Source organism: Eublepharis macularius, chromosome 5, assembly GCF_028583425.1.
Source record: "Eublepharis macularius isolate TG4126 chromosome 5, MPM_Emac_v1.0, whole genome shotgun sequence".
Classification (NCBI taxonomy): domain Eukaryota; kingdom Metazoa; phylum Chordata; class Lepidosauria; order Squamata; family Eublepharidae; genus Eublepharis; species Eublepharis macularius.
The window spans coordinates 171226460-171292801 of NC_072794.1; the positions used below are offsets into that span (position 1 = coordinate 171226460).

A 66342-nucleotide genomic window follows, 5' to 3' on the forward strand; every position below is an offset into this window, starting at 1 on the left:
CTAGTCGGGAGAGGAAGCTCCCTCAGCAAATCCAAACCCTCTTCTAGCTCCTTTTCCGATCATGAACGTGAAGGGTATGAAGTTGTCTCCCGTAAAAACTGGTCCGTGTTGTCCAGTGCCCTCTGCTCTGGCTGGTGAGTGTTCCTGGGTAAAGGTTCTTAACTGGAGATCTTGCCTGCAGATGAAGGGCTCACCTCTGCACTCTGGTGCCTTCTCCAGGTAAATGTCCGCCTCGGTCTAGTCTGGAATACTTGATAAACCTAAGGCAGATCTGGCCTTGCGGTGAATGTAGGTTTTTAATTTGCGTCCAATTATATACCAGATAGGTAAGTTTCGAGTGAGCACACACATATAAAACTGCCTTATATGGAATCAAAGCCAGTCTTGTCTACTCCGATTGACAGTTGCTTTCCAGGGTATCGGAGAGAGGTCTTTCACACCGCCTACTATCTGGTCCTTTCAAACTGGTGGTGCCATGGGGTGGACCTGGGGCCTTCTGCATGCCAAGCTGCTGCCCCTCCCCATATGGAGGTAAACAGGAGGGTCCTAGACATGCTCTGCAGAAATTCCAGTAGTTGCTTTTCTGTTCTGGCAGCTAGGATGCCTCGGTCTTTTCCCCTCCTCAGTAATTATCAAAACACATCCTAAACATTTTTTCCCCTTCCTCTGCTCGGGGAAGTCCCTAGTGCTGATAGAAGTTATTGAGAAGCTGTTGACTACATCACAGCAGTCCCTTAGTGGCCAAGCCGAAGCAGCTCAGATTACGGAGCAGTGGCTCGGATTCAGGTAGAGCTCTCCGGCCCTGCTGAGCCACTCAATTTAGCCAAAGGATCGAGTTTCCCCGAGGAGGGGGATGAGGCCTGGCTGCCCAACCAGCTTTCTCAGGCTTCTGGAAAGAGCAGAAAGGTTAAAGTGTGTCCTACTTGGGGCCGTGACGCAACGTAGCCAGGGGAACCAGCGTGCTTGAATACGCGCCAGCTCTCCCAGGACAGCGGTGTGTGCACTTGCCAGAGCCGTGGGAGACGGGCCTTGCTGAGCAATAGCTCTCCGGAGCGAGCACTGATTTGCCTTCTGCACAATGGAAATCCCGACTGCCTCTTCCCCACACGTGGCTAGATCCTCTGGACCCCTTTAGCTAGCAGTGGCGTTTTCCTCTCCACCAGCCTTTCCACTGAGGTGAGAGGCTGTGGTGTCAGCAGATGGCTCTTTGAGCTGGGGGTAAGTGCCACTGCTAGCGGGACCGTCTGTGAGATCCAGCCCATTCTCTTTACCTTGTAAATTCTGGCTCTGCCATGAAGCTGTGAAGGTCGAATTTCCAAAAAGTCAACCTTGATGCACACCTTTGTTCCTGCCCTGTGTAAAAATACTCATTTTTTTTTCTCCAGAGGCTTGGGCCTAACGTAAGAACTTGGTCATAGACTCCAACCAAGGGAACATCTGGTCTCACAGAGCAGCGCACCATTGCCTGCAATATGAGAGCTATGCCCTTGTGTCTGGGTTCTTACCCAAATGTGCCACTGCTAGAAGGGTCTGACCCTAGAGGGTCTGACAGATGTTGCTCTTCGTGAATTTGTCAACCCCCTAGCAGCTATTTTCAAATGCTGTGGCAGTGAGTTCTGTGGTTTAACAGTGCATCGTATTAAAAAGAGACCGAAATGCCTCCTTTTTAATGGTCCCAGGCTGCAACCTGGCGATCCACTCCCTGTTTTGTAAATGCACCCCTGAAACTATCCCTGCCTGCGCCTTTCTGGAAGGCCTCGTGCGCCCTCATTCCAGCAGCCTGGCTGTTCTTAAAAAGGGGTCAGTTTCCTTTGTGAAGAGAGAATCCAAGAGCTGTGCAGCAGCTTCACGCGATCTGTTTTTATTTATAAACATGTAGGGGGTGTATCAAGCATGCCCCAGCCAGTCATTAAAGGAGTCCCGACGGCAACCTCTGCGGCTTTGGGATGGCTAGCTAGAAAACCTTAAAAGCTAGCTTCTTTGCTGGCTACCTTTTGAAAAGTTTTTCTCCAGCCCAGCAGGTGGCTTGCGGTCGATTGGCCACCAGCCAACCATCAAAGGCTGTTCAGCAAGTGCCAAGCCAAACCCGAGCCAGCTCATTTTGTACAGCGAAAAGCCTAGCGAGGCTTTCTTTGTTGCTGCTGACTCAATCTTCCTCTTCAATTTTGGGGGGATGCATTTGGGACTGCATTTAAGGGGCTAACTGATAACAGCCAACTGTGTATATTTGTGGAAGGACATGCAGTCAGGGCAAGAGAGGCAAACTGTGTGTGCACCTGAGAGAAAATGTATGCGTATTTGAGTGAGAAATTGCTATCTAAAGCTGGCAAACTGTGTGCAGCCAGAGAGAGAAAGTTTATGAAGATCTGAGTGACTGTGCCTAAGTAAAGTAACTTTAAGAACAAATAGCACTCTTTGAAACCATCAAGCTTAAGAAATAATATGGAACTGATACGCTTCTTGTAAAAATAAAAGTTTGTTTTGTTTTTTTGTTTATACCAGAGTATATGTTATTCCCATATCCCATTCCTATCCTCAGGGCCACATAGTACCATGAAGCAGCCTGACGCTTGGGCACGTTATTAAAGGGGAAATTTAAATATATCTTACTACCTAATTGAGTAAGCGTGTTCCAGACGACTCACTGCTTATCCCAGAGCGCAGGCGCAGAAGCACATCCCTAGAGGATAAGGGGAGTCACGCTGCACCGCAGCAGCCCCGATCTAGGTGGCTGCCGGGCGGAGAAGCCCTTCAGGCCACCTGGAACCACACACCCCTTGCACACTTCCCACAGCAGCCCCGATCCAGGTAGTTGCTGGGCGGAGGAGCCCTCCAGGCCACCTGGTGCCACCCCCCCCCATGCGCTCCCTGCCCGCAGCAGTGGTCGCTGCTAAGTGCAGGAGCCCATCATGGCACTGGGGAGGGGGCAACGCCGTCAGGCCACTCTGTCCTCTTCCCTCCACCTCAGATCAGAGCGCTGAGGAGGGGGCAATGCCCAGATGGGCCGCCCTGCCCTCCTGCCACCCCAGATCAGGAGAAGGCAAGGCCCATCCAAGCATCCCTGCCCTTCTCTCCCCTGCCCCAGCCCTGCTGCCCTGCCCTGCTTCCCCCAACCCAGATCAGGGTGCTGGGGAGGGGGCAATGTCCAGCCTGGTCCCCCTGCCCTTTCTAGAGCCCATTGTAGTTTTTGCTGCAACGGGCTTTGTTGCTAGTATTTATATAATGCAATGCAATGGAATACCTGCTGCTCACCCCCACCCAACCACCTGCCAACAACGGCAAATGGCCTGGCGCCTTGTCTCTCAGTGTGAACGCATGAAGTTGCCTTACATGAGATCAGACCGTTGGTCTCTCAACGTCAGTCTTGTCTCTGGCCGGCAGTGATTCTCCAGGGGCTGAAGATTGTGGAGATTCCTGATCCTTTCAACAGCGGATGCTGGGAATTGAACCCGGGACCTTTTGCATGCCAGGCAGAAGCTCTACCACTGAGCCAGGTCTCCTCCCTACGTGCAGAAGGGGTGAGCAACAGCAATGAACAGGAGGTGGGACAACGGCAGCCCTTCTGCTGCAGGCAAGAGTTGAAAAGAATTCTGGCCACATCTGTGCTGGAGCTTTGGCTGGCTGGCTGGCTGGTTTGCTTGCTTTATTTATGTCATTTGTAGTCCACCTTTCTCACTGAGACTCAAGGCGGATTACACAGTGTGAGATTAGAACAGTCAGTATCAAGGACATTTCCATAAACAATGCTATAGGGTAAATAAACACAAGTTTACAAAGACATAGCGTTAGCAAGAATCCAATACAGAGTTGAAGAAATGCTGAAAGAGATCATATAAGCAATTTTAGGACTGACATCAGACAACATAAAGCACAGATAGCACACTGGAGCACATGTTTAAAGCGACAAATAGTACGTAAGACAACATAGTGGGGAAGTCTATGGTTCCTAACTCACTAGTGGAGCATCTGAGCCCCCTGCCTAAAATATAAAAGCCCTTTTGAATAATGCAGTTTTGCATTGTTTGTGGAAAGCAAGGAGAGCGGGGGCACTCCGGACCTCCTCGGGCAGGCCGTTCCACAGAGAAAGCGCATGAATGGGCTGCTGTTGATTTCGCCCATGTGCAGGGCGGCACCTGCAGGAGACCCTGTTCAGCTGTGCGAAGCTGCCGTGGAGGAACATAGGGAGGGAGGTGGTCCCGTAGGTATGCCAGACCAAGGCCATGAAGAGCTTTGTAACCAATACCTTGAGCTCAGCCTAGTAACTGATAAGTAGCCAATGGAGCGACTGCAGAATGGGGGTGATGTTCATGCTCCTGCTCGCTCCTGATAACAGTCGCACCACAGTGGATCGATGGCCTTTGAATATTGGCTGGTGTCTCTGTGCACCGGACCTCCTAGTTAGGGTTGCCAACCTCCAGGTGGGACATGACAAAACCAAAGGGCACCACGGAACTCTGATGGCTATTGAAAGATACAAGATCGTCCATGGGGGAACTTATCAATATGTGACCATTAACAATTAAAGTGCACTGTGCTCAGTTATTCAATTACTAATAAATACTTGTATACATATCACAATTTACTAATGAAAGTGCACAGTGCTTATTGATCAATAAATACAGCAATAAATATCATCAATTATGTTAAATTAATACCAATACCATATATAATATGGAGAGCCAGTTTGGTGTAGTGGTTAAGAGCGGCGGGTCTCTAATCTGGAGAGCTGGGTTTGATTCCCCACTCCTCCACTTGAAGCCAGCTGGGTGACCTTAGGTCAGTCGCAGCTCCCTCAGAGCTCTCTCAGCCTCACCCACCTCACAGGGTGATTGTTATTGTGGGGATAATGATAACATACTTTGTAAACCACTCTGAGCGGGTGTTAAGTCATCCTGAATGGCAGTATATAAATCGAATGTTGTTGTTAATATATATATAATATATGTGTTTTAATCTGTGTATTTAAGATGTTTTATGGTTTTTAATTGTATATACTGTGAAATATGATTTTAAACTTGGTTGTAATCCGCCCTGAGCCTGCTGATGCGGGGAGGGCAGAGTATAAATCGAATAAAATAAATAAATAAATACCAATATAATGTTCTCATCCAATCCAATTGAAACATCACTCTATTATTTACATAACACCATGAACTATAGGAGAAGTCCTTCTACTCCCCACATTCACGGTGCTTATGGACATCCATATGTACGCTGGATTTATTGACCAACCTCCAGGTGGTGGCTGGAGATCTCCCAGAATACAACTGATCTCCTTACCATAGAAATCAATTCCCCTGGAGAAACTGGCTGCTTTGGCGAGTGGACTCTACGGTATTATACCCTGCTGAGGTCTGTCCCAATGTTCCCTCTAAGCTTTGCAGTGTTGTGAGCTAAAAATCTACTTTGTGAGCCGAAACAACAACTTTCATTAAAGTTTTGAGTGCATCTCCTTTTAAAAAAAAAATTACAATCAAATTGTTTTGATTACAAAACAATTTAACAATAAAAGCCATTAGGTGAAAGGGCCACAAAAATCAGAGTATGCTTCTGTATAAAAATGGATATGTCCATGCAGATTACAAAGGGGTAGTTGTATTAGTCTCTTGCTGCAAAATAAAGCAGACACGCAACGGCACCTTAAAGACTAGCACGTTTATTTCAAGATGAGCTTTTGTGAGTCAGTGCTTGCTTCTTCAGCCTCCTTCACCAAGGCCAAGTTAAATGACGCCTTCACCATGGTGGTGGCTGAGACGCTACCTCCTCTCCTCCGCTTTCTGGGGCTGAGGGGATCCTAGCGATTTCAGGCTGCATGGGTCAGGCCAGACCCGATCACTCAGCTCTGCTCTGTTCCCCAGCTAGAGAGCCAGCAGTGGCTGGAGGCGCTCTCTGGCACCACCCTGGGGGCCAAACCAGCCACAGCCAGGAAGGGAGGAGAGAAGTGGGATGAGGCTCCATCCCTGCCCCTTCCCTATAGGGCCCACCTGCAGATGCTGGCTGAGTGGGAGGGCGGGGCCGCCTGAGGGTTAGTATCTGTGAGCTACAGCTGAGAAGCTGTGAGCGGAGGAGTCAGAATCTATGAGCGATTGCTCACGTGCTCACATTAGCGGGAACACTGGTCTGTCCCCTCCCCAAATCTAGCCTATCCAGGATCCACCCGCCCAAGTCTCCATGGATTTCCCAACCTGGAGCAATGCTACTACTGCTTAATGCAGTTTTCCCTATCACCAGGGCTTTTTTTCAGCTGGGAAGCAGTGGAACGGAGTTCCAGCGCCTCTTAAAAACGATCACCTGGCTGGTGGCCCCGCCCCCTGATCTCCAGACAGAGGGGAGTTTAGATTGCCCTCTGTGCCGCCGAGTGGCACAGAGGGCAATCTAAACTCCCCTCTGTCTGGAGATCAGGGGGCGGGGCCACCAGCCAGGTGACCATTTTCGCCAAGGGTGATTTAAACTTTTAAAAACTCCCCCCTTGTTCCAGCTGACCCAAAGAGATGTCATTGGCCCTGGGAGCATGTGTGCACTTTGCGCATGCACATGTACCAGGAGCACCACCTCCCGCCAAGAGTTGCCCCCTGTGCTGGCAACCCACTGAGTTCCACCACCTCTTTTCCCAGAAAAAAAGCCCTGCCTATCACCATTTCCCCCATGGGGCCGGCAGAGGTTCCCAACGTTGCCGTAGATGGCCTGCGCTTGCCCCACGCAACGTCACTAGGGCTGTCTGCGTGCTTGCAAGCGGCTCGGCCTGGCTGACCTTGTGAAAGCCCATGCTAATGAGACAATTTCTCCCGTGCTGCCGTTGATCGGGCGGCTGCTCAGAACAGCCTGATTAGGTCTAATGAAATGAATGGCAGCGGCTGGGGGGGTGTTAACTTGCTGCTATGCTATGGAGTGCGGCGAATGAATCACTGTTCTGTTCTTAGCTCACGGAAGAGCTGGGAAAGATGCAGCAGAGCAGGGGCGCTTCCTCCTGGGCCATCTTAGGGGGAAGAGAGGACAGCTACTGGCAAGGGCCATGTTTTCTCAAGTGGCTGGGGCAGCAGACCGGCAGGCCCGGAGAGGTGCTGCCAATCAGAGGAAGCCATACTGGGCTAGCCGGACCAGTAATCTTGTCTTGGTATAAGGCATTTTTTTTAGCTCTATGTATTTGCAGGCCCCTAGAGGAGGGGGCCCCAACGTCTTTGAGCCCGCTGGGTGCTGACTCCTTTGGAGTTCCAGTACAGGGTGGTGAGCGTGCAACCATAAAATCGAAGGAGTTAGCCATGTTAGTCTGCAGTTGCAAAATAGTAAAAAGTCCGGCAGCACCTTGAAGACTAACTCACTTTATTGAGGCATAAGCTTTCGAGAACCACAGCTCTCTTCGTCTGACAAAGAGAGCTGTCGTTCTCGAAAGCTTATGCCTCAATAAAGTGGGTTAGTCTTCAAGGTGCTGCTGGACTTTTTACTATTTTGCAACCATAAAATGTCTGCCACGGGAGGCAGAGCAAGTTACAAAGCGGCCACTGCAGGAAACAAAGCCAACCACACACACACAACCACACACACACACACACACAGCCCAGGAGCAGGGGACAAGATGGGTAATTTTTAAAAACACACAGGAAAGGAGATGTGTGAGAAAGTATACAACCAACACTGTAGTGGTGTTTTTTGCACATCTCAAACCTCTCTCTTTTTTACTGAATTTTTTAGTGAAAATTTTTAAAAAGTTAAAAAAGTATGGGGAAAAAACCTCAAGAAAAAACAGCAATTTTTTTTTAAGGAAAGAAACAAAGATACATAGGAAAATCTTTCGATATTCTCTGTCAAATATCAGCATAATTACAGTATTCACACTTGTGCTCTTGTTATCAGAATAAAACCTCTAAACTTTCTACAGTCCTTTTTTACCTCTTATGCGCCAAAACCGCACATCATCAGTTCATTTTTTTCAGTTTCACACACAAAGTCAATAAGGGGGTTCCAACTTGTAATAAATGTTGATAGTAGCTTCTTAAATCTCCAATGCCCAATCAGAAATCCTGCCAGGCAAGAGCCCTGCCCGCTTTTTAAAAACCAGGAAAGGTGTCAGTGGGTGCTACAGCACCCATGGGCACTACATTGGGGCCCCCTGCCCAACAGCATATGGAGTAAGAGTAAGCACTGTATATTTCTGTAATCTTGGTCTGGCGGGGGGAGAGAGATCTTGGTCTGAATAGGAGGTTTATTGTTCGAATGAGTCCCCACATCAATCTTGAGCTCAAACTAAGAGTCTCTCGACACAAGACATTTTACACGAGGGCACTCAATGTTAGCTGGGAAGCGTAGTTTAAAAAGACAGAGCCTCCAGAGATCACTCCTCAGAGGGTTTGTGAATTTCATCTTTGCCTCCTGGAATGTTAGCATCCCGGCTAACATTGAGTCTCCCTTCATTCGAGTGTCCTCGTGTTAAGATGTCTTGTGCAGAGAGACTCTTCGTTAACCTTGGGGCAGCTCTGGCACACAGCGTCTTGCAAGCGCCTGGTCTGCCTTGCCTACATTGGATTTGAATGCCTTTACCCTAATTGTGGCGATCTCCTTTTGTGCAAGTAGGAAAGCACTGCAGCTGGCAGAAGGTGTGCATGGGATAGAACCTTGAGTAGAGACTGGCCCTTGAGCTGCTCCCGAGGTTCTAGCTGCGTCTCTGCGCTTCTTTGTAACACTGCACAGAAAAAGAGTCTGGTGAGAACGTTCTTTCACATCATCACTTACCTGATCTTTTAACTGAAGAGGCCGGGGAATGAACCTGGGCCTTCTATGAGCCAAGCAGATATTTCACCAATGAACCACAGCTTCACGCAACACTAGGACTTACGCTCCTCCTGGCTTGTAAATCTTCAAGCAGAAAACATAAAAAAACACTGTTGGTGTCCTCACAAGGAAACAGCCCTGTAGCTTGCCTGCCTGAGGGACCGCCGACTGTTTAGTGCGCTAGTTTTCCCAGTGTGGGCAGGCCCCAGCGTTCTTCGGGCCTGCGCCAAAACATGTTACAGCTCCAAGCAGCAATGCCCTGTGAATCTAGATGTTTACTTTAATTAATTACATTTATTAGATTTCTTGTCCGCCCTCCCTGCGAGCGGGCCCTGGGCAGGTTACATTATTTTTATTTTTATTTATTTATGTCATTTATATTCTGCCTTTCTCACTGAGACTCAAGGCAGATTACATAGGCCGTTTCCACACGGCTTACCTTTGTTCGTAAGGACCTGGAACATTGTGCAAAAAACGCAGAAGATCGCGTTTTCTCGCACGAGATTTGCGCGACATTGCACAACTTCGAACAAATCTGTCGCGAGAAACCGCGATCTTCTGTGTTTTTTGCGTGATGTTCTGGGTCCTTACGAACAAAGGTAAGCCGTGTGGAAACGGCCATAGTGTGAGATTAGTACAATCAGTGGCAAGGACAAGAGCAGGCGTTTCCATACAGTGTCAAGAACCTTTCCATAAACAATGTCATGGGGTAAAAGAATGTAAGTTTACAAAGATACAGTATTAGCAAGGATCCAGTATGGGGTTGAGGAACTGCTGAAACAGAACATAATCAATTCTAGGACTTACATTGAACAACATAAAGCACAGGTAGGATATAGGAGTACACATTTAAAGCAACAGATAATATGTAAGGCAACATAATGGTGAAATCTATGATTTCTAACTCACTAGCAAAACATCTGGGATCCCTTTCCTACAATACCACCCTCTTAGCTGAGGGAAAAGGCCTTTTTGAATAATATAGTGGTACACCAAGAAAAGAGTGCTGCTATTTTTAATATCTTTATACAATGTTTTTAATGGTTGTTGTGGGTTTTCCGGGCTGTATTGCCGTGGTCTTGGCATTGTAGTTCCTGACATTTCGCCAGCAGCTGTGGCTGGCATCTTCAGAGGTGTAGCACCAAAAGACAGAGATCTCTCAGTGTCACAGTGTGGAAAAGATGCAGGTCATTTGTATCTACTCAGGAGGGGTGGGGTTGAGCTGAGTCATCCTGTAAGAGTTTCCCAGGGTGTGGAATGCTAATGGCGGGAGGCTTCACTGTATCCTGAGGAGGTTCTTTTGCATATGGATTGGTGCTTGATGTGCTAATCTTCTCTGCAGGGCTATTGTCGAGTACAGAGTGTTTTGTTAGCCTGGTGTTTTTCACAACTGGAAACCATGCTCTGTTCATTCTTAAGGTTTCTTCTTTCCTGTTGAAGTTTTGCTTATGCTTGTGAATTTCAATGGCTTCCCTGTGCAGTCTGACAAAGTAGTTGGAAGTGTTGTCCAGTATTTTGGTGTCCTGGAATAAGATACTGTGCCCTGTTTGAGCTAGGCTATGTTCAGCCACTGCTAGGCTATGTTCAGCCACTGCTGATTAGTTCCTGAAACGTCAGGAACTACAATGCCAAGACCACGGCAATACAGCCCGGAAAACCCACAACAACCATCGTTCTCCGGCCGTGAAAGCCTTCGACAATACAATGTTTTTAATGTTTTATGTTTAATGAAATGTTTTAAATGTTTTAATGTTGTTATCCGCCCTGAGCCTGCTTGAGGGGAGGGCGGAATATAAATATGATTAAATAAATAAATAAATAAAATTAACTAAAATGACAATACACAATAAAAGATAAAATACACAATTTCATAATTCCAAGACAAAAGTTAAAAACCAGCCACAGGAACTGTTGCTCCGTGGCAAGGGAATCCCGGCCGTACCCTGTCGATCAGGCACCGCTTTGACTGGCGCGCCTCCCCCCGCCCCTTTCTACCATCCCTAGTGCCTGTGAATATTGCTCGTGCCGTTGGGCCGGGCCGTTCAGTCAAATCCCTTTAGCTGATGATCCTTGGCATGCCTGTTGGCCAAACGAACCCGACTCCCGGCCGCTAGAGCAGAGGAAGCGGATGGATGACTTGTTTAATTAGGCTGGAGCTGGCAGCCCAACAGGATGAGATCCCCGGGCCTGGGGGAAGCGAGTGGCAGGTGGTCTTGGAAATGAACGAGCCCTATGGGGATGCATCTGGGACCCTCCCTCTTTTCCCCATTAGATGCTTCCCTGTTATAGATCTCCTGCTCTGGGAAATGGACGTAGTCTTTGGCTGTTATCTCTCGCATAGGGATCCTTGTTGTTTTTTCTTCCGTCAGCTGCTAGACCGGACACCTGCTTTCCCTTCTGAGGGCAACGCCTGCTCAAGTTGGATCCTGCTGTGGAGACCCTCATCACCTTCCCTGCCCGGTGCTGGCTCGCTGCCAGTCTTATTTTGGACCCTTGGGTTTTGGGCCAGGAAGACACACCGTGCTCGACATTTTGCAAACAAGGAGTTCCTTCCTGGGCAGGCGTTAACTGCTATTCTGCTGAAGGGCAAGAACTGCTCTGTCGGCATTCTATACACTGGGCTGTAACCTGCATTACAAGGATAGATAGACTCTGCAAGACGTTCGGAAGAAAGAAGCATTCCAGCGTGGTACCAGGCCTGGTTTCACGTTAGGGATTCCCAGGCCTGGCGCATCCATGACGGTGGTGTCAGCCGCCGCCTCAAGCGCTGAACTCTGAAGGAGGCACCATGCTGGCCCACGATAACATCACAAGTGACATCATTGCGCAGGGCCCAAGTGTGGGTGTGCAAAGTGCACGGGGTGAGGGGCACAGATGGGCATCGCGTCTCAGGCACCAGAAACCCTGGCACCAGCCCTGGGGATCCTGTCCTGTGTGAAAGAGGGGGCGAGGGGCCCTTCTGAGCTCTTCCAACTAGTTGTCCTTTGGTGGTAGAAAGTAGCAAAGGAAATCTAGTTGGTCTTTTTCTCTCTCTCTCTGTATAAAGTTCATCTTTTACTGGGGGCAGCCGAAGGAGAGGATCCAGATCGTAAAGTGCGCACAATTCTTAAATAGCAAAATGTATGCCACAATATGAATCTAGTTGGTCTTTAAAGTGCTACTGGACCCGAATCTTGCTCTTCTACGACAGAGTAACACGGCTACCCACCTGAAACTATTTTCAAAATCCTCATCTTAGGAGCTCAGCTACTGGCTTTGAAATTCCTGGTGGATTGGAGGTGGGGGGGCTTGTCCAAACTTCTTTGGCGGAGCGACAGGGAGCGGAGAGTTCAGGAGGGGTGGCTCGGTCATCTGGTTTCTGTTTGTTTGAATTCCCATCTCCTCCGGGCAGGAGAGGCCCGTGGCAGAATGGAGTGTCCTTTGAATGGAGGCCAAGAGCAACAGGTGGCCTGAAAGACAGACCGCAAGGGGCTCATAACTGCCTGCAACCTGGGGGTAAAAGATACTCCTCTTTCCCCGTGCTTAATCCAGCTCCGTTACACCGAGTATAGAAGGGGGACAGCTCTGTCCTACTTTTAATACCGTGCTGACGGCCCACAGCAGCAGCAACGGTAGGTAACCTGCTTGCACCCCTTCCCTGAGAGTAGAAATGGAGGTCTGTTCTCTTTGGGGGTTACTTGGGTTAGACAGGATTCCGGGTGCTCCAACCTGCAGCGTTGCTCTGAGCCTCTCTCTGGATTGGCCAGAAGGAATCTCCGAACAGGTTTCTGACCTGTCCAGGTAAACTCCACCTCTGGTAGGTCATTCTTACACAGGGAATTTGTGGGGATAGCAGGCAGAGGAGTTCTTTCTTAGGAGGCAGGCCAGGGGAGGGGGCAGAATGGACGACGGGGAGCTCTTTATGCAGATCCTGGCCGATTCCATGAGGCTCACACAAGAGACCGTCCTGGTGGATAGTTCCCCACGTTCATTACCGGAGAAGGGGGAGTGGTACTGATTGGATTTTCCAGCTCCCCAAATCCCATGGGCTGCTCTTAGCACTTAAGGAGGTTGGCATGGCTGTTGGAATCTCCTCTGGTCTGCATCAGCACTGAGGCTTCTGCTGGTGAATCGTCCGCAGCTGAGGATGGGACAGGTGTTGTGTCAAGGTCTTTCTCCGGGTGGCTATTTTCAAGACTTCTTGGCCTGCCTGTTGCTGATGCCAGCAGTTTCTTCTTTGTGCCTCCACCCCAGGAGGGACTTGTTCCGCAGGCGCCTTTTGCAGCTCATCAGCTTTCCACCCCAGGGCATATATATGGGTTGGATGCAAAACCGAAGCAGTTGTGCCCTTTGGAATCTCTGGTGGCTCTTTGGTTGTAGGAGGGCCACCCTCTTTGTCCAAAGGGAAGTTATGTTGCCTGCACGAAGCCTTAATCTTTGAAAGGACTTGTGAGAAACCTCTTAAGGAGGAAACTTGGGAGAACAAAATAGCTAGAAACAAGGCACGGAAAAGTGTGCAAAGCAGGGTTTTTGTGTACAATTTGGGAGCTAAGAATTTGTAGGCTTTAAGAACATCTGTTTCTTGGGCCGTTTGGGGAGCAGGGGGTGCATATTCTGTACAACTGGAGCATGACTGACATAACAATCCATGCTCTCCTCGGCATGTGTGCACGGTTACAGGCCAGCCCAGAAGAAAAGGAAGAGCCAGGCATCATCGGTGGGCTTAATTAAAGCTTTAGTTTGTTATCTGGCAATGACCAGTTTTAACTAGTAGGGATGAAAGGGAAGGGACACTCTAGTTAATTTTTAAAAAATTTTTTTTTATTAATTTTCCATTTTTTAAATATAACAATAAAAACATATGACAAGTAACAATAAAGAATCTACAATTACAACTTGTAATTAGTTAAAATTTTTAAGCTACTTTGCTTCCGGTGTGTTATCACAAGAAGAAATGGTTGGGGGGGGGATTAAGAATGCAGCTAAAATAAAGAGGAGAGGGTTTTTTTTTTAAAAAAAAATTTTTAATACTTATTCTCCATACAATGATTAAATAGAATTTGCACAACTAACAAATTACAAAATTCCAAACTTTCAAAATTCCCAATTTCAAAATTAGAACATTCCCAAAATTTCAAACTGTCAGACTTTCATAATTACAAAATTTCTGAGAGAGAAGGAGAGGGTGTTTTTTGGTCACCTTTGAATATAAATCTTTTTTACTCTAGAATAAGCTTTTTTGGTCTAAAGTCAGGATTTGGGTTGGAATAAAATGTATTTTGTCTTTAAGGTGCCCAAACACTTCTGCTGGTTCATGATATGGCCAAGCCATCAGCAAGTTGCAAGCCCATCAACTCCTCTCTGGTTCAAAAAGGACCGGGGGGGATGTGTCTTACCCCTTCTCACTATTCCCCCTGTTCTGTGTGATTTTTGGTTTAGGCAATGCTCCCTGGTCCCCGTGAGAGCTTTTAAGGGGGAGTCAAAAGGAGAAGCTAGATAAAGAGGAAGACAGGGAGCAATCCAGTTCCACTCATAGACAGCTGGAAGGAAACAACCCCCAGATGTTATGATTTTCACACCATCAGGGTCTGGGAGCTCTGCCCCAAGGTTCTTGGAGAATCCCACGGGGAGAATACAAAAAAACCTGGGTGTCGGGACCACCTCTGCCCCCAGTATTCTGCTCGAAGCAGCTTACGTTAAAATAAAATGCATTGTATGTTATTACATGTTACTAGTTGTATTTTATTTTATTGGGAGCTCCTTATTTTATTGTACAGCAGGTTAAAGAAAAGCAAAAGGCTGCACAGCAGAAAAGAAAATACTCATCAATGTCAGCTTAGAACCACAGCCATTTAATAAAACGTGATGGAGGGCCATCCGGTTGCAAAGAAAAAAGCCCAGGCCAATAATAACTTTTTTATTCAGTGCATAAAAGAATTCAGATCCGGAACTGGGCAGACCTCTGTAGGGATGGCATTTCATGGCTGAGGTGCCACCACTGAAAATGCCTCGTCTCTGGATGGCGTCTGTCTCATTTTGGAAGGCGTGGGCCTGCAGAGCTGGGCTGGAGAAGGTGATCTTAATTGGTGGGCAAATCAGTTTGGGTTTGCCAACACTGGGTTGGGAATGTTGCAAAAATAGCACGTTCATTTGACCTGGTTCGGTTTACCCAAATAACTATACCAGTCTGGAGAACGTTGAAAGAGGAAAAACTTTATTCTAGGAATAAAGGGGTTCAGGGTATAGATACAGCAAAAGCTCTGAGCCCGCCCTAAAATGGAGGGGAGGGTCTTTTATACATTGCTTTTCTGAGATAAAGTCCCTTTCTGAGATAAAGGCCATCTCCTTTACTTCGTCTGCTTCTTGGCTCTAAGTGGAACTTTCTCTTCTTCCTTATCTGGCTAGTTTTAAGTTTGCAGCTCTGTTCTCGCTGTTTCAAGTGGAGCTGCACATTCAAGGCCAAGCAAGCTAAGCTACTTTGAATTGCGTGCTGGTAATATGGCTTTTCTCTTGCCCGTTTTGCTCACAGGGAAGTCCTGTAGATGTGAGGGCGGAGTATGGGAAGGGCGGGGTTTGGGGAGGGACCTGAGCAGGGTAGAGTCCACCCTCCAAAGCAGCCATTTTCTCCAACGGAACTGACCTCTGTAGTCTTGGGAATCAGTCGAAATTCCAAGAAACCGCCGGCTACCACTTGGAACTTGGGAGCCCTAAGTGTGCGAGACGGCAGTTACATTTGAGGATAAGAATTATGGAGGTGATTAGTCAGGAGGCAAATGATGAACTGATGAACATGTCTTTTAAATATATATATATATATTATTAAATTATAATATAAAAAATTATATTATTAAAAACAGGGCTTTTTTTCTGGGAAAAGAGGTGGTGGAACTCAGTGGGTTGCCCTCGGGGAAAATGTTCACATGGCTGGTGGCCCCGCCCCCTGATCTCCAGACAGAGGGGAGTTTAGATTGCCCTCCGCGCCGCTCAGCGGCGCGTAGGGCAATCTCAACTCCCCTCTGTCTGGAGATCAGGGGGTGGGGCCACCAGCCATGTGACCATTTTCAAGAGGTGCCGGAACTCCGTTCCACCAAGTTCCTGCTTAAAAAAATCCCTGATTAAAAACAAGTCTAAAACACTACAATTACACAAATACTAATAAAACAAACAAAAGCAACTAATCAACAAAGAAGAATAACAAAACATACATAATACAGGGGGGGGAAACCAAAGGAAAAACAAACTATATAAACGAAAAGGTTTCCGATTTTCTCCAAAACAAATATTGGTAACGTGTCAAATTTACTCTGTCTCTAGATAACAGTTGAAAGCTGTCTCTTTTTTCCCAACGTCAAAATCCCTTTGTCCATAAATCCACAGAAAATTGATGAGGGTGTCTGACACTCGGTCCAAATAAGGGTCCTCCTTGACCATCAGCCAGCCTCAGAAGTCACTTGCTGCCAAAGGGCCAGGGAAGCCCAAGCAAATTCTGAGACTATTTACAGACCTTTTCTGCCCTTGAGGAGAAGGAGCTGCTCTCCCGCTGGGCTTCTCTTCTACACAAAGGCCAAGTTTTCTCACCCAGGGTTCAGCCTCATGGGCAGTGCACACAGGCTGCAAGCTGCCAAGGTGTCTTCCTTTTTGCTGGGGTGATTCCACGTCAAAGAGAAGTGGGAGCCTCCCAAATGATATGTCTGACAAAGCAGAAGTAGCATTGGCGTACAACCCAAAGGGGCTGAGAGCTCTCACCCTACAAGACAATTTTCAGTCCTCTTGGGAGAAGGAGTGTTCGCTTTGGCGAGATGTTCTAAATTGGGTCTGCTCTATGAATGGGTTATGATGGAGCAAAACTATTGCTCAAACGAAGGATGCTTGGTCTAGAGCACCAAAGAGGTATCAACAATGTCCCAAACTTTTTGTTCCCAGATAAGCTTAAATATGTTGTTGCTCCAGCACTTTATCTCTCTCTCCTGGAAGTATCTAGACAACGGAGAGTGTTCGCTTTGGCGAGATGGCGAATCCTAGAGTAGAGAAATAAAAAGACTCCTATGAAGGAGCGAACCTGTCCATGTGGCAACAAAGAGGTGGAATCAGTCAAACATGTACTGTTTTACTGTCATTTTTATCAGGAAGCTCGGTAAAATATAATTTCCCCTCTGCTTAAAAATTTTATGGGATGCTCCGATGCCGATATTTTAAAGAAACTTTGAATGGGCGTTAACCAACAGGTCACTATTAGCTGCGTTAAATTTTTCTCAGTGGCCTGTAGAATTCATTGTGAAATTTTATGCATGGATTTTAAATTTTTAACTCTTGGTCATTGTTTGGACCAATTCTGTTTGCCCCTAACTTTGCTATATAGTTATTGTTTCTGATTTGTACTGGTCAATGAACGAATAAAGACATTGATTGATTGAAGTAAAGGCAGCAAGCTTTTGTTCAGTGCAGAACTCTACACAGTTCTATGCAGCTCAGCTCTTGGGCTTGCCTTCCGACCTGTATTCCAATTCACAAAGTGCCAAAGGTCATTAAATGCATTTGTTATCCCTTAAGACATTTTAATTGCTCTTAAATACAAAGAATTTGGATGGCTAATGAGGGAGTGAGGGAGTGTTTTCCTACCCTTTAAAACAGCAAAGAGTCCAGTAGCACCTTTAAGACCAACCAACTTTATTGTAGCATAAGCTTTCGAGAACCACAGCTCTCTTCATCAGATGCATCGATGCGTCTGATGAAGAGAGCTGTGGTTCTCGAAAGCTTATGCTACAATAAAGTTGGTTGGTCTTAAAGGTGCTACTGGACTCTTTACCCTTTAAAATGATACTTATGGGGGAAGTCAGGCGTCTCATTCTCCTTTATGTGTAGATTTGCCAAGGGATAGACATTATCCCTGGAACTGGGTGTCATCTTGTGCATCGTGTGCTAGGGCCCTGAGACCTACCTCTGTTTTGCCGGTGGACATCTTTTCAGGTTGATTTTTAAAGATATTTCGGCAGGTTCTGAGAGCTGAAGTGCATGGATTTGCCATGCTGGGTTATAGCATTTCAGGGGGGCGGGGAATTGCATGATTGAATGCTTCCCCCTGAAAAAATTTCTCCTTGCATTTAGTAGAAAAGAGCAGGACTCCAGTAGCACTTGTAAGACTAACAAAATTGGTGGCCAGGTATGAGCTTCCGTGAGTCGCAGCCCACTTCTTCAGATACCAAGATACTTCAAATACTTCTTCAGATCTGTTTCCTTGCATCTAGAAAACCAGTTTGTCAAGGAGGAAAGGGCTAGAATCCTTCTTCCCCGCCTGCTGTTCACTCGAAGGACTTCTGTCTGTCCTTTTAAATGCTCAGTGGAGAAGGAAACAGTGAAAATTGCGTATGTGGCTGAGATGTGCCAGGGGAAGTGAACTGTGTAGTCGGGAGGTCAATTATAATTCCAGGAGGAATGCTAGCGTCCACCTGGAGGTTGGCAACTCTAGCTGAGACAGAATGCATAAGGGGCATGCCAAGAATGTAATCCTGGTTGAAAGAGGGTCGAGCAAAGCAGTGAAACAGAGAAGGAGGTGGAGAAATCTCAGGCTACCACTTCCGCCAACCCTGGGATCGTAAACAACCTTTCATAAGCATGTTCAGGTCCCAGAACTTCCCGATCTGGCTGGGTTAATTGGGAGGAAACACGGCACGCCTTTCCCACCCCAATAGGGCTTCTTTCCATTTTTTAGATTGGTGGGGGCTGTTTCCCTGCCTTTTATCACTCCCCTCCCCTCCCAATACTGCAACGATTCCATGGGAATCCATGGCGTGGTCACAAGACCTGTTATATTTATGTGCTATATTTATGTGCCCCAAAGAATCCTCTCCCCCACCCCCGGCAACATCTGAATGTCCTGCTGTGAGGTGGCATCAGGTTGCAGAGTGTGAACTCAGCATTAGTTCATGAGGAGATACTCCTTGGCACAGGCTGATTAGTACCTGCTCCAGATGGGAGCCAAGCTTGGAGGAGAGAGGGAGGAACGGGGTATGCCTTGCATGGGATGGCATCAATTCCACATGCATGGCCAGGAACACCTCTGCAAAAGTTCTACCATGGCCAGAAGCCCTTACTGCTCCATAGGGGAAGGGGGAACTGGATAGCCCAGGAGAGCCTCATCTAGTCAGATCTCAGAAACTAAGCAGGGTTGGCCTTGATTAGTAATTGGATGGGAGACCTCCAAGGACCAGGGTAGCAGAGGCAGGCAATAGCAACCCACCTCTGTTAGTCCCTTGCCATGGAAACCCCACCAGGGGTTGACATAAGTCAACCCCGACTTGAGGGCTGGATTTCATTTTGCCCTGACCTGGGTAGCCCAGTTGAGCCTGATCTCGTCAGATCTCAGAAGCTAAGCAGGTTTGGCCTTGGTTAGTAATCAGATGGGAGACATTCAATAATGGCCAGGGTTGCAGAGGCAGGCAATGGCAAACCACCTCTGCTAGTCTCTTGCCAGGCAAACCCCACCAGGGGTCAGCATAAGTCAACCCTGACTTGAGGGCTGGATTTCATTTTGCCCTGACCTGGGTAGCCCAGGTGAGCCTGATCTCGTCAGATCTCAGAAGCTAAGCAGGGTCAGCCTTGGTTAGTAATTGGATGGGAGACCTCCAAGGAGGACCAGGGTCGCAGAGGCAGGCAATGGCAAACCGCCTCTGCAAGTCTCTTGCCATGAAAACCCCACCAGGGGTCCCCATAAGTCAGCTCTGACTTTTAAAAAAATTATATTTTATTAACTTTTCAGAAAATTAAAATGGGAGCGGGGGATGGGGATAGAGAAGGGGGGTAGGAAGGGGGAAAAGGGGAAACACGCTATATAATCTGCTTACAACATTACTCTACATATCATTTAGTACTCCAAATAGGTAGACTGTGATAATTGAAACAAATCACATTAAAGCCTTTATATCCTCAATACACTCAAATCTTTATGCTTCTTTTTAGCCCAATCATGGAACAGAGTTCAAGGCCCAGCAAAGTCCTCTTCCAAGTCCTTTTCCTTTCAATATTGAAGTCAATTTGTCCATTTCTACACCCTCCCATTATCTTCACCACTAGTTCTTCTTGCATAGGTATTATTTGACGTTTCCAATAGTACGCTAATAAGATTCTAGGCACTGTTGCTGTGTATATTATAAAGCATTTCTGATCCTTACTGAATTCCTCTGGAATGCAGTTCAACAAAACCAACTTTGGTTTAAAAGGTATTGGCACCTGTATGCAACTCTGACATATGTAGTGTATGCAACTCTGACTTGAGAGCGCTCTCCACCAGGCAAAGAGGTGGTGGCTCAGCCCCTGCCTTGCATACAGACATTTTTTCTCATCTATAGGCACAAGCACTTTATATTTATATAAGAAGATTGTTATATACTTAGCACTTGGCACTTTGTTTGCCTATTGCATAAGTGTTTTTCATGTGTCGCCTTTCACATTACATATAAAGAGATTTTTTGTAAATTGTATATAATTACTTTTATTGTGGCATGAAGTATTCTATATAGTAAGCATATCACGGCAACGGCTGTTTTTTGTATTTTTGCACGCAGAAGGTTGCAGATTCAGTTCCCGGCATCTCCTGTTGAAAGGATCAGGTAGGCTCTGAGTCCAGTGTCACCTTAGAGATGAGGATCTGAAGAAAGGAGCTGTGACTCTCAAAAGCTCATACCCTGAAAATCTCCTTGGTCTCTAAGGGTCGCACTACAAGTGACGAATGACACTTGCCTGGCAAGTGAACAGACTCACGTGTATTCCTCCCTGTTCACTTGCCATTCACTTGCACTTCGTTTGATTAAGTGGAGAGCAAGTGGAGGGCAAGTGAACAGGGAGGAATACACGTGAGTCTGTTCACTTGCCAGGCAAGTGTCATTCGTCACTTGTAGTGCGACCCTAAGGTGCCACCGGACTCAAATCTTGCTGATCTTGGGGTCTGGCTCAGTATAAGGCTACTTCATTGTACTGGAGGAAAATAAGGAAAGAGAGGGCTAGAATTTCTTGCTGCTGTGTGAACTGTCAGCATTCAAGGGAATTTTTAGAGGGTACATTCTCCGTGTGCAGCTGGGAGTTTTGGCTGCCCCCTGGGCACATTGGAATCATCTCTTACCTCTCATCATCGCACAGTGCGCAAGTTCTCCATTTCTTTCCCTTCAAACTGAAGACAGTACACCAAAGATGAATGGATTGGCTCACGTTCCTAGAAGTTAGAGGAGTTAGCCATGTTAGTCTGTAGTTGCAAAATAGTAGAGTCCAGTAGCACCTTTAAGACTAACCAACTTTACTGTAGCATAAGCTTTAGAGGACCACAGCTGTCTTCGTCAGATGCAACTTTATTGTAGCATAAGCTTTCGAGGACCACAGCTCTCTTCGTCAGATGCATCGTCAGAAGAGAGCTGTGGTCCTCGAAAGCTTATGCTACAATAAAGTTGGTTAGTCTTAAAGGTGCTACTGGATTCTTTACTATTTTCCTAGCAATGTTCCTGGGATCCATGCTGTGTACTACTTTACAAAGCGGACCTTCTTTAGGGGGTGGTTTGAGCTGATCAATCAGTGGGAGGAAATAATCAGCAATGGGGCAAATAACTATGGCAAAGAATCTTTCGTTCCAAGTGTTTGTAATTGCCTTTGAGGCACCCGGCCAAGCAGGGGCCTAAAATCAGTTTTGCTGAGCTGGTAGGGTGTTGAACATTTCAAAGCTTGTCTGAAACAAAAACACGAGCTGCCGAAAACCTCATTCACCAAAATATTTTTCAATCACCTATTTTATTTCTGTGATTTGTGATGCAGAGAAAGGCCGTGTGCTGGCGGTTGGTTGGAACTAAGTGTGGCCTTGTGTTCCTTATGCAGAAGCTGGGCTGAAGATTACAGCAGAGCATCTGGTTTAAAACACAACTGTTGAGCAGAGGGGGCGCTCATCCAGAACGGCGCAGGATGGAGAAGGATGGAGGGTCTTGCAATGCTCATGATACCGGAGGGAGAGGAGAAGCCCCAGCAGGCAGGAAAGAAGAGGCTACGGCTGATGCTGAAAAACAAGGACAAGCCATAACAGTAGAGGAGAACCCAAATGATGCTAAGGGAGTAGAGGAGGGTCAAGGCCATGCTGAAGAGCCAAGCCACACTGCGGCAGGAGAAAAGAGCCCAGTCAGCTCCAAGGGAGTGGAGGGTCAAGGCCATGCTGAAGAGCCAAGCCACATGGCAGCAGGAGAAAAGAGTCCAGTCAGCTCCAAGGGAGCAGAGGGTCAAGGCCATGCTGAAGAGCCAAGCCACATGGCGGCAGGAGAAAAGAGCCCAGTCAGCTCCAAGGGAGCGGAGGGTCAAGGCCATGCTGAAGAGCCAAGCCACATGGCGGCAGGAGGAGAGAGCCCAAGTGACACCAAGGGAGTGATGGAGAGCCAGGGCCACGCTGAAGAGCCAAGCCATGTCCCAGCAGGAGGAGAGAGCTCAGGTGACACAGAGGGAGTGGAGCAGAATCAAGGCCTTCTTGTCGGTACCCAAAAGAAGCAACCCCAACTTCTCCCAAGCTTCAGCTGCCCTGCAGACCTGCCGAGGTAATATTCCTGCCTCCTACAACTCTGTGCCTGACACAGCTTCGGGTTACTGTGGTAAATATGTTTGTAGAGTAGCCGCCCTACATTTGCATATTCAGCGTGGAGACCAGGTATCGAATCTGAGCCATGGAAACAACCGCATCTGCAAAGCCAGGGTGCAAACCTTCGTTAGGGATGCTTTACAAACAGCAGAACTCCCACAAGCTAATTCACATTAGCGTCACAACCTGAGTGCGTCCTGCCTGCGGACCTTATGTCTGCATACTTTCCTGTATGTACGTATGCAGGATGCAAGCACTGGGAATAAAGCTATGGCTGAGGCTTAGCTTTACTCCCAGTGCTTTGGCAGTTCTTGGAGATGTGAGATGGTGGAATTTGGGGAGGGGAGGGAACTTAACAGGACTGTGATGCCACAGAGTTTGCCTTCGGAAGCTGCCATTTGGAGAACTGATATCTGTGGCCTGGAGGTCAGTTGAAAATCTGGGAAGTCTTCAGCCCTCGTCCCCCTTAAAATCATAGAATCATAGGGTTGTAAGGCTCCTCAAGGGTCATCTAGTCCAACCCCCTGCACAATGCATGAAATTCACAAATACCTCCCCCCCCCCACACACCCAGTGACCCTTACTTCATGCCCAGAAGATGGCAAAACACTGTCAGGATCCCTAGCCATACTGGACTAGGGAAAATTGCTTCCTGACCCCAAAGTGGCAATCGGCCTTACCCTGGGCATGCAAGAAGGGGCCACGAGAACTAAGCCCTGATGCAACCCCTTCTGCCCTCCCCCTCAAGATCTGCTGAGGTTCCCAGAATCCACATTGATGTCCGATGGCCATCTAGCCTCTGCTTAAAAGCCTCCAAAGAAGGAGAGGTTGGTTATCTTCCTTGTGGCTTCCCAGGGCATGTGCATATGGCAGATTATATGCATGTAGATTTGTCCCATTTGATGACCTACATGTGGGATTTGCATGAATTTCTGAATGGAAATTACTTCTGTGTGTGAAAGCCAGTTTGGTGTAGTGGTTAAGAGTGCCGGGACTCTAATCTGGAGAGCTGGGTTTGATTCCCCACTCCTCCACTTGAAGCCAGCTGGGTGACCTTGGGGCAGTCACAGCTCTTTCAGAGTTCTCTCAGCCCCTCCCACCTCATGGGGTGTTTTGTTGTGGGGATAATAACACAGAGATAATAACTCTGAGTGGGTGTTAAGTTGTCCTGAGGGGCGGTATATAAATCGAATGTTGTTGTTGTTGTTATCATCTTGCCTGCAGTTTGTGCATAATGCTGGACTGACCTGTTCTTTATTTACATTGTTTATATTTGACCTTTCTCAATGAGACTCAAGGCTGATTATACAGTGTAAATCAAGGTGATCAATACGGTGAAATATCTAATAAACTCTATAACAGGGCTGGGATTGCAGAAATCTAAAACAAAGCATAAATATTAAACATGATGCGTTAAACAGTGCAGAAAATGGTATTTCATAGGTAATAAAAACAAAGCAGTGAGGGTAGAATAATAGATACAGCAAACAGATAATACATAAAAGCCATCTGGGCATTTATATATTGTCACACTGACCCTAGTTCTCCAAGCAGAGAGATTTTCCAAGGACAGCACTCACCTGTATAGGTACCCTTTGGAGAACAGTGAGACATACTTTTATTTTTTATTTATTTATATTTCAATTTATAAACCGCCCATCCTCAGGGGCTCTGGGCAGTGAACAAGTTAAAATCAATAAAAATAAAAAAATAAAAATCAATAAAATCAATATGGCATTTTTGTAAGCTTTGCTTTATTTATAGACACATAGATCCAGAGGAGTTAGCCGTGTTAATCTGTTGCTGCAAAATAGTAAAGAGTCCAGTAGCACCTTGAAGACTAACCAACTTTATTGTATCATAAACTTTCGAGAACCACAGCTCTCTTCGTCAGATGCATGGAGGGTATGAAGAAACTGGCCAGATATATATAGGTGGTAAAGGGAAGGAGGGAGGGTGCAGGAAGTGGGGGCCATGTAAATGCAAAGCAGTTGCAAAAGTCAGGAAAGAGGTAGAATGCGCAATCCAGGCTTAGTGTGACCCTATATATCTCTGGCCAGTTTCTTCATGCCCTCCATGCATCTGATGAAGAGAGCTGTGGTTCTTGAAAGCTTATGCTACAATAAAGTTAGTCTTATAGGTGCTACTGGACTCTTTGCTATTTTATAAATACAGAAAGTAACAACAACAACAACAACAACAATAACTGCACTTATATACCGCTCTTCTAGACAGATGAGTGCCTCACCCAGAGTGGTGAACAAAGTCAGTGTTATTATTATCCCCCCAATACAGCTGGGGAGCTGGGGCTGAGAGGAGTGGCTGACCCAAGGCCACCTACTGAGCTCATGGCTGGAGTGGGATTCGAACCAGTAAAGTGCTGATTCGCAGCCCAACCACTTAACCACTGTGCTACAGCAGCTCTTTAGGAGTAAAGAAATGCTCAGCAGATCCATTACCCCACATCAGATTCCCCTGAGAGAAAGAGCTCCTGCGTCTCCCCCATGCACTTCTGCCCAGCAGGTATTCCCCTTCTACAATCCAAAGCAGAGTTATACTTTTCTAATCCTATTGATTTATGTGGTTTTAGAAGGATGTGACTGTTTAGGATTGCACTGAATGTCTCTTCCAGAATCTAAGAGCCAAGCTACAAGTGATGCCTTATACAGGTTGGACACTTGTCAGCTTCCCTCAAGTTTTGATGGGAAATGAAGGCCTCCTGGTCTTGCAGATTGGCTCTCCGACTGCTGTCCAACAGACTTTTCAACTGTCACTTGTCCAACATTCCGCCAAGCAGCCTACATTTCCCATCAAAACTTGAGGGAAGCTGGCAAGTGTCCAACCTGTGTCAGGTGTCACTTGTAGTTTGGCCCTAAAAAACTGTGTGAAGAAATACACCTGCCCCCTCCCTTTAGCTGGGGGGGGTCACCTCCTCCATGTCCTGATGGGTGTTTAGATAGAGCCATTTCCTAGTACATAAATAGTACTGAAATAAGGCCTGCAGTCATTAGGAATGGCCATTGTTCGTATTGCCATAGGATCAGCCCGAAAGTTGCGATAGCAATCAGAGCTGAAACGAAATTTCACACTAAAAAGGTTACGGTAGTCCCCTGTGCAAGCACCGAGTCATTACCGACTCACAGGAGGATGTCGCACCATGACATTTTCTTGGCAGACTTTTGTTACAGGGTGGTTTGCCATTGCCTTCCCCAGTCATCTACACTTTACCCCCAGGAAACTGGGTACTCATCATTTTACCAACCTTGGAAGGATGGAAGGCTGAGTCAACCTTGATCGCACTCAGGTCGTGAGCAGAGCTTGGGCTGCAGTATTGCCGCTTACCACTCTGCGCCACACGGCTGTCACACAAACATATGGCATAAATGACAGAATCGGATGTCCGAATGACATTGGTTCTTTCTTACAAACAGGTGTATGCATGGATGTGTATGTGTTTACTGTCATGTGTGAACAGGGCTACTGGCACATCTAATTTGACCCATATAGCAGAGGTTGGCAAACTGCTCTGACCCTGCAATGCCATCGCTTGAGGGCACCCCCAGGGCAGCCTTTCCTGAATTAACCAGCTGAAGACCATTACTGGTATCTGGCTGAGCACCCTTGGAGATGTAATGCGACCTGATTCGATTGGTCCAGAAAAGTATGTTCCATCAAACTGGGGTGTCCTGAAACCCTTCCTGCCAATCACCCTTTTCCTAGCAAGGAAAGGGCAGCTTGACGGGATCTCTAGAAGGCTGCCTTGCTTTTCCCAGTTGCTGACAAACCACAAATAGCAAACTCTTAGTGTTTCTATCTGGAAAAGTCAATAATGCTAGGAAAAGTGGAAGGCAGTAGGAAAAGAGGGAGATGCAAAACGAGATGGCTGGACTCAATAAAAGAAGCCCCGTCCTCCAGTTTGCAGGATCTGAGCAAGTCTGTTAATGATAGGACATTTTGGAGATCTTTCATTCATAGGGTTACCATAGGTCCGAGGCGACTTGACAGCACATAACACACACACAGAGTGTTTGTATAGTGCTTTCAGATTTCAGACACACACAGTCTTCTTGTAACTCTTGCAATAGCCCTGTAAGGTAGCCTAGTATTATACTCACCTTGCAGGTGGGGAACTGGGGCTGCGAGAGGGAGGGGCTTGCCTAAAGCTGCTTAGCAAGTTGGTATCCACAGCAGAATTTGACCTGGGGATCAAGCATCTTGCAGCTCAATCTCATATGCTAAGCAATCAGTCGTCATAGCCAGGATGGAACAGAGGGAGACTGAATCAAGGTAGGGGGCACTTAAAGTAGGGGGGCACTTGCAGAGTTTGGATGCCGTGAGGAAGTGTTCCTCCCCTCGAGGGCTTCTTTGACCTTGTTGGGCTGATGTGTCTTTTGGAGGTCTCAGTTCTGTCTCCATCTTTCAGACCCGAAGATGTTCCCGAGGCAGCTCCGGCGCTTCCTGGACCTCAGAATGCACCAGAGGCAGCTGCTTCCCCTGCAGGAGAGGGCCTGACCCCAGGGGAACCCGAGCCAGTGAAGGTCTCTGGCTTATCAGAAGGACCTGCAGAAGAACAGCCCACGCCAGCTGATAAGGAGGCAGGCAGGACTTTGGCAGGGCCACCTCATTTGGCTCCAGAGAACTCCTGTGAGGCCCCGGCCCAGATCTTGACAGAGGAGCTCAGTCCGGCCGGTCAGCTGTCTTCCAAGTCCAAAGAGGATGCAACAACCTCAGCCGAAGTTGGGGCTCTTGCAGTGGAGGCCCCGCCCAGCCCCTACCTCACTCCAGACTTTGGCAAAGAGGACCCCTTCCTGGTCTTGGGTAAGGCCGCAAAGCTGCTGACCTCTACGGGCAGCAGAGAGATTGGTCAGGAAGCGGATGTAGAAGGGGACAGCGAGGGAGAGGAATTTCTGGGCAGAGCTTCTAATGTCTGGATTGAGATTCTGTTTTTAAAAAAAACCTGGAAGATTCTATTCTCTTGAGGCTGTGAAGATGGGTGGTGAGTGTTCGACGCATGGGGAAATCGAAGCAGACAGAAGGGGGGAGAATGACTGGAATTCTGAAATTTGCCTGTTGTGCTGGTAGGTTTAAGCCAAACTTCCCGATGGGGCCTGGAGATCTGAAATTATAACGGATGTCCAGATCATACCAGTTGCCCTGGGGAAAAAAATATGAAGATTCAAGTCCAGTTGCACCTTAAAGGCAAACTAAATTTCCGGGGGGGCTGAATTTTCGAGAGTCAGCGCTTCAGGTATCTGACAAAAAGAGCTCTGACTCTCAAAAGCTCACCCCCGAAATTCTCGTTGGCCTTTAAGGTGCTGCTGGACCCGAATCCTGCTCTTCTGCTGCAGACCAACACGGCTACCCACCTGAAACTATCTTCCTGGATAAAATGACAGCTCTGGAGGAGGTAGGGTTGCCAGCTTCCAGGTAGTGACTGGAGACCTCCCGGAATTACAACCGGTCTCCAGGCCACAGAGATCAGCTCACCTGGAGAAAATGGCTACTTTGGGGGGTGGACTCTATGGAATTATGCCATGCCGAGGTCCTTTCCCTCCCCAAACCCCACTTTCTCCAGGTTTCTCCAGGTTTCACCCCCCAGATCTCCAGGAATTTCCCAACTTGGAGCTGGCAACCCTAGGAGGAGGGCAGCCTCCATTGGCATCGTATCCAGCTGATGTTCCTTCCCTCCCCAAACTCCACCCTCTCCAGGCTTCACCCCCCCCTCAAATCTCCAGGAATTTCTCACTCTGTAGTTGCAAAATAGTAAAGAGTCCAGTAGCACCTTTAAAACTAACCAACTGTATTGTAGCGTAAGCTTTTGAGAACCACAGCTCTCTTCATCAGATGAAGAGAGCTGTGGTTCTCAAAAGCTTACGCTACAACATAGTTGGTTAGTCTTAAAAGTGCTACTGGACTCTTTACTATTTTGCAACTACAGACTAACACGGCTAACTCCTCTCAATCTGCAGTTGGCAACGCTAAGCGCTGGTTGCAGAATCCTGGGGTTTTTTTTGGTAGTGGTGAGGATACATTGGTGGAGAATTGGAACACATTCAGCAGCATAGGATATCTCTTCTCCCTCTCTCCAGCACAGGATAAACAGCCTTGCCCAAAGCTTGATCATTTCTCCATCGTAACCCAGTGTAGTCCGCTGTGACTAGCTGCAGATCTCCCCGATGTCGGGCAGAGAAAGGTCTTTCCTTCCTCACTCTGGTCATCAGAGACCCTTGAAGTGGTGATACCTGGGACTTTCTGCATGTAAAGCTTTGCCAGTGAGCTATGGCTCCTTCCCTCAGTTCCCATGCCAGGGCCACTGCTTGGTTCCTTGGTGGGCACAGAGTGGCAAGCGCCTGCCCAGAGAACACCTTTTTGCCATGCTCGCAATCTGCAAAACTTGCTGAAGCTGCAGAAACGACTCCTGATTTTTCCAGCTGAGATGGCACGGATGGTTTGGTGTCAAATTCAAGTGGCAATGCTATCGAGAGGGGGATTACTGGCATCTCCAGGATGGAGAGTTTGCCCTCCCTGGTCTCCTCTTTGTGCAGGGTTCTGGCTTTGGACCGGTTTCCTACCATCTCCAGCCAGGCAAGATTGCTGGTCTCCCTCTGCTGGAGCGGCGCATGCCTTCAGCCAGGATTTTGCTGAAAGGTCCCAAGCAGCCACCTGTGGCAAGGGGGCAGTGGGAGGGGGGGGGGCGTGCACGCCATCCTGCATCCCTCCTGCATTTGACTATCCCTTGCTGTACCCACATCCAGAATGACATTCTTTTCCCTGCGAGAGCTGGCGGGCATGGCAAGGCACCAGAGCACTTGGGCATCAGGTGTTGCTCTGATCTTTCTACCAGCTGTGCTGGCTGGAACAGCCTGTCTTCTCAATGGGTGACCTTGTGAATTTGGGTGGGGGGAAGGATGTTGACAAGGCAATGCTGAGTACGTTGAATGGGGGAATGCAGGAAAGAAAGGCAGGGGGGAGTGCATTCTTTTGGTGTAGCCCGCTGGGCTGAGTGCATGCAATTTCCTTGTTGAGTGGTGGGATCCTCCATAATTCATGAACTTGAGATTTTTAGCGTTCAGCTTCTCGAAAGCTGAAGTTCCTATATGGAAAGAAAATAGCTATGAGGACATCCAGTGGAGCTTCTGAGGCAAGAGACGTCTAAAATATGGAGGAGTAACCACTTTTTAAAAAGGGACACAGCCAAGTTTCCATCCTTTATGGTTACAAAGATGGGTTTGGAAGGGTGTGGGGGCAACTCCTGGCCACAGAAGAAGCTGTCTGAGTTTTGGACTGGAGGCAGCAAGGCAAATGGCAGCAGTAACAGCTAAGCAGCAATTGGCAGGAGAGGATACTTTTGCACAATTTATTCAAGTGGTGGAATACTTGACAAAGCTGGTAACGCCTTGCTAACAATCTTCTACAACCCTCTGGCTGTCCGAGGGCTTCTTTGGAGCCAGTCTGTGAACAGATCTCCTATATTGTTTTAAAAGTGTAAATAACAGCTATCGGGTGGGGGGTGGAGTATAAAGTGTAATGTGAATTGTTGCCATGGAGTGTGGGAGATGGTATTTACCCTTTCTCTCCTGTAGTTTTCCTAACAGTAATCCCCCCTCTACAGAACTGCTATTTGCTCCTGAGGAAGAAACATATAGATGCTATACAAGAACCAGTGTGGTTCCACCTGAACGGCTAATAGGAAATGGGGCAGGAGGGGCAAAGTGAGATCAGTAAAAACGGCTACGGGAAGAGTTAACATCCAGTCTCCATTCTTGCTCATCCCAGCATATTCCAACCTAGTGCTACCTGGAATTGTGTCTCTTTTCATGCATTTGCAATACACTTTGGGTGTGTGGCAAATTTAAATTTAAAGAGAGTGGTCCGTGCTTTCCCCAGGGCTGTTTCTCCTGTAGTGGCAAACCAGGCGACCAACCCAGGTGCCCAAATCGCTGGGGCACCTGCCTGAACTACGTAATGGGTTCTACAGAGAAAACCACTATCGATGCTTCAGGAAAGATCTGCCTTTTCTCTTCTGACTTTTAGCTGGCATGGGGGTTGTTGTACTATATGTTAGCCCAGGAATTTAACTAGTTTAACTAGTGTGGAGCTGACAATGGTGGAGTACTAGTTAAGCAGCTCATGAAAAGAAGAAAAGAATCTCCTGGTCAGACTTTGACTGCCTTGATTTGCTATTGTTATGCTGTTCCATGTTTGAACAGTCAAGTTCAAACTCGCGCAAAACTCGCGTGAGGAAACGCGATATTTCGCATTTTCCCCGTCGCAATCCGGAAGAGGGCGGCATGAAACAGCTTAAGGTTAGTCGTCTGGAATCGGCCAAGGAGTGGTTGGGGGAAAGCTGGGCTATTTCCACACGTCTTACCTGCCTGCGGAACATCGCGCAAAAGACCCGGAAGACACCGTTTTCTCGCGCGAAATTGCGCCAGGAAGATGCTGTTATTTGGGAGTTTTGCATGAAATTGTGCAAAACTCCCGGATAACAGCATCTTCCTGGTGCAATTTTGCACAAGAAGATGGTGTCTTCCGGGTCTTTTGCATGATGGTCTGCAGACAGGTAAGACGTGTGGAAATGGCCCAGGTGTAAGCAAACCGTGTGAGCTCATCAGGGAATTTCCTCAGTCAGTCCTCAGCTGAGCAAGCCACCCTGTTCTGGCCTCAGCCTTCCCATCTGCAATATGGTCGCGCCCATCTTGGCCTACTTTACAGGGTGGCAGTAAAGCTTCCTGCGGTCATATGGTTTAAATGCTTAGCATTCATATGAATAATCACATTCGTATTCACATACGCTCAAAGTACTTATTTATTTTATTTTACTTTATTTATGCCCCGCTTTGCTCCCCAGTGGGCCTTACGGCAACTTACATTACTGTCTCCTTGATTTTATCCTCACAACAATCCTATGAGGTAGGTTAGGCTGAGATGGTGTGAGTGGCCCAAGGACACTGTGTTGGTTATGGGAGGAAAATGATTAGGATGAAGCTTGGAGGCAACTGTTCTCTGGGCTTGAGGCTTTCTGTTCAGGATTATGTTGTATTAGGGTTGCCAGCCTCCAGGTGGTAGCTGGAGATCTCCTGGAATTACAACTGATCTCCAGGCAACAAACATCAATTCCTCTGGAGCAAGTGGCTCCTTTGGAGGGTGAACTCAATGGCATTATACCTTGATGAGCTGCCTCTGCTCCCTAAACCCCACCCTCTCCAGGCTCCACTCCCCAAATCTCCAGGAATTTCTCAACCCTGTGTTGTATTGAAATGCCTCTGTAGTAGTTGCCTAGAACCTTTCTAAAATAGCTGCTCCCTAGGGTTGCCAGGTCCCTCTATCCTCCTGTTGGGAGGTTTGGGACCTGTCACTTACCTTCTCCCAGGCTGTTTTAAATCCTTGCATGCGCGCACGCTCCAGCAACGACGTGATGACGTTACTTCTGTACTTCCGCACTTCACATGGAGCCGATTCTGCCCAAATCAGCCCCAAACGAAGTGTGGAAATGCTTCTGTGGGCTGCACGACGACGTCACTTACGGAAGTGATGTCGCTGCACCGGTAGGGAGCGTGTGCATGGTGTGCACTCCTGAGGTGCCTGCCGATGATAGGCAAGCTCTGGGAGGTTGCCCCCTCCTGCCAATCACCCAGCAATTGGCAGACAAGGGGGCAAATCCCTGGGAGTTTGCCCACCACTTGCGGGCACCTGGGAACCCTACTGTTCCCTCACATTAGCCTCTCTTTCATGAGAATGGGTGACATGAGGTCATGATGAAGGGCTGGTATCATGTAAACTGCACGCCTCCCACAGGTCTCTTATCCAGACACTGTTATAAGAGCTTTTGTTGTGCTTATAATAAAAATAGTGTTTGTAGTTTCAGGCAGGTAGCTGTCTTGGTCTGTAGTAGAAGAGCAAGATTCGGGTCCAGTAGCACCTTAAAGACCAACTAGATTTCCAGAGTAGGAGCCCTCAAGAGTCAAAGCTCCCTTAGAAAGCTCATACCTTGGAAATCTAATTGATCTTTAAGGTGCTACCGGACCCTAATTTTGCTCTTCTACTACAGACCAACACGGCTACCTACCGGAAACTAGATTTCCAGGGTATGTCCTAGAAAACTAGTTGCTCTTTTAAAGGTGCTACTTGACCCGAATATTGGTTGTACTTTTCCTATGTATTCGACTGGACAGATAAAACACAGGCGAAGGCAAAACATGTTTTATTTAACAGAAAACAGCAAGGTGTTCAACAGAGTGTTAGGTGTGGAATATTTCACTTTATAAGGGTTTAAAATGATTCTCCATTACAATGCAGCAGTTAAAACATTTCTCCCATGAGACTCAATCCTTTGGGCCCTACTATATTAAATAAACACTGAGGAGAAATTCTTGTTTTCTTCCCTCAGAAAGTTCACCTCAGGTTCCCTCAAAGGTATAGCTTTCTACTCCTTTCACCTCACAGTCCCTGGCTCTCAGAAACTGCCCAAGTAGATTTGGTGCGTCTGGCTTATAAATAAAATACATTTTTACCAAAGTACTAATTTATATTGCCTAAAAATAAGCTTTCTCCCCTAAGCCTAAAGGGAAAAAAGCCAAATAAAAATCTTGGCTAATCTGACACATCAGCAGGGCCTCCAAGGCCCTGTCTGAGGAGAGAAATTTTTCCCACTTCCCTTTTTAAAGGGAGGCGGGCTCATCCCTTCCCATCGAGTGGAGATTGACGGGCTCTGATTGGCTGACAATCATTTGGATCACAAGGATTGGTTCAGAGCCCTGGGGAAGCGGTGGGCCTTTTTGGGTTGGTTGCCATGGTCACCCATGGCAGAGCAGGGATTAGGGTTGCCAGCCTCCCGGTAGTGGCTGGAGATCTCCTGGAATTACAACCGGTCTCCAGGCCACAGAGATCAGTTCGCCTGGAGAAAATGGCTACTTTGGGGGGTGGACTCTATGGAATTATGCCATGCCAAGATCCTTTCCCTCCCCAAACCCCACTTTCTCCAGGTTTCTCCAGGTTTCACCCCCCAGATCTCCAGGAATTTCCCAACTTGGAGATGGCAACCCTAGGAGGAGGGCAGCCCTAGCAGGGATTCAGAATTGGGGGATCTTGAGGCAGCTTGTGAGCAATTTAAAAAGTGCAATATATAGAATAACATGGGTTGAAATGCAATTAAAAGCTACCAGCTTTTTATCCCACCCTCCCTTCTAATGAGCTCAGGGCAGCCTGCATGTGTTTTCCTTCTTCAGTTTATCCTCACAACAGTCCTGTGAGGTAGGTTAAGCCGAGAGAGAGTGGCTGGCCCAGGGAACTACAGGCTTGAGTGGGGATTTCGAATCTGGATCAGTTATGGCTGCCCAGCACTCTAATCAGCTCACCAGACCGGCTCTCTTAACAAGCTGGAGCTTAGCTGAAGTCAGCAGAACAATTTTAGATCCCACTAAATGCCGGGTTAAATTTTTATAAAAGCATTCACCTGGCGCCCAGAATGGAGCAACAAGGCCAGCCGGCAAGTAGAGGCGATTATATGGAGATTATCTCCGCGTAGGAAAAAATCCCAACTTGGAAACCAAATGTCTCTGAATCCCCACCCCCATCCCCGATCTCTTGGCAGCATACCGCGGACTGGGAGCTCAACACATCTTTCCATGCGATGTGCGAAAGTTTGCTTCTCGCATCACAACCCGTGATGCAAAGACCCTTCTCAATTTTTTCTGCTTCCAAAATATAGAACATAGAAGTGATATTATTATAAGCGCAGTTATTATTGTAGTGGTGGAGAATGTTGTGAAGTCATAGCTGATTTATGGCGACCCCTGGTGGGGTTTTCATGGCAAGAGACTTACAGAGGTGGGTTGCTATTGCCTGCCTCTGCTACCCTGGACTTTGTTGGAGGTCTCCCATCCAATTACTAACCACGGCCGATCCTACTTAGCTTCTGAGATCTGACAAAATCTGGCTTGCCTGGCTATCCAGATCACGATAATAAGGCTCTCACCTTACCAAACAGCTTAGACAGACAAACCTAGAAGTGGTTTGCAAAAGGAGTGTTGGGGAAAGAGGGGCCCAAGCAATACGTAAGGAGAGCAGGGGTCATTTCGTAGAAAAAGAGCTGGAGGAACTCATTAGCATAACTCATTAGCATATGCCACGCCCCTTGCCATCACTGGAAGTGTGTCATTAGCATAACTGATTTGCATATGCCACACCCCCTGACATCACCTATCCTGGCTGTCATGGACCCAATCCTGGCCATTCAGGGCCGAAATTGGTCCCAAAATGGCAAAAAGGGGCTGAAAATGGCCGAAAAGGGGCCCAAAATGGTCAGGATCGGGCCGCTGATGAGTGGGAGAGTGATCCACCACTCGTCACAGGCACGATCCGGGCCATTTCGGCCCCAATCCAGGCTGAAACAGGCCCAAAATGTTAGGTGGGCGAGGCTACCTGACATGTGACCTCTTTGGGGAACTGCCGGAACTGCATTCCTGTGCGTTCCCCCTCGAAATGAGCCCTGATGGAGAGGTGGCTATCTCCAGCAGTCATGTGGGAATGTCTGAACTGATCCATGGCTTCAATCCTCCCTGGAATTCTTTTGCACATGTTCTTGTATCGCTTCATTTTTTTGAGGCTCATGAACTTCAAGTGCATTACGCCTGTTTATTTAGGTCATTTACAACCCGCCTTTCTCACTGAGACTCAAGGCGGATTACACAGTATGAGCTTAGTACAATCAGTATCAAGTATATTTCCATACAGTGTCAAGGACATTTCCATAAACAATGCCATAGGGTAAATAGATACAAGTTTACAAAGAAATAGCATTAGCAAGGATCCAATACAGAGTAGAAGAAATGCTGAAACAGAACATTCTCGGACTGACATTAGACAACATGAAGCACAGACACATAATATGTAACATATAATATGTAAGGCAACATAGTGGTGAAGTCTATGGTCCCTAACTCAATAGTGAAGCATCTGAGACCCCATCCCTACAATACCGCCCTCTTAGCTGAGAAAAAGGCATTTTGGAATAATTCAGTTTTGCATTGTTTGCAGAAAGCCAGGTGGGTGGGGGCTCTCCTGACCACAGGGTAGGGGCCACCACAGAAAAAGCCCATGTAAGGGCTGCTGATGATTTCACCCATGTGTGGCCTGGCACCTGCAAGAGACCCTGTTCAGATGAGCGAAGCTGCCGTGGAGGGGACGTAGGGAGGGAGGTGGTCCCATAGGCATGCTGGGCCAAGGCCGCGAAGAGCTTTGTATGTGATCACCAGTACCTTGGACTGAGCATGGTAACTGATAGGTAGCCAATGGAGCGACTGTAGGATGGGAGTGATGTTCATGCTTTTTGCGCTAGTGTAATACGTGCAGGGAACGTAGTCACGGGTCTCAGCGTGAGTGTGGAGCCTGGTTTAAGCTTCAGAAAAGAAATATGCTGGCAAAGATGAAGAGGAAACACAGAGAGGAAGGTGTGATGCAAGAAGGAAAGAGAAAGCAATCTCCACTTCCAAGGGATGGCTCCAGGATCCTAGAGGGAGAGTAAGGATAGACAGGTCTTTGACCTCTCTATCTTACTGATTCTAATATTGTCCCCTCTGAAGCTTGGGATAGGAGACAACGTGACGGTGTACATTCCTTCATATCTTACAATGCCTAATGTTAATTATTGTTGCATTGGAGGGGGGGGGTGCCATGTGGATTTTATGCCTTGGATTCACAAATGTCTCACGGAGCCTGGATGGAACATTGATTTGCCAACTCCAGGCCAGGAAATTCCTGGAGATTTGGAGGTGGAGCCTGGGGAAGGCAGGGTTTGAGGAAGGGAGGGACCTTAGTGGGGTATAATGCCATAGAGTCCACCCCCCCCCCAAGCAGCTCCTTTTCCAGAGGAACTGATCTGTATAGTCTGGAGATTAATTGTAATTCCTGGAGATCTCTAATGAGGCAGGAATGCTTAAAGCAGTCATGGAAGAACAGATCAGATGAGTGTGGGACAGGGTTGCCAACCGCCAAGGGTGGCTGTGGATCTCCTTGAATTACTGCTGATCTCCAGGCCACAGAGGTCAGATCCACGGGAGAAAATGGCTGCTTTGGCAGGTGGGCTTTATGGCATGATGCCCATCCCCAAACCCTGCCTCCCTCAGGATACATCTCCAAAATCTCCAGGAATTTCCCGACCTGGAGCTGGCAACCCTACCAGGATGGTTCAGCCAAACCGGAGAGGGTTTGGCAGTCTATTTTGGTTGCCCTCACAACAGACCTGCAAGGTAGGCCACTACGTGCATTCCTGCTGTCCCTGCTTACCAGGGGCAGCCCCTGTTTTCTGGTAGTGTTCTTGTTAATTCCCAGACCCTGTTCTGACTTTTTACAAACATGAATGTGATTTCAGCCTCAGAGACTGGGGAGGGTGAGTTTGTAGTCCCTGTTGGGAGATGGGCAGGTTGGTGTCCAAAGAGTCCGCAGCACAACCGACATCAGTTGAGGGGTTTTGATCAGATGTGAAGTGCTCTAAGTGAAACTTTCTCTTCTTCCTTATCTAGCTGGTTTCTACGCCTTTGTTTTCCAGCTTCTGCTATCTTGCTGTCTAAGCAGTTCTCTGCACAGCTACACTCTCGAGGCCAAGCAACTAAACTGCTTTGTATTTCAAGCTCGCAAGAAAAATGGCTGTGCTTTTGCTCACAGGTGCCTGGGCCTATAGGTAGCCGACCCAATCGAAGCCAAAGAGTTTTTCTTTTTTTGGATTGATCAGTTTTTTTTGCGGGGGGGCGGGGAATGGCTGGATGCCACTTTGGGCCCCTCTGGGAAGAACAGTTTGGTGTTGTGGTTAAGAGCAGCAGGACTCGAATCTGGAAAGCCGGGTTTGATTCCCTGCTCCTCCGCTTGAAGCCAGCTGGGTGACCTTGGCTCAGTCATGGCTCTCTCAGAGCTTTCTCAGTCCCACCCACCTCACAGGGTGATTGTTGTTGTGGGGATAATGATAACATACTTTGTAAACCGCTCTGAGTGGGCGTTAAGTCATCCTGAAGGGCAGTATATAAATCGAATGTTGTTGTTGTTAACAACATGGGCATAGAAATGACCAAATAAAATGAAACCAACAAATAAAAAAATAAACCAATGACTATGGAAGATGCCACTTTCCAGAAAACACCCACTACTCATAAAACTTGCCGATGTTCATTTGGTGTGATAAGAGGAGATAGTAGTGTTGCCAGCTCCAGTTCCTGGAGCTTTGGGGCTGGAACCTGGAGAGGGCAGAGTTTGGAAAGGGAAGGAGCTCAGTGGGAAATAACGCCAGAGAGTTCACACTTCGAAGCTGCCTTTTTGTCCAGGAGAATTGAGCTCTGCAGTCTGGAGATCAGCAGTAATCCTGGGAGAATCCAGCCTCCACCTGGAGGTTGGCAATGCTAGGAGGTAGCCTGGCTAGAGTACTTCTTTCCATGCTTCTGGTCTCGGGCTGAAGCCCCTCAATGGGAACATGGAAGTCTTCCTAATAATCAAGCCTTCCCTCCCTCGGTACTCAAAGGACCTGGGGCCTCTGTCAACGTGAGCTGGAGTGACCAAAAAGCAGGGCTCCAGAACCACGACATGGCTCAGCCATGTCCCCAAACTCAAGCTGTGTGGAACAGAATCAGTTGCTCTGATGGGGTCACCTTGCCTGAGAGGGCTGTGTGTATCATGCAGCATTTCGTGGCATCCAGGGTTGCAGTTCTTAAATTGTTGTGGCTTCAAACCAGCTGTTTGGATCTCTCGTGTGGACGCAGCCCGAATCAGGGCCCAAAGCGAAGGTCAAACCAGGTTGTTAAAAAGCAAGGTACCATCCCGTTGTTGCCAGTAGGTGGCACCCTCTGAACACACCTTGGAGGGGTCCGGCTTCTTTGCCTTCATCCCCTCTCCTGGGACGTCCCAGCAGGCACATCCCAATATTTATCCCCCCACCTTTCTCTTCCAGATGACACGCCACCCCCACCAGCACCATTCACCCACCGCATCGTCCAACTGAGAACAGCCGACTTCAAAGAAATCTTCAGCGTCAATACCAAAGAGACGCTCGGAGGGTAAGAGCAGGGAGGGGTTCTGAACCTTCTAGCTGGTGACAAACAGTTTCCCTTTGAGAAACAAGGAGTCCAGGGGTACTTTGAGGACTAACAAGGTTTTGTTACAGCGTAAGCTTTTGTGGAGTAGAACCCCTGAGTTACTGTCTTCCCCCTTGAGCATCCAGACACCAAGGACTTTTTAAATTTAGCATTTATTTCTAGCATGGTTTTGTTTCTGGGAAAAGAGGTGGTGGAACTCAGTGGGTTGTCAGCACAAGGGGCAACTCTTGGCGAGAGGTAGTACCCCTGGTACCACATGCATGTGCGCCAAGTGCGCGCATGCTCCCAGGACTGCACAATGACATCATTTTGGGTCAGCTGGAACGAGGGGGATGTTTTTTAAAGTTTAAATCACCCTCGGTGAAAATGGTCACATGGCTGGTGGCCCCGCCCCCTGCTCTCCAGAAAGAGGGGAATTTAGATTGCCCTCCATGCCACTCCAGCGGCGCGGTGGGCAATCTCAACTCCCCTCTGTCTGGAGAGCAGGGGGCGGGGCCACCAGCCATGTGACCATTTTCAAGAGGTGCCGGAACTCCATTCCACTGTGTTCCTGCTGAAAAAAAGCCCTGATTTCTAGGGTGTTGTCAGAGGTCATGGCACCTTATAGACCACCATGCCGGTCTCTGCTTTGAAAGAGCTTGACATTTGAAACAGACAATTGTGGAAACAAAGCGTGGGGGGGGGAGGATTGCAGCAAATGGACTTACAGCCATTAAAGCTTGTGACAGTTAGGAATAAGAGGATCGTCCCAAATCCTTCTGGGAAAGGTGGGTTTCGAAGAGGACTTCAGAACAATTCTTCATGCAATCTCTCTTCTTCTCCCTTTCTCGCCACAGGGGGAAGTTCGGGGAAGTCCGTGTGTGTACCGTGAAGGAGACAGGCCTCAAGCTTGCAGTGAAAAGTATTAAGAAGCAGGGGCCGAAGGACAGGGTATGTCTTCTGGCTGGTCCTGGGAGCGTGGGAGCTCTGGGCAGTTATAACTCCACGTGCCAGGGCGTTCTTCTGCATGCAGCCCTGCGCCATGCTCTCCACCCTGGCTGTCCTGCCGAGGCCTGGTTCGTCTCTTGGAATAAAACCTGGGGGTCCTTCTGGGTCCACAAGATTCTTGCCCACCTTGCTGGCCATTTAACTTACAGGGAAAGTTCCCGATGGGCCACTGCCCTGGCAGCCAGGAGCAAGCGAAGCCAAGCCTGGTAGCTGTGCTTAGCACTGCAGGGGCCTCTCAGCCTGGCTTGTCCCAAGACCGTTTTTTGACTTCCCAGGCCGTGCCTGCTTGCTGATCTCAAGGTGGGCGTGTTTACGCAATCAGTTTCACCCAGTTTACTTTTCCGGTGGATCTGCACAAACTGAACTCGCCTCGGGAACGTTCCGTTGACTCCCAGGCGTTTCAGCTTTCCCTAAGTCAAAAAACTCCTTCTTACCACTCTGCCAAGGCAGCTCTCTCAAGCGTTTGGGAGGCTCTGGGTCAGCAACTGCTTCTCTGCTTTGCCGGCCGCTTCCTTCTCATCCAGGTGCTCTAAAGAGCGCTTTGCTTGGCTGGAATGAAGGGCCGGAGCAGGGGGTATCTGCCAAGGCCCATCAGTGCTGATGGGCAACCCTTGGCCCCTCTGCTTCCATCAAAGGGCCTGGTGGTGCCCAGAGTGATCTTCTAGTTCCTGCTGAGAGGGGCACCTGGACGGGAGAGGAGCGAGACTCTGGCACCCCTCCCAGCTATGTCAGTGTAGATGGACCTTACAAGACATGTGAAAAAGCCACGTTCTGCTCCCTTTGTGGCTCAGTGGAAGAGCCTCTGCTTTGCTTGCCAAAGGTCCAAAGTTCAAGCCCAGGCATCTCCGGTTATAAAAGGACTAGGCAGATGGTGATGTGAAAGAGCTTTGCCTGAGACCCCAGAGAACGGCTCTGAGTAGACATCAGAGACCTTGATGGAGCCAGCTTGGTGTAGTGGTTAAGACCGTGGGACTCTAATCTGGAGATCCGATTCCCTACTCCTTCACTTGAAGCCAGCTGGGTGACCTTGGGCCAGTCACAGCTCTCTCAGAGCTCTCTCAGCCCCACCCACCTCATAGGGTGTTTGCTGTTGTTGGGATAATAATGACATACTTTGTAAACCGCTCTGAGTGGACATTAAGTTGTCCTGAAGAGCGGTATATAAATCAAACATCATCATCACCACCACCACCACCACCACCACCATCATCATCATCATCATCATCATCATCATTATCATTATTATTATAGTCTGACTCAGTATATGGCAGCTTCATGTGAGCTCTTCGGGGAGAAGCACTGTGTCAGGCATGTGCACGGGAGGGGGGGCAGAGTGATTGCAAGACCTCTTGTTCAGCCCCCGCCCCAAACACCTGGAGCTGGCTCTGATGCTCCATTCCCTGCCCTGAGATCTGATGTGGAATTTGGGCAGGAATGGATAAGGAAGGAAGGCAGGGGAAATATCAGAGATGCTGGAGCACCGACCACAGGGAAGAAGCCCTGGGGGGGGGGGGTAGGGTGGGCAAAGCACGTCTCCTTCTTCATCCAGGCTAATGCCCACCTAAAGTGTAGTGGCTAGCCAAGGCCCACAGTCATTGACCCTGTCTTTGCCCCACAGGAGATGGCGGAGGTGGAGATTGATGTGATGAACCAGTTGAACCACAGGAACCTCATCCAGCTATATGACGCCATCGAGACGCCCAGGGAAATCATGCTCTTCATGGAGTTGTGAGTTGCCAGGGGTGGCGCCTGGCGAAGCATCTGCCCCTGTTCTTTCCTGCATGCCGGCTTTAGGCCTTCTGCCGCTGTGGAATTCTGTGCGCAAAGCATTGGGCGTCAGCATTTGGGAGTATTTTGGTTTTCGGTTTCATTTCGAGAGCCAGTACTGTGTAGTGGTTAGAGCAGGGCAGGTCGGAGTAGTGGTTAGAGTGTCAAAACTAGGATCTGGGAGACCCAGGTTCAAATCACCCCACTGTGGAAGCTCACTGGGTAACCCAGTCACAAGACATCTTACATGGGGACGCTCAATTGTAGGAAGACGCAATGTTTGCCAGGAAGCGTAGTTTTAAAAGACAGAGCAGGTGGAGATCGCTCCTCAGAGAGTTTGTTAATTTCACCTTTGCCTTCCAGAAGGCTCTGTCAACTTCACCCCTTCAGGGAGGTGAAAATGAAATTAACAAACCTTCTGTGGAGCAATCTCTGCTGTCTCTGTCTTTTAAAACTACTCTTCTCGGCTAACATTGCACCTCCCAGCACTTGAGCGTCCCCATCTTGGGTACAGAGACTCTAAGCCTAATCTTCATTGCCGGGTTTGTTGTGAGGATAAAATGGAACAAAGGAGAATGATGTAAGCCCCTTTGGGTTCCCACGGGAGGAGAAAGATGGGGTATAAACGCAGTAAAAAAACTAATTTTTACTTCCTGAATGGGTGTTGCTAGTCCTTAAGGAGGTCCAAATTGGGCTGAACGTGTGGATAAGTCCTGGTGATGTTTCAACAACCAGCAAGATTCTCAGAGCAGGATATTGTGAGGGGTGGGTGGGATATTCAGTACCACAAACAGCTCATTGCCATTTTTCAAGACTTGCTGACACAGAATAAATGGTGTCAATTCTGTCCCACTGGATGAGAGCTAGTGAGGCTAAGTGAGACCCAAGCTACAAGTGACGCCTGACACAGGTTGGACACTTGTCAGCTTCTCTCAAGTTTTGATGGGAAATGTTGGCAGCTTGGCGGAATGTTGGACAAGTGACAGTTGGAAAGTCCACTGGACAGCAGCTGCAAGACCAGGACGCCTACATTTCCCATCAAAACTTGAGGGAAGCTGACAAGTGTCCAACCTGTGTCAGGCATCACTTGTAGCTTGGTTCTCAGTTGTGGCCTGGTCTTGGGTTCAAATTGCCTGAGTGAAGCTCACTGGTGACTTTGGGGCAGTCATTCTCTCTCCCCTTGGTCTACCTCACGGAGCTGTTGTGAGGATAAAGTGTGCGTGTGGGATCCCTGTCTATGCCATCCTGGAAGAAAGGCCAGCTACTAAGCTGACAGCAAAGCAGAAGCTGATGGCCCATTGAAAGGGGTCATGAAATTCAACTGTTCTTGGTGCAAGAAGTGGGGGGGGGTAGAGCTAAAAGAGGGGCCAGAGCTCAGGTGCAATAAAGAAATCCAAGAAGGGCAACAGACATGGAGGAGAAAGGAGAATTAAAAAGAAAACCAAAACCAGGGCTCATTTCGAGGGGGAACGCGCCGGAATGCCATTCCAGCAGTTTTCCAAAGAGGTCACGTGTCCAGTGACCCCGCCCATGTGACTATCGGCCATTTTGGGCCCGTTTCAGCCTGCATTGGGGCTGAAACGGCCCAGATCAGGCCTCTGACAGGTGGTGGATCACTCTCCCACTCAGCAACAGCCCGATCCTGACCGTTTTGGGCCCCTTTTCGGCCATTTTCAGCCCCTTTTTTGCCATTTTGGGCCCAATTTCGGCCCTGAATGGCCAGGATGGGGTCCAAAACAGCCAGGATAGGTGATGTCAGGGTGTGTGGTATATGCAAATCAGTTATGCAAATGACACACTTCTGTTGATGGCAAGGGGTGTGGCATATGCTAATGAGTTATGCTAATGAGTTCCTCCAGCTCTTTTTCTACGAAATGACCCCTGAAAAAAACTGTGGGTTTACTGGGGAGGGGAGTGTCAAAACACAGTACAAAGAGCCTTGCCCAGTTAGCTAATGCTGTGTCTCCTCTGTACTCAGCGTGGAGGGCGGGGAGCTCTTTGAGCGGATCATTGATGAGGATTACCAGCTGACCGAGGTCGACTGCATGGTCTTTGTGCGGCAGATCTGCGACGGGATCCTCTTCATGCACCACATGCGGGTGCTGCATCTGGACCTCAAGGTATGAAACCAGCGCTTCCCATAACAACAACAACATTCGATTTATATACCGTCCTTCAGGACAACTTAATGCCCACTCCGAGCGGCTTACAAAGTATGTCATTAATTATAACATCCTTTGTCATACTCCCATAGGGGGGAGGTCTTGCCCAGTTGCAGTCTCAGCAACTGGCCATCACCACATCTTGTGGCAGTGAGTTCTATAAGATCATGATGTGTTGTGTGTATTATGTGCCGTCAAGTTGTCTCCGACCTATGGCGACCCTATGAATGAAAGTTCTCCAAAACGTTCTGTCTCTAACAGACTTGCTCAGATCCTGCAAACTGGAGGACGTGGCTTCTTTTATTGAGTCAAGCCACCTCGTTTTAGGTCTTCCTCTTTTCCTGCTGCCTTCCACTGTTCCTAGCATTATTGACTTTTCCAGAGAATCTAGTCTTCTCATAACGTGACCAAAGTACGATAGCTTCAGTCTTGTCATTTTAGCTTCTAAGGAGGAGAATTCAGGCTTGATTTGATTGAGTACCCACTTATTTGTCTTTTTGGCTGTCCATGGTATCCACAAAACACTCTTCCAGCACCATATTTCAATTTTAAATAAATATTTTATTAGTTTTCTCATAAAAGTAGAAATAGTGGAAAAGGAGGGATGGGAAAAGAAAAGGTAAAAAAATGTCATTTCGTCTGCTTGCATCAGCATTCTACTTATCTACATATCATATCTTTTCATACTACAAATCCTTTGACTGTGATTGTTAGTAACAAATTACAATAATGCCTTCATATATTTATTACATTCGGGTCTTTATATTTATTTTTAATCCAATTGTAGAAGGGGGTCCAGGGGGCAGCAAAGTCTTCCATTCGTCCTTTCATTAATGACGTAAGTTTATCCATTTCCGCATTTTCCATTATCTTCGCTATTAATTCCTCTTGCACCCTATTTCAAATGAATCAATTTTCTTCTGTCAGCTTTCTTCACTGTCCAACTTTCACATCCATACACAGCAATGGGGAATGCCATAGTTTGGATTATCTCGATCTTGGTTCCCAGAGAGACTTCTTTATCTTTAAGGATTTTATCTAGCCTCCTCATAGCTGTTCTTCCGAGTCTCAATCTCCTTCTGATTTCTTCATCGCAGTCTCCCTTTTGGTTGATGATTGAGCCAAGGAATAGAAAATCTTGAACAATTTCAGTTTTCTCATTGTCAACTTTAAAATTGTGTAATTCCTCAGTGGTCATTACTTCTTGATGTTCAGCTGTAATCCTGCTTTGGTGCTTTCTCCTTTAACCTTCATCAGTAGTTGTTTCAAGTCTTCACTACTTTCTGCTAGTAACATGGTGTCATCTGCTCGAGACTTGGAAGAGTAGCTGTGAGGGATTGATCATCAGCCGACAAATCTTTGATGATGTGCGAACATCTGTGCTAGATGTTCAGTGTAAAGGGAGGGGGGAACCGTTCTCAATCCAGAGAGCTCAGACTCTAGATTAGAAAAACATTTAAAAATAAGCAATTGGAATAGTTTGTTGTGGTATTGCCGTATTTACCCACAAGGACAATGGATCTGAATGTAAGATGGCTTCTAAAAATGGTGTGTGTTATGTGCCATCAAGTCACCTCTGATCTATGGCGACCCTATGAAGGAATGACCTCCGAAACATCCTCTCATTAACAGACTTGCTCAGATCCTGCAAACTGGAGAACGTGGCTTCTTTTATTGAGTCCAGCCATCTCCTTTTAGGTCTTCCTCTTTTCCTGCTGCCTTCCACTTTTCCAAGCATTATTGACTTTTCCAGAGAATCTTGTCTTCTCATGATGTGACCAAAGCACGATAGCCTCAGTTTTGCCATTTTAGCTTCTAGGGAGAATTCAGGCTTGATTTGATCTAGTACCCACTTATTTGTCTTTTTGGCAGTCCATGGTATCCGCAAAACTCTCCTCCAGCACCACATTTCAAATGAATCCATTTTCTTCCTGTCCGCTTTCTTCACTGTCCAACTTTCACATCCATACATAGCAGTGGGGAATACCATAGTTTGGATTATCTTGATCTTGGTTCCCAGAGAGACCTCTTTAAGGATCTTCTGTAGCTCCCTCACAGCTGCTCTTCCAAGTCTCAATCTTCTTCTGATTTCTTCATTGCAGTCTCCCTGTTGGTTGATGATTGAGCCAAGGAACAGAAAATCTTGAGCAACTTCAGTTTCCTCAATGTCAAATTTAAAATTGAGTAATTCCTCGGTAGTCATTACTTTTGTCTTCTTGATGTTCAGCTGTAATCCTGCTTTGGCACTTTCTCCTTTAACCTTCATCAGTAGTCGTTTCAAGGTCATGATGTGTTATGTGAAATGCTTCCTCTGGTCAGTCTTGAACTTACTGCCAGCGGCCTGCATTGGCCATCCCATTCCACCATTACGAGGGGGTGAGAATCTCTTTCTGTCAACTTTCCACTTCCATGTGTGAAACAACCTAGCAGGCAGAGCTTTTTCTTAGTTTAAATCATAATAAGGCATCTATTACATTATGGAAAGTCCACCCTTTTGAGGCACCTCTTTTGCTCTCTTAAAGGCACGAGGCCAAAACATTTTTTTTTCTGCTGAGAGAGGCTTATCTTTTAAAGCTCTTTTTAGGGTCTGTGCCTAGCCTGAGTACTGTTTTATGAATTGCATAGGCTATTTTGTAGTGTTGCCAACCTCCAGGTGGGATTGGTGTTCTCCCAGAATTGCAACTGATCCCTAGGCTACAGAGATTTTCTTGGAGAAAATGGTACCACTCTGTTGTATTGAATTCCTGCTAATGCTCTGTCTTTGCAAACTTATATCTATTTACCCTGTGGCATTGTTTATGGAAATGTTCTTGATACTGACTGTACTAATCTCACACTGTGTAATCCGCCTTGAGTCTCACTGAGAAAGGCAGACTATAAATGACATAAATAAAAATAAATAAATAATAAAATAAATCCCTGTTGAACTTCCTTTCCCTTCTTGGGCTTCACTCCCAAATCTCCAAGAATTTCCCATCCCAGAGGTGGCAACCTTGTTATTTTGTCTGTTTTATACCCTGGCTTGTTTTATGACTGTTCGTTATAGATAATTTCTGTGTGTTTTTTATTGCATCTAACGTTCTCAACCACGTTAAGCAGTTCCCTGGAGAGGCAGTCTGTACACACGTATTGTCTGTTGTGGCCCCCAGCTTATTGAATGGCCTCCCCCTCTCCTGGCTTTCTGCAACCTGTGCAAAACTGTATTGTTCAGGAGGGCTTATTTTACATTAGGAGGGATGTACTATATGAAAATGATTCAAAGAGATACATTGGTAAAGGGATATGGACTATAGAATATACTACTGTATACTGTCTGCTTCGGGTGGCCCACCTTCTGAGGTTAGGCAAGTGTGGCACAGCCCCCAGGGATATTTAGCTCTCTTCTATCACTGTCTTCCACCAATGAGTGAAAACTTTTTTGTATTGTCTGGCATTTTCTCAGCGATCCTGCTTTATGTTTTAATGACTGTTTCATGTGCTTTTAATATATATTTTAGTTTGGGCTTTTACTGCTTCTTATGGTTTTTATTATATGTTTTAAGGATGTTTTGTTCTTCCTGATAGCCACCTTGGTGGCCCTCTTTGGGCAGAATGGTGGCCGTACAATTTTTGAAAATAAATAAAAATTTAAATGAATAAATACAGATAAGGGGTTTCCTCAAAGTTTGACAGGTTTGAAGATAGGGAGTGCTTCCTTTTCCCTTCCTGGTCCCCTTAAACCAAGCTGCACGTGTGGTTTGACAGCAATGATAATTCTATAAGGGAGTGTAAGAAGAAAGGATCTTGTAACCCTTTCTTGCCCAGGGTAATCTGATTGCCACTTTGGGGTCAGGAAGGACTTTTCCTCCGGGCCAGATTGGCTCGGGATCCTGGAGGTTTTTTGCCTTCCTCTGCTCATAGAACACGGGTCATCGAGGGAGGCGAGGAGGGGATAACTCTGAATTTCCTGCATTGTGAAGAGGGTTGGACTAGATGACCCTTCGGTGTCCCGTCCAGCCCTTTGTGTCTATGTCTTTGCCGTCCCCTCAAGTCACTAACCAGGGGAAATTTTCTCACTCCCTTTGCAGCCAGACAACATCCTCTGTGTGACAGCCACTGGTCACATGGTGAAGATCATTGATTTTGGACTTGCTCGAAGGTAATGCTCTGCATGGTTTCTAGGCCCCCTCCCCTGGAAGTTGGCAACCTGAGCCAGAAGCAGTGATCACTCTTTCAAATGGCTTTCAGCTCTCTGGAAGGAAACACCTGTTCATCGCTATCCAAACAAGCTGTTTCTCCTACTCCCACGCCACATCCTACTCCTTTTGGAGGGCATCAGAAAACTGCTCCCCTTTTACCAAGCGTGTACCCTGGGGGTGGCAGGACCTTATCCCATCTCTTAGTAATGCAGTAGTCTTTAGGGGGTAGCTGCCCTCATTTGGCTCCAAGCAAGACAAAGACAAAATCAAGTTCGTAGTGAATGGAGCGCCAGTCTAAAGTTGCCCTCTCAACGGAAGGTGCCTGCATGCCTCAGAGGTCCAGGCGCCTCTTCCTCTTCTTCTGAGGAGGATGGCAGCCTCTTCTGGGCATGGAGCAGGGGGTCACTGGGGCAGTTGTGGGGGGTAGTTGTGAATTTCCTGCATTGTGCAGGGGGTTGGACTAGATGGCCCTGGCGGTCCCTTCCAACCCTACGATTCTATGATTCTTCCCAGGTTCAATCCTTATGAGAAGCTGAAGGTGAACTTCGGCACCCCGGAGTTCCTGTCACCGGAAGTGGTCAGCTACGAGCAAGTCTCCTACACCACTGACATGTGGAGTATGGGGGTGATCGCCTACATGCTGTGAGTGACCCCGGGGCATTTCTCATGTCTAGCAGGGTATGGCGGGAGAAAGGATTGGCCATGGTGGTCGCCAGAAAAAAAGTCCTGGTGTGCCAATGGCCTGGGGAGATGTGCCCCCCGCCACTGGAATCACCTCAGCCCTAAATGAGGAGAGATCATCATGGAAGAGATGTCAGCAAGGAAGGAACCTTCATGTTCAGTAGCAGTCTACCTCCGGTCACCACATGCTGGGAACAGGCAGCAGGGAAGGGCTACCTTTTGCGCTGTGCTTGTGGGACTCTCAGAAACACTGCTGGAAAGAGAATACTGGTCAGGATGGACTTTGGGCCTGACCCAGGAAGGTTCTGAGATTCTTCGGCAATGGCTTATGTGGCCAGAGTGCTGGTTCTTGAGAGGCTTGATTTTGGCAGGGAAATTGGGCTGTCTCTCTAGAGGGTTTTCTGTTACTAACGGGCTCTTCTTACTATTCCCCTCCTCTTCCTCTCTCAGGCTGAGCGGACTCTCCCCTTTCTTGGGGGACAATGACACAGAAACTCTCAACAACGTCCTGGCGGCCAACTGGTATTTCGATGAGGAAGCCTTCGAGGGCATCTCGGATGAAGCCAAGGACTTTGTCTCCAATTTGATCATCAAGGACAAAAGGTTTGGGCCCAGTTGAGGCGCCTTAGCTCAGATTTTCATAAGAGAGAGACCCAGAAAGCAAATGGGCCCACCCCTCTCCCTTGTGCGTTTCGAAACGGTTGAAATGTTTTGGATGGAAAGTGACTGTGGTTCCCTCCAGCACTGCAGTGTCTAGAAATTAGGTGGGTGGGTGGAAAGAACCTGTTTGGTTCCCACTTCCCAGACTTCTTTTTTTAAGCCGACATTTGAGGGGGAAGAAAAATGTATATTTGGTTTTCATTATCAGACTTGGGCTGAAATTCTCTCTGACTCAAATGTTGCTGTTATTATTATTCTCATCGTAATGAGGATTTATATAATGCTTGAAAATACTCTCGATGCAACGTATCTCAGGGTCAAAACTGATGCAGAAGAGGATCCCTGTGTATTTGTTCATGTGTTTTCTCTCCTTCATGTTTAAAGTAGCGGGTATTCCCTGATTTTAACAGAAAGGGAGTGAATGGCACAGCTGGCTCCTGCACCTCAGAATCTTTGCGCTCTGTTGTTGGAATCATTTTTCTGAGCAAAGACAGGGCAGTGCCTGGGAGTGGCAAGAGGATATCTTCCCTTATTCATGCACTCTCCATTTTCAGTGTAAAAATCAGTGAACAAATACATGTAGCTCCTCCTGTCACGTCTTTTTAAAATTGTAGTTTGTGATCCTTGCAACCAACCCTGCCGTAGTGAGCTCAGAACAGAGTGAGATTCTAATCAGATGCCTACAAGCCTTTGAGGCAGTGATGCTGCCCTTATCAGCTGAGGGTCCCGGCAGGGAGGCGAAGTTCGGTGCCTGGCACAGTGCAGCACAAGGGATGCTGGGAGCGGAGGGTTCTAGGCTGAGTTATGCATTCGGAAACCGCAGCTGGCATAATTCTTCTCCCCTGCCTACAGCCGACGTCTGAATGCGGCGCAATGCCTCCAGCACCCCTGGCTCAATAACCTGGCGGAAAAGGCCAAACGGGTCAACCGGCGCTTAAAATCCCAGGTCCTGCTCAGGAAATATGTCATGCGGCGGCGCTGGAAGGTAACGGGGGGTGGGGATCTGTTGCCTGTGGTGCCAGGGAGAAGTGGGGGGGGGTCACTGAATTTGACAGCTTGTGGCCTTCCGTGTGTCTTGGCTCATGTCAGCCATCCATCCGAAGCCCCTTGCTCAGAGGGCTGCTTTCTGAAGAGTGCTTGCTTTTTTTTGGAGCTTCCCTTTCTGGGTGGAGGTCCATGGAGAAGTTTGGGGGGACACGACTAGCAGCCAATCAGTGCTATGCGCAGGCAGCTTCTTCAGCCGCTGCTTTTCTCAGAGCTCAGCTTTGTAAAAGAATGGCATGTTAGGATGAGTGCATGTATCTGTGTTGAGCCCGTTTCAGTGTGTTCTCTCTCTCTCTCTCTCTCTCACACACACACACACCCCTCTCACTTGACAACTAGAACATCCCTGAATCAAAGCCATGGGCAAAACCTACAATCAGGATTCTGTCTTTTCCCATATTAGCAGGGCTTTTTTGGGGGGGAAAGAGGTGGTGGAACTCAGTGGGTTGCCCTAGGAGAAAATGGTCACATGGCTGGTGGCCCTGCCCCCTGATCTCCAGGCAGAGGGGAGTTTAGATTGCCCTCCGTGCCGCACGGAAGGCAATCTCAACTCCCCTCTGTCTGGAGATCAGGGGGGCGGGGCCACCAGCCATGTGACCATTTTCAGGAGGTTCCGGAACTCCGTTCCCCCGCGTTCCTGCTGAAAAAAAGCCCTGCATATTAGTAATAGCACTATGCAAGTACATCATACGGTATTCTTAAAGGCAATTTCTGGCCCCTCGGACTGGGAAGACGTGCTTCAGCAAGTGCCAGCCACCTCTGGTGAAATCTAAAAATCCAGCAGAGGTCCTCTATAGCTCCTTGTCCTTAGCTACGCAAAATAAGTTAAAATTCAAAGTCGTTTGGTTTGTGTAACTGATTCACTTAGCAGAATTCCACTTTCCTTTGTGCTGAATGTTTGGTTTTTTTTTAAAAAACGCAGAAGACTCACAGCCTTACTTACAAGATGTGTTTTCTATTTTTATTGCTAATGCCCCTTGTTTCACTGTTGTTTGTGTGTGTGTGTTTTTCAATGATTTGCCATGCAGAAAAACTTCATTGGTGTTTGTGCTGCTAACCGCTTCAAAAAGATCACCAGCTCAGGAGCCTTGACAGCCCTGGGAGTCTGAGCACAGGCGTCTGGAACTGGGTGGAAATTGAACGACTCGCAAGCGGAAGGGGGAAGACCCGAGAGGCAAAGCTTGAACCGTGTGCAGTGTCCTGCGTCCTGGGAACTGCCTCACTAAGAAGAATGGAGCCCACCCCGGAGGACAGATTTTAGCAGCTTCCCGGAGAGCTGGGGTGGTGAGGAGCGGTGGATGCCGGCTTAGAATTGCCCCAGGCTGGCTGCACCCATTGTCTAATGCTTGCTCCTTCTCCTGTACGAGAGGCCCTCTCCCCCAGTCTGCTGATATGAGCCTCATTCTCCTGGCTGAAATACACCTGGGGTATTCCGCTGCTAAGCAAGTCCCCCTTTGGGACCCAACTCTCCACAGGCTGCCGCCGAGGGTGGGTGGCCTGCTGCTCCCAAGTTACTCTTGCATACCTCAGTAGGCATAAGTCAGAATTATCACTGCTTGGGAGGGACCTTCCTGCCTAACCACCACCGAGTTCTGGATCCAGTCTGGCTGTCTCAGTTTGGCCTCTGTCCCCATGGTATAACCGTACCCCATGACTTCGCTGCTCCGCATTTCCCATTGTGACCAGTCTGTCCCAGTCTGGTACCAACTGGGATTTTTTTTCCTGCATCCCCATCTCCAAACTTTCTCCCCTCTGCTGACTCCCGTTTGCCGTGGAGAACGCTGTCCCAAGCCTCAAGCCGGGGGGTGTTTGCTTTCCCCTGATTGAGCAAATGTGGCCAAAAGTTGCTGTCCAGATATTATCATCTTGATTAGACTAGAGAATTCCCTGCGCCTCTCTCCTCTGTGAAGCTGCTTCTCTGCTTAAGCTATGGCCTGAAAGGGGCCTTGCGCTGGGGTGGTGAGCCAAACCTGCTGTGGTTACTTGGCAGGGACTCCCACACGTCTGGCCTTTTTCATACCCCCTTCACTGCTTGGCTGTCCATGGCAGCAGGTGCGGGGGCAGGTACACTGCAGCCCAGCCTTCCGGGCTCCCATCCACCCGCACTGGGCTCCGGTGACAGCCATGTTCCAACTGCTGCCACGACATGCTCCCTTTGAGTACAAGGCACCACCTCTACAAGCAGCCCCCCAAACCAAATAATCAACCTGGCGGCTGGCTGCAGCCATGCAAAACTAGAAGTTGGCCTGTGGCACTCCAAACCTCCTCTCCTTGCATGAGCAAAGCTCCGCTGCAGAGTTCCTTTAAGCTCTGGGTGGGCTCGGTGCACAGGAAGCAAACGCCCCTCGTCCCAGGAGCATCCCCAGATGGGCAGGAGGTGCAGAAAGAAGACCTGCATTGTGTACATCTCTTTGTGCTAACCCCGGTGCCCTTCTGCGCTGTTGAAGAGAAAGGGGAGAGGGAGGGGGTGGCAGCGGACGCACTGAGCCGGCCTAATGGAGACCAGCTGGACTCGCTTCTCCTCGCCCAGCTGAAAGGCTCATTTCAGAGCTGACCACCAACAGACAGGAACTGCCGAGAGGGCGCAAAGCTTCTCCGCTAACCTGGGTCATCCCCTGTGGGGAAGAGAGCCCGAGAAACTGGCTTGTGGTGTTGCACAATAACCCAGTGCTGTAGAACAGAGGCGAAAGGTGGTTCCATGGGAGGGAGTGCAGTTTATTATTACTTAATACCTACAGCATAAAATGCTTCGGAATCCCTTCTCTTGTAAATTTTTTCATAGCTCTGCAAGGGAGGTCAGGCCTTACAAATTTCATTTTTCGGATGGAGAATTGCTAGGAGGGCTGCCCAAATGCCCCTGGAAATGAAGACTCCATGTTCCTTCCTCCTCCTTTCCCCAGTAATCTTTAGAGAAACGAAATGTGTCACAAGATGTCATCGTGCTACAAGCCTCTGGGTCCTGCAAGCTTTAGCTAATGAAATGGACCAGAGACTTGAATAGCCAGGGCATGATGAGGCATGGATAGCTAGGGCATGATGAGGCTTGCATAGCCAGGGCATGATGAGGCTTGCATAGCCAGGACATGATGAGGCATGGATAGCCAGGGCATGATGAGGCTTGCATAGCCAGGGCATGATGAGGCTTGCATAGCCAGGGCACGATGCTTTTACTTGTGTTCTGGTCTCTATGCATGATTGTGGGAGAGAGGAACATCAGATGAGCCCTGCTGGATCAGAGCTACGGTCCCTCGTGCTCTGCTTCCTGTTTCCCACAGTGACCACTCTGTTGCCCCCGGAAGGCAAGAGGAGGAAGAACAGTTATGCAGCTGTGCGTCCCTCGAATGGTCTCATTCCAAACTCTGAGCCGATGTGCTTGCTATGAAGGCCGCCCTATGGGAGTGTAACACAGATCTCTTGGGGTCAGGGCCAAGCCCCTAGACAAGAGTAAACAAAGGAGGAGGTTGAGTCTCTCAGTCTCTCTGTTGTGATGGCACCCCAGGACCGCTGAGCAGAGAGAATATTTGTCCATGGCAAAGGATTAGCGGTGTGTTTTGCTAGAGCTCTGCTCAGTGGTGTTTGACACCAGAGCTGGTGGCCAAATGCTGGGCTTCTCAGCCAGATTAAGCCATGCTGAGACACTAAACCATGGCAAGTCCCCAGAGTACTACCCCAAATGGTAAATTAGGAATTTTCTGTATTTAGAGGTCCTTTGTAATCGCAGTCCCTGCGCTGTAGCTTGTGTACTTAGCTTGTGCAAAAATCCAGCTCTGGGTCTTCAGGATGCGGCCCTGCTCCTTAGCATAGTAAAACTTCATTTTCAAGCTCTGTTCTTCCGCTGGAGTTCTTCACAATGTGTCCCAAGGACAGCACCATCTCGACAAGAAGCCGCGCTGGATCTGACCTCCAGGACCCCTGCCCGGCCAAGCGAGCGCATGCATGGCCACAGCGTTGGTGGGAGCAGCGTTCTTGGGGTGCAGACAGACTGGAGGGGCCACCGCTCGGGGCTTATTGTAAATAAATGTACAGGTCAAGTGCCAGCCCCCCTGTCTTGATGGCTTGTGTTGTGCAAAGCAGATTTGCTTCTCTTTGGGAATTTTTTAATTGCAGCAGCTTGCTGTACAATCCCCCCCCCCCCCAAAAAACACCAGTGGGATGCATCAGTGGGTTCAGATCAGGTACTCCCCACCAGCAGTAGAACCCGAACACCACCAGTAAGTAGAAGGCCTGTAGCCATCCCAAAGGAGAACTGTGGATTTTAGCCTCCTTAGATCCTCCCTGTCTTTACCGAACTGCTCTCCGGCCGAGTACAGTGCCCCATTCTTCCAATCCTATGCCGAGAACCTCATTTCCAAGAGGGCACCCACCCGGCAGCTTCCCGATCTGGAGTCTAGGAAGTGCCCTGGACTTATCTGCGTTCTGTGATTCTGCAGCCGCACTGCGCATGCGCATCCATCGGCATCAGGCGACACAGTTTGCTGCCGGCAGAATCTCAGCGTTCTTTTTTAAAAAACCAAGTTTCTAGCTCTTCGGTCTTGCTAGTATGTTGGTGATGATGATGACTGAGCAATCTTAAATGCTGAGCAGGAAGTCCAGGGGCCAGGTGGGAGCACCCCCTGCAAACAAGCAAATGTTCGCAAGCTTGCTTGCTCTGCATAGAATCATAGAGTTGGAAGGGGCCACACAGACCATCTAGTCCAGCCCCCTGCCCAGTGCAGGATCAGCCTAAAGCATCTCTGACAAGTATTCATCCAGCCTCTTCTTGAAAACTGCCAGTGAGGGGGAGCTCACCACCTTCCTAGGCAGCTGTTTCCACCTTTGAACTACTCTGACCGTGAAAAAGTTCTTCCTAAAATCCAGCTGGTACCTTTGTGCATGTAATTTAAGCCCATTGCTTCGTGTCCTACCCTCTGCTGCCAACTGGAACAGCTCCCTGCCCTCCTCCAAATGGCAGCCTTTCAAATATTTAAAGAGGGCAATCATGTCCCCCCTCAACCTCCTCTTCTCCAAACTAAACATTCCCAAGGCCCTCAGCCTTTCCTCGTAGGGCTCAGTCTCCAGACCCCTGCTCTCCTCTGCACCTTCTCGATTTTGGCCACATCCTTTTTGAAGTGAGGCCTCCAGAACTGCACACAATACTCCAGGTGTGGCCTGACCAAGGCAGTATAGAGAGGGGCTATGACCTCCTGCGATTTCGATGCTATGGCCCCTTTGATACAACCCAGGATTGAATTAGCCTTTTTTGCCACCGCATCACACTGACTGCTCATATTCAGTTTACAGTCCACTCTTACCCCAAGATCCCTTTCACATATACAACTGTCCAGAAGTGTATCCCCCATCCAGTATTTGTGCTTCCCATTTTTGTGGCCCAGATGTGGTTTTGTGGCCCAGATGTAATTCACATGTTTCCGTGTTCAGTCTTTCCATGTAGGCACACAGACATTTTTGGTGAATTTCAATTTTCTTTTTTAAAGCAAAGCTTATGCACACCCCTAGAGACTGGTACCTTAAGCAGAAGGAGAGAAGTCATAATTCGTGGTGTCAACCATGTAGGTCCTCAAAGGCCTGGACTGTGGAATCTCTTAAGAGGTGGGCTGTCTGAAGTTGCCTTAAGGCGTATTGTCGAAGGCTTTCACAGCCGGAGAACGATGGTTGTTGTGGGTTTTCCGGGCTGTATTGCTGTGGTCTTGGCACTGTAGTTCCTGACGTTTCACCAGCAGCTCTGAAGATGCCAGCCACAGCTGCTGGTGAAATGTCAGGAACTACAATGCCAAGACCACGGCAATACAGCCCGGAAAACCCACAACAACCATTGCCTTAAGGCGTTTTACCATTCAGAAACACTGACCAGATTCAGGTTTTGTGAACAGGCTGATCTTCCTCCTGGGCTGCATCTTTCGGCAGTATTTCCTTCCTGTCAGTGCACATAAGTCCGTTCCTCTCCACTAAATTAGTTTTATACAGAGATCTTTCCTTCCGGGGGGAGGGGGGGCGGGAATCAGCCTCTGTCGCTTTCCAGATGTTTTGTGCAGACTGATAACTGATGCTGAGGACGTGACCTTGCCTTGACCACACACATATATGCACACATATAAAGGGTCTTTTTGGGTTTTAGACTACGTGCCTGTGGGTAACCGCAACAGCAGTACGGCTGCGATAATGGGCTCGTTTCCTTCTCAACATTTCCCGAGAGTGTTCTACTATCTCCCTTCCTCTGAAGTTCCTAGGCCCACTCCTTCCAGGAAGCACCATAGACACCTTTTTCCTTTCCACCCCCAGTCCCACCGGTCACTCTCTGGTCACTGCAGTTGGCCAGGCAGCCATATGGGGAGTGCTCCTCCTCTGCGTGGTCTCTATAGAGGAACAAAGCGTCCACTATTTCCAGATTCCATTGCAGTAACATCTTCTGGGTGGGGGTGGGGGGAGTGTACAAGCTTCTGGTTTGGTGAGGGTCTAAAAATTTCATTCACTCCCCAGTCATAATGGGACTAAGAAAAGAATCCTCTTTCCTGGATTTCAAATCATACTGGAGATTGGGACAACACGATAATAGCACTTAAACTGGGTCGTAATTCGCCTTCCCGGCACAGAGGTCAACCAGTGTTTCTGTTCTGAGATGAGAAATACCTGCTTGCTTGGAAATAATAATATCCAACTTGGATTTTCTACTGCAATGTGTAACTATCCCACTCCAATCCCTTGTGTGTCTGTGTGTGCTGGCTGTTTAACTGAGAGCCAAGCTACAAGTGACGAATGACACTTGCCTGGCAAGTGAACAGACTGAGGGCTAAGCTACAAGTGACTAATGACACTTGAACAGCAAGTGGATTGAGTGGAGTGCGAGTGAACAGGGAGAAATACACTTGCCGTTCAAGTGTCATTCGTCACTTGTAGCTTCGCCCTCACGTGTATTCCTCCCTGTTCACTTGCCATTCACTTGCTCTCCGCTTGATCAAGTGGAGAGCAAGTGGAGGGCAAGTGAAAAGGGAGGAATACACGTGAGTCTGTTCACTTGCCAGGCAAGTGTAATTCGGCACTTGTAGCTTGGCTCTGAGACCCTTCAGAGGGGCCGATTCCAGACGACTAACCTGAAGGCGCTGCATGCCGCCATGTTCCGGATCGCGACAGGGAAAACGCGAAATATCGCGTTTTCTCGCGCGAGTTTGGCGCAACGTCGTGCCAAATTCGCACAAGAAAACGTGATATTTCATGTTTTCCCCGTCGCGATCCGGAACATGGCGGCATGCAGCGCCTTCAGGTTAGTCGTTTGGAATCGGCCAGGGTCTCAGAGCCAAACTACACGTGATTCCTGACATTGGTTGGACACTTGTCAGCTTCCCTCAAGTTTTGATGGGAAGTGTAGGCAGCTTGGTGGCATGTTGGACAAGTGACAGTTGAACAGTCCATTGGACAGCAGTCAGAGAGTCAAGCTGCAAGACTAGGATGCCTACATTTCCCATCAAAACTTGAGGGAAGCTGACAAGTGTCTAACCTGTGTCAGGCATCACTTGTAGCTTGGCTCCCAGTTAAACAGCAGCAAACTGTATTGGTCCTCCAAGCAAGCTGCCCAAGAGACTGCTTGGGGGCAGCGCATTGAGGAAGGTGCCTGTGCACCACAGGAGCTCAGCTCATCTTGGCCAGGTCGAAACAAGGGGCTTGTGGCATTGCCACGCTGCGAAGGCTTGGCTTGGATCTGTCTGACAGTAGTGGAAGAGGAGGCGAGGGAAATACCTTGCTTGAAACACCAAAATACCTTTGGTTAATCCTGAGTGAAAACAGCTGAGCTTGGTGGCACTTGGAAGACTGAGGGTCTCTTTGGATGGGCAGGTTTTAAAGAGTTCCCGCAGCCTCACAGCAACTGCGGAGAACGGCTGTTAAAAAATAAAGGAAAGCCCAAACGGCCTCAGAATGCCAGCGTGGGGGGAGAAAGGGCTCTCACTTCCCCCTCAAACTGTTTTCCAAAATAGTGAGGGGGGGTATCTGTTTTTGCTGCTTCATGTGGAGTATTCAGTGTGCATGGAGCAGTAAAAATGGGGAAATATCCTCCACTGAGATTTCTACACAGGGAAATGGCTTGCGGGGGGAGGCACGAACACTCCTCCCCCTGTGGTGGTACTCTGTGGCTGTTTGGGCTCTCTTAAACAGCCATTCCCCACAGCTCTTTAAAAATCTGTATGTCTAGAGATACCCTAAACAATGGATTGTAGCAAAGGCTTGTGTGGATTCTAGTCTATTTATTCATTGTATATTTAGGGAATATTTCTGCCGCCTCTCCAGAATTCTACTCGTGACAATTTGTGCCATCTTAAATCTGCTAGGTTTTATATGTTGCTATAAGGCTCTTGTTTCAATGGACAAAAAACACTTTGCACATGGTCATAAATACTCTGTTCCTTATCGCTGTGCCTATTCCAAGGGTGGGACCTAGCACTGAAAGCAGGTTTGGGGGCTTCAAGCTGAGTCGTGGCTTCAATAACATGAATGAGGTTTGGACTGGAACATTAAGAGCTGAAAAGGCTAAAAGCACTTGGCACACGTGAAGGACGGAACTGGCTGGTGTGAAGTGGAAGTGGACTGATGCACGGGTGACGGCCTTGCTGCACAGCAGAGAAGAGAAGAGTGGGAATAGGGAGGCCGGGGAATACCAGAACTGTCATGGGCTGGGCCTGCCCCAGTGGATAGTCCAAGCACTAACATGAAGCCAAAGGCATGTTCAAGATTCAAAAGCCAGGTCCAGTCCGTAGTCAGAGCACAGGGTAAACGCCAGGGGTGGTTCCAGAATCCAAAAGCCAAGCCCAGTCCAGTCCGTAGGTCAGAGCACGAGAGAATCAAGTCAAGATGCAGGCAAGAACAGGATGCAAGGTTCCAGGCAGTGGTTGCAGGTAATCGACACGTTGCTTCCACGCCTGGCAGTTTCTCCAGACTGGCTTTTATAGTCAGGCGTGGTTTTCAGCCAGCTGCTGGGGCTCCATCCTGACGCTACTCATCATCGCTCTCCAGCATCTGGCGTTGGCTCAGGAGACAAGCACTGCGCCGTCTCTCCTGCAGTTCCAATCTCTGGCGTTGTCTGCAGCGTTCTTTGGGCATGGGTGAACCTGGGGGGGTGGAGGCCCCTGGTTGTGCTGCACCTGTAGCCTGGGATGTCCCTGGCTGAGCTTCCCCTGTGGTGTTGGGGCCAGAGGGTGCTGGTGCCTCAGCTGCTGGCTGTAAGCTCTGATCAGCCAGCAACTGTGGTTCCTGATCCCTGGCTTCTGCTGAGTCAGGGCTAGGGCTGGCTACACAGAACTCCTCCTCTTCTCCTGAGGAGTCCTGGCTGGCTACACGAGGCTCCTCTCCTCCAGAGGAGACCTTGCCCTCACTGAGTCCAGACTGGGCCATGACAAGAACAGTGATCCTGCATTGCAATAAATACCCATCTGGCTCATATAGTAATCCAGCTCAACTGGTAATGCAGAAAGTCATCGCACCCTGAGAGTCAGGCTGATGGCGTCCATTCCCTGCAGCATTCGGGAATTCAGCATTTATCCCTAAGCATTCGGGAATCAGAAGTATTTTAAGGCCAACAGAATCATCATCATCATCATCATCATCATCATCATCATCATCATCATCATCATCATCATCATCATCATCATCAATAATAATAATAATAATAATAATAATAATAATAATAATAATTCAATTTATAGCCCTCCTTCCCCGCGAGCAGGCTTAGGGTGGGTTAGAATGATGTAATGATACAAAAATATAATAATATAATAATACAAAAATAAACATTTAAATACATTAAAACAGAGTCATCAATATATACACAATCACAATCCCAAGACGGTGGCTCGCTCCACTCTTTCCCAACCAAAATGTAAGCGGGGGGGGGGGGGGGAGGTGGTACAAACTGGTGCTGCCACTCTGACGAGGGGGCAGATGATTAAGTACCCCCCCCTTGATGGGAGACCAGTAGGGAGGCATTTCTAAAAAAATAAACTTAGACAGGCCTCAGCCATATACCTGGCAGAGCCTACAGGACCATCGAAAAGGTATAAGGTCTTGGCAGGCCCAAGTATCCTCCAAAAGAGAGTTCCACCAGGTTGGGGCCAGGACTGAAGAGGCCCTGGCCCTGGTTGAGGCCCGCTGGGCCTCCCTGGACCAGGGACCACCAGTAGATGTTTTCCTGCTGATCTGAGTGCTCTCTGGGGTATATACGGGGAGAGGCGGTCCCTCAGGTGTATTGGTCCCAGTCCATTTAGGGCTTTAAAGGTTAAGACTCAAACCTTGAATCTGATCTGAAACTCCATGGGGAGCCAGTGCAGCTGCGGCAAGATCGGCGTAATATGTGCCCTGTATGGTATATTCATCAGGACACGCGCAGCAGCGTTCCGGACCGGCTGTAATTTCCAGGTCAGACCCAAGGGAAGCCCTGCATACAGCGAGAAGCAGTAATCTAATCTGGAGGTGACCGTTGCATGGGTCACTGTGGCTAGGTCGTGGGTAGACAGAAATTTCCAGGGTATAAACTTCCGTGAGTCAAAACTCACTTCATCAGATATGGTGAACTTTGAATCGCAAACGCTTATGCACTGTGAAATTTTGTTGGTCTTTATGGTGCTAATGGACTCGAATTTTGTTCTACTACTATAGACTAACACGGCTACTCACCAGAAGTTTTCCAACCGTCTCAGAACGCAGAGGTCACCCTTCTGGCTACCGTAGCACTGATATACTAATCCTCCATTTATTATAACCTAGCAGCCATCACGTCATGCCTAGGCAGTGACTCGCACAAGTTAACTGTACACCACAGGTCTGGAGGTTGGCAGCCTTACTGCTCAGCCTGGTTTGTGGCTGCTGACTATTTTAACCTCCCAGCTTACCCCTGCCCAGCCAGCTCCCATAGCAAAAAGGCTCAATTTGTTCTGGCTGTTCTTCCTAAGGAATATATTCCGGTAGGTAGCTGAGCTGGTCTGCAGTAGAACAGCAGGATTTGAGTCCAGTGGTGTCGAGATCCACAAGATTTTCAGGATGTTATCACAGCTCCCTTCTTTAGATGTCTGGTATCTGAAGAAGGGAGCTGTGACTCTCGAAAGCTTACACTCTGGAATCTTGTGGGTCTCTGGACTCTGGACTCAAATCCTGCTCTTCATAAGGAAGATGCTCTGTCATAATAATTTTACTTGCCCCTCTGCGATCACTCCTTCTCTTTACCCACCGGAGCATGTTTGGTTGGGAAGGGGGAATGTCCCCAGCAAGAAGGGGGTGCAAGGCTGCTCCTGCCTTTCCCAACTTTGGCTTGATTCTCTGAGATCACTGACAGCCCTGAGTGTGCTCCAAAAGGCTCTCTCCGCTGCGTATTGGACAAGGCTCAGAGAGTTGCACAATCCTTTTGCTTCCGCCACTCGCTGTGCTCAGGTAAAACCTGCCATCTCAAGCAAGGAAGTCCAGTTCAATAGGCCAGGAAAGGAGGTGAGGCTCCACAGCTGTGAGAAAACAGGGAAGAGTTGGCCAGCTCACGCAAGCGATGCCACAGCGGCAAGGGACGGGCCAAGGGGGGGTAACACACTATTATTGTAGCCCACACACGAGTGACATTTGTGGTCCAAACTAAGGTGGGCCACTTAGGAACTTTATCTTAGCAAGAAATCATCCCAGATCTTTTGGCATTGATTCCCAGAAAAGGCGTTCGGGGGTTTACTGTTTAGAAACAAGGTGACAAAGGGCTGGCTAGAGAGGAGAAGGGGACACATTTGAGATTTATGAAATCATATCTGGTTTGGGGGAAATGGAGAGACACACACAGAGAGAAAACTTTTTCTCGCTCCCTCGTGGCACTAGAACTTGGGGTCATCCAATGAAACGGATGGGCAGTCAATTCGGGACAGACCAAAGCAAAGGCGCCTTCAAGCAAGGAGAATTAACTTATGGAACTTATTACCGCAAGCTGTTGTGGCGGCCACTGACTTAGGGCCAAAGAGACGCTGGGAGACCCATGAGTGGATCTTCCCAGCGTTTTGGAAATAGCGGCCACAGGGCAGTTCAAGTGGAGGCCACTGCACTGCGGGGAGGGTGAGAGAAGGCATTTAACTCTTCCACCCCCATGTGATTTTGCTGGGAAAGGGGAAACACGGGGAAGGGCCTGCCTTTTCCTTTCCAGGACACAAGGGGATATGTGTGAGATTTCAATTAGCAAAACTGGGAAGGGTTTTTGTTTTGAAATGCCTAAGCCACTTCGCCTACTTTGCCAGGGCTCCTTAGTGTTGCCAACCTCCAGGTAGCATCTGGAGACCTCCCAGAATCAAAACTGCTCTCTGTGGCAGGGCTTTTTTTCAGCTGGAATGCGGTGGAATGGAGTTCCATCACTTCTTGAAAATGGTCACATGTCTGGTGGCCCCGCCCCCTGATCTCCAGACAGAGGGGAGTTGAGATTGCCCTCGCAGAGGGCACCAGACATGAGATTGCCCTCGCAGACGGCAATCTAAACTCCTCTGTCTGGAGATCAGGGGGCGGGGCCACCAGCCATGTGACCATTTTCACCGAGGGCGATTTAAACTTTTAAAAACTTCCCCTTGTTCCAGCTGACCCAAAGTGACATAATTGGTGCTGGGATCATGCGTGCACTTTGCACGCGCAGATGTGGTACCAGGGGCACCACCTCCCGCCAAGAGTTGCCCCCTGTGCTGGCAACCCACTGCCTCTTTTCTTAGAAAAAAAGCCCTGCTCTGTACTATAGAGAAAAGCCCAGCAGCACCTTTAAGACTAACCAACTTTATTGTAGCATAAGTTTTTGAAGAACATCTGACGAAGGGAGCGGTGCTTCTCTGGATCTGTTTCCAGGAAGAGCATTTCTTAGCGTGGCCAAGCAAATGCAAGGGGGGGGGGATTATTGGGCCGGTGTGTGCTTCTCTGGCCTCCTGCTGCTGCCATTGCCCCAGCCAGATGTGAACAACACCAATGAAACTGACCCACCGGGAGCTGCAATACCAACATGACGCACCTACTTGGTTTGTTCTGACCAGGGTCCAGACCTTTGGGGTCCCTAAAAAGCACAAAGAACGCCTGCCATTTCACAGGAGTTCCAAGGTTAGCAGTGTGTGGCTGCAGCCTCTTACCATACTGGCCGGACACCCCCTCCTCCACAAGAGAGGCTTCCCAATCTGCATCTTTCTAATTCACCCCAAGGTTAACAGCAGGTGGTCAGCCACAAGGCAAAGCTGTAGCACCAGCCAAGGCCAGAGAAAAGGTACAATAGAGCTGTTAGAGCCTCCCTTGTGAGCAGGGCTTTTGTTCAGTGGGAACGTGGTGGAACAGAGTTCCGGCACCTCTTGAAAATGGTCACATGGCCGGTGGCCCCAGACAGAGGGTGGTTTAGATTGCCCTCCCCCCTTGTTCCAGCGGACCCAAAGTGAGGTCATTGTGCGGTCCTGAGTTCCACCACTGAGTTCCACCACCTCTTTTCCCAGAAAAAAAGCCCTGCTTGTATCTAGGATTGCCAACTCTGGGTTGCAAAATTCCTGGAGATCTGAGGGTAGATCCTGGGGAAGGCAAGGTTTGGGGAAGGGGTGGACCTCAGTGGGGCATAAGCAGGCATTGCCTCCAGGGATACTAATCTCTGCAGCCCAGAGATTGGATGTAATTCTGGGAGGTCTCCAGGCCCCACCTGGAGGCTGGCAACCCAAGAGGTTTCACATTTGCCTCCCACCCAGGTTGCTTTGGAGGCCTGGAACTTTCTCTAGCCAAGGGTGTCGAGGTCCAGAGCATGGGGAGGCCTTTCTCTGCCACACCCGGCCTTCCCACCCTCCCCTTTCCAGTCCTCTGACTCAAGCGTCTTTCTAGAAGAGCAAGAAGAAAAAAATCCAGCCCTCTCCCTTCCTCCTGCCAGCATCACACACAGCGTCTCTGAATGCTGCCGGGCCAGCCAGACTCAGAGGCCCAGCCAGAGCTGTCACTTTCAACAAATCTCAGACGCCCTTTCACTGACGCACGTGGGCGAGAAGGAGCAAGAGTGCCCCCCCCGCCCCCCTTGTCCCAATCCAGCCAGGGGAGGGGAGTGAGTCAGGGACCAACCTGGCCTCATTTCCCAAGGAGGACAGCCGGTCCAAGAGCACCAAGGGAGGGCTGGCGCAAAGTTGGCTCCACACACTGGGAAAGCTTATGCCAGGAAATGCTTCTGGGGGCTGACATGTTACCGAACGGGCATCGGGAACGCTCTGGCTGGGTGCTTCGAGGATGCCCCATTCAAGACAGGACTGTGCTTTCGCTCCCACATTTACGAACCTGCCAATTAGAAATCCAAAAATGCAACGTAGCTCCTTGAACTCTCCCTGGCCCAACCAGGGTAGATATCTGATCTGCACCAATTCAGAACCTGTTCCCAAATGTGTCCTGCTACCACGCCCCACAGCTTCCTTGAAAGGGGAGGGGCATCCTGCTGTGTTTTGTAATATTCTTTTTTATGCATGGAAAGTCTTGTTGGGGGCTGCAGAAGCAAGCACACTGAAAGCCATCCCAGATTCTTAAAGACTTTAGTCTCACAGAGGGTTGCCAACTCCAGGTTGGAAAATTCCTGGAGTGGAGAGTCCTTGGCAGGGTATAATGCCATAGAGTCCACCCTCCAACGCGGCTTTTTTCTCCAGGGGAATGGCTCTCCGTGGCCTAGAAATTAGTTGTAATTCTTTGAGATCTCTAGGCCTCACTTGGAGGATGGTAACCCTAAAGTAACAGTGTCAGCCAGCTAGTTCCTAAACTTTAAAACTGTTTTCCTCTCCCTGACAAAGAGAAGACTTCCGGGCCTCCGGGCTTGCATCCTACACCCAGCTCTTCCCATGCTGATAAGTCTACATCAACTGATGTCCCAAAGGGTGGCTAGAAGCAGTGGCTGAGTCAGGCTGGGGTGTGTGTGTTTTTTTCTTGCTTGGCTCACTTGCTTGAGTTATACTTGGTCTGAGTCTTCGCTGCAGGCTCCTTTATGCAGTACAGATTCCCCTGTGGCACATCACGGTCCGGATTGCAGCAGTTTGTTGGGATGAGTGAGAGCCAAGAGTCTTTGGTCCCTCTTGGCTGACTGATTCTTTTGCACAAATCTGCCCTGCTGCTCGCAGGGCTGGCAAAATCCAGCGACTGAGTGAAATACCATTTTGCCACTCAGAAATCCTCCTCAAGTGGCACCTGGGTCGTGTTGCCGGATTGCACAGCGTCAGGAAAAAGCAGGAATTTGGCGAAGTGGAAGGGGGCAGGAAGAAAGAGCAGCACGCTCTGGCCTGCCAGCAAATTTCTTCCATCTCGGTTTCCTCCCAGACCATTTCCTGCTAACAGCCCCTGACCAGTTCCTGTCCATGACCACCCCGTGGCCCTGGCTAGAAAATAGACCAGCCTCATCTGGTTTGAGTTACACCGAAAGCTGCTGACGTCTCTTTCCTGTCTGGATCCCAAGAGCCTGGCTCTGCCCGAAATTCTGTCGCCCACCTTTGGAGCTGGATGGGAGAAGAGGGCGGGAAAGGAGGCTGGATTTGGGGACAGGGAGAATTTTAGGAACTGGCCCACGGCTATGGCTGGCTGCACAGATAAACGGCGAGTCCTGACTCTTTCCTGCGTTGACCTATTCTTTCGTCAGGCTGGGCACGTCTGGAGGTTGCTTTCGTCCCCCTCCGTCCCAAGCCGCTTCCCCTTGGGAGTTTCCCAGCCAGCTCAAGTGGCTTTGGGCTCTTGATTCACATCTCTGAGACGTGCGGTAAGCCTAGCTGGCTCCAGGCTAAAAATGGCCCGGGACAGGCCTCAATTGAGGCCTTCGTTCCTGCCCAGGGCAACTCACTTGGAGCCCAGAGAGAGGAACAGCCTGCCAAGAATGAACTGCTCAAAGCCACAGAAGGACAGAGTAGAGGTAGCTGAGGACTAAGTGCTCCCACCGCCAATTATTAATACATTTATTAACAATGCGCTTCAATAGCATTTTTGCAAAATAGCAGAGAGTCCAGTAGCACCTTTAAGACTAACCAACTTATTTGTAGCATAAGCTTTCGAGAGCCACAGCTCTCTTCGTCAGATGCATCAGAGCTGTGGTTCTTGAAAGCTTATGCTACCATTAAGTTGGTTAATCTTCAAGGTGCTACTGAACTCTCTACTATTTTGCAGCTACAGACTAACACCGCTAACTCCTCTGGATCTAATAGCATTTTTGGAGTCTTTGGCATTACATTCGCTCCACAAAACTGCCAAAATATAAAGAAGTCTGAATTGCATGTGTGAGCCTGGATCCTGAAAAGGACTATAGAGAAACTCTGTGTGTGTATGTGTGTGCATGTGTGCCCATGTGGGTGCGCACACAGGAGTGGAGAACACAAACGATTTTGCAATGCCTCTTGGTTTTGAGGAAGAGGAGGAGATCATACTGAGTGTGGCTGCAGGAACCAGCTGGGGAATAAATCATAGGATCATAGACAGAAAGAATTATA

At 48.5% G+C, this 66342-nt stretch overlaps 1 protein-coding gene across 2 annotated transcripts; it reads left to right on the plus strand.

The window, feature by feature from the left end:
* The first annotated feature begins 12272 nt into the window (after nt 1-12272).
* Nucleotides 12273-53931, plus strand: MYLK2 (myosin light chain kinase 2). Of its 2 annotated transcripts, none has more exons than XM_054980186.1 (12): nt 12273-12377; nt 21541-22301; nt 26766-27160; nt 38277-38382; nt 39258-39351; nt 41027-41136; nt 43154-43295; nt 47405-47475; nt 48029-48157; nt 48647-48799; nt 49709-49841; nt 50929-53931. In XM_054980186.1, exons 2-12 carry the CDS (start codon nt 21685-21687, stop codon nt 51007-51009), a joined length of 2031 nt encoding a protein of 676 aa, XP_054836161.1. In that variant the 5' UTR covers nt 12273-12377; nt 21541-21684; the 3' UTR covers nt 51010-53931. The 2 variants fall into 2 exon arrangements, with proteins under 2 accessions (XP_054836161.1, XP_054836163.1); XM_054980188.1 differs by having other exon boundaries at nt 21601-22301.
* The last annotated feature ends 12411 nt before the right edge of the window (nt 53932-66342 follow it).

What these genes read in the sequence shown, in the direction of transcription:
- MYLK2 (XM_054980186.1), top strand. Translation starts at nt 21,685, where the DNA reads ATGGAGAAGGATGGAGGGTCTTGCAATGCTCATGATACCGGAGGGAGA. An exon ending in GGACCCCTTCCTGGTCTTGG is followed by an intron (nt 27,161 to 38,276) that starts GTAAGGCCGCAA and finishes TTTCTCTTCCAG; the next exon opens with ATGACACGCCACCCCCACCA. An exon ending in AGCAGGGGCCGAAGGACAGG is followed by an intron (nt 39,352 to 41,026) that starts GTATGTCTTCTG and finishes TTTGCCCCACAG; the next exon opens with GAGATGGCGGAGGTGGAGAT.